The following is a 72089-nucleotide window of genomic DNA, read 5'->3' on the forward strand; positions in this document are numbered from 1 at the left end:
CAATAATTAAATCTATTTTCCTGACCACTAAAATTTCAAAATAAGCAAATCTGAGTATACAAAGGAGAAAGAACCTAAAACTTTTGGTAGGTATTATGGAGATAGAGAATATCATGGCTCAAACACAGAACTCAGTAAGGTAAAAAGACCTACTTCAAAAATAGCAAAGAAAAAAATGGCCATGTAATGGAAAAGAAAAAAGCTTTTGGAAGAGCTTTAAAGAGACTTAATAAAACCATGAGAAAGGTTGTGGAAAAATTAGAAAAAAATATAAGAGCAAGGCAAGAAAATTAAGAATGTTATAAAACAAAGATCACTCAAAGAGAAAAAGAGATCTGGAAAATTACAGAAGAAAATGATATATTTAGAATTATAATTGAACAAGGAGAAGCAAACAATTTCTTAAGACAACAAAATATAATAAAGCAAAATCAAAAGAATGAATTAAAAAGAGAGAATATGAAACATATTAGCACAAAAACAACCAACCTAGAAAATACAAAAAGGAACAATATAAGGTTAATTGTACTCCTAGAAAGTTACAAAAAAAAAAAGTTTAGACACCATATTCCAAGAAATCATCAAGCAAATCTACCCAGAAATTTTAGAATCAAAGGGTAAAATAAAAATTGAATGGAGCTCCTGATTACTACCTCAAAGAGACCCAAAAAAGAAAATGCACAGGAACATCATTGCTAAGTTTTATAGTTCCTATGTTAAGGGGAAAAGAAATACTACAAGGAATAAGAAAAAAATTAAATACTGTTGAGCTACAATCAGAATAAAAAAACCAAAAAACCCTAACAGGTTCAATGTTAAAAGAACATAGGACATGGAATATGACATTTCTTTTTTTTTTGTTTTTTTTAAACCCTTACTTTCCATCTTAGAATCAATACTATGTATTGGTATAAATAGTAAAAAAAATAAATAAAAAATAGATATTTAATGAATTAGAGGAATTTTAACTTCAGGTGGGAGAAAAACCCAGAACTCGGCAGAAATTTTGATCTATAAGAAACATACAAAGGTAATGAAAAACAAATAAAAAAACAAGCCAAAAGGTCAAATAGTTTGATTCCTGAATGGGGAATTGTCATCTATGATTCCTGTGAATGGCATCATTGCCTGTTTATTTTTAAGGGGTGGGTATGTAGGGAAGACTCAAAATCAATGTAAATGGAATGGAATGAACTGAAATGGTCTAGAAAGGGGAATGGAATAAAAGAGGTACTGGAGAGAGGAGTATATATTAAGAGGAGGTGGGTAAGGTGAGAGGATAAGGGAGGGAATTTTAGGACAAGAGAGGGGAGGGATTTTAGAATCAAACTCATATCAAGAAGTAGGAAGGTATGGTTGTGGGATTAAGGAAGGGGTTTTGGAAAGGTGAATAGAATAAGAAAAGAGGGAACAGAATGGAAGTGGGATGGTGAAAAGGAGGGACTGGGAGTTCCCTTGGTGGGCAAAGGTATTAAATAAAGTTATGGTGGGTTAATAAAAAGAAGACCAAGAAGATAAGTCAATTTATTTAGAGAGGAATAACTAGATGGGACTTCATATCAAGAGATAGGGTGTTTAGTGAGGGGATAAGAGTAGGATTCTTAGGATAAGACAGGGAAGGGACTTTTTAACAATGGAACTCATATCAAGAAGAAAGAGGGCATGGTTGAGGGGATAAAGAAGGGATTTTTGTAAAGGTAGATAGAAAAGCAATTAAAAGGTAAGGGGGAAGGGACAAGGACCTTTCAAAAGGTGGGTCAATTTGGAACTAGGTGGGCAAAGGGAGATGATAAAGAGGATTTTTCGGGAAGGAATGTGAATGAGAAGTATTGGTAAAAGAAAATTTAATGTCTGAGGAGGGATACAGCATAAAGAAAAGAAGAGGGGGACACAAACATATTTCCATCTTCAGTTTCATAAGTGAATAATCTTATAAAACCAAAACTCAAAATCACATACCCAAATAAACTAGTGATAAGTCATGCGTTTTCATCTGCTTTTATGCTATAGCAGTTCTTTCTCTAGAGGTAGATAGTATTCTTTTTCATAAGTCCCTCAGAATTGTCCTAGATCATTGTATTGCTATCAGTAACCAAGTCTATCACATTTGATCATTCCCCAAGATTTCAGTTACCATGTATAATGTTCTCTTGGTTCTGCTTATTTCACCGTGCATCAATGCATGTAGTACTTTCTAAAATAATTCTGTTCATCATTCCTTATAGCACAATACTACTGTTACCATCATGTATCACAATTTGTTCATCCATTTCTCAATTGAGGTACATCCCTTTAGTTTCCAATTCTTTGCCAGCACAAAATATGCAGCTATAAATATTTTTGTTCAAAACTGGTCCTTTCCAATTTTTTTTTGTCTCACTGGGATACAGGCCTAATAGTGGTGTTACTGGATGAAAAGATGTGCATTTTCATAGCCCTTGGGGCATAATTCCAAATTGCCCTCCAGAATGGTTGGCTCAATTCACAACTCCACTAGTAATGCATTAATGTTCCATCCCACTGTTTTAAATGTTATTCTCAGGTCTCTTTTATCGCTGGACCACTTCTCTATACTTACACATAAACTAGACATTCAGACAAGGACTTTATCTATTGACAGCTATACCTATACTGGATGAGCATGATACCTTGATAGCAGTTGTAGAAAATAAAGATAATAGAGGATCCTTATACCTTCCCAGGACTAACACCCATATACCAGAGGACTGCCACAAAACAATATTGCCTTAATAATGAAAGTTAACTCATAAATCAGAGGGAAACATTATTTTAACAAAAACCATTAAGACAATTTGAAGAGTGAAGAATTAAGCTAAATGAATATTTATTTTTTCCAGCTCAGATATCTCAGATATCTCCATATCAGATATCCAGTTAAACAGATTTTTTCTTGCATAATTGACATTGTTTGAGTGAGGTATGTGTGTGGAGTATCATACAGATTGGTGAGAGTAAATTAATAATGACTATTTTTATAGAGTACTTTATGTGTTATCTCATTTAAACATCAATTCTTTTAGACAGTCATTGTTATTTCCCTAATTTTGTAGGTAAGGTGATTTGGCTGTGTTGAGATTTGAATAGAGTTCTTCCTAATTTACCAAATATACTACCATTTTCAGGAAGGAAGGAAGAAAGAAAGGAAGGAAGGAAGGAAAACTGCAATGTATTCTGTGAGCAGTTTTACTCTGATAGAAGCTAAGTATTGGATAAATTATTGTTTGTGCCCATAGAATAAATAGGTAAATGAGAAGAGTGACCTTGATTTTCAGAGTAAGTATGCAGGATTCATTGAGCAGAAATATTGGCCACTGAATCCAATTTACTGTTGTTGAAAAGCATTAATTATTTAATGAGTTTTGAAGTGCTTAATTGTTTTTTTCAATGAAAATTTTATAACAATGCATAATCACCTATTTTCTAAAAAAATGTCCAGAATATGGAAGAATACATATGCTCTTATGAATATTTAAAATAGTTTTTCAAGTCATAATTTTAAGAGAAACAGCTGTTACTTTAATTTGAAAACATCATACCCGTTTACATTAAATAAAAATATTATTGCTAATAATTAATGAAATTTGACAAATACCCTTGAGTTCCAACCCCTTGCTTTAAAAATGTCATGCCCAATAATGATATGAACTTACTACTGAGAAAAAAAATGTCAAATGCACATTGACTAGTTTAGATTAACCATTACTTTGTATATCTGCCTATCAATGTATAAAGAAAAGGTGAATAAAATATTATTCCCATAAATCCTTTTCCCAGAGATATTAAAGCACTTTAAAATATTCTGAAATTTGACATGAAATATTAATCAGTTGGGAGAGCTATTAAAAATTTAGCATTTTTCTTTGTGGTGGCAAAGAACAGGGAATTGAAGGAATGTGCATTAGTTGAGGATTGGCTAACAAAATTGTGGCATATTATTGTGATGGAATTCTACTGTACCATTAGAAATGACGAACAGGTTAATTTTTGGGAAAAACACAGAGATGCCTATATAAAATTATGAAAAGTGAAATTATCAGAAACAAGAGAACATTATATACAGTTAAATGACTTCTATATATGTACCTTCAAAGAAAGAATTGATCATGGAAATAAGTAAAACATAGTGGGGTATGTGTGTGTGTTCATTAAATGATGCTTCCTCTAATGAGGGAAGAGAGGAAAGAGAGGCAGCAACCTGAATATTTTAATGTAACAAACAAATTAAAAGAAAGTCTCATAGATTGATTAACCATGTTTATGATTGCAATTTATATTACTATAGAATGAACCCATTTTGATGAACTCAAATTCAATAGAATTTAGTTTCATTAAAATGATCTCTAATTCTGTTTCAATGGACTGGTACCATTTCTTGATGAGACAAGTAAGTGGCTCAATGCATAGAGTCTTCAACTTGCAGTCAGGAAAGCTTGAATTCCAATCTTGCCTCAGGAATTTATTTTTTATGTGACCATAGGCACTTAATTTAACCTCAGTTTTCCTTTCTATAAAATGGCTATCTATAATCTATATCTATAATAATGGCTATCTAATTGTGATTGGGATGACAAAAAGAAATAACAAAGTACTTTGCAAATTTTAATGCACTATAATACAAATTATTATTATAATCATTATTATATCAATTAATAAAGCTATTAAAATACCCTTAAATTTTTTCTTTGGTCAGCTCTGTGGTAAAATCATTTAACAGTGATCTATGAAGTGCTTCCACCTCACCCCACTCCCGTTGCCACCCCATTAAGGCACTCTAAGAATTACTGGGAATACAAAGATAAGGAAACTAATGAGGAAGAAAGTAGTTGCAATAATCTGAAGTCAGTAGTGTTAAATTCAAATAGAAATGAATATCTACATGGTATGTTGACTCAGAAAACCATAAGTTAATAATTTTCTCTATTTTATTGCATTTTGGTTAAACATTTCTCTATTACACTTTAATAATTTTCACTCCTATTCTGGGAGTGTTGCAGGCTGCCTTTGTCAGGACAATATGTTTGTCATCTCTGATCTAGGTGAATAGGTAGTGAAGACCTTAGCTAAGGTGTTGACTGTGTGTATAGAGAGAAAGCTGGATGAAAGAGAAGTGGCCATGGTAAGATAGAAATGTGAAGACTTAGCAACTGATGTGGAATTAAAGATAACATAAAGATTACAAACCTGGGGTGGGGGGGATCTGGGTGGCTTTGGGTGGCTTAATGGATTGATAGCCAGGCCCAGAAATGAGAAGAGAAGAGAGATCCTGAGTTTGAATCTGACATCAGACAATTCCTAGCTGTGTGACCTTGGGTAAGTCACTTAACCTCCATTGTCTAGCCCTAACCATTCTTCTGCCTTGGAACCAACACACAGTATTGATTCCAAGATGGAAGGTAAGGATTTTTAAAAAGTAAATAAGTAAAAAAATAAAAAGATTACATGCCTGGACATTGAAAGGATAGTGGTACACTTGACAGAAATAGGCACATTTGGAAGAGGGTATGTATTTTTGCAAAAAAAGATTAGTTCAGTTTTAGAAATTCTGATTTTAAGGTATCTTCAGGAAATTATTTTGAAATGCCTAATAGGGAATTAGTAATATAGATCTGAAGTTCAAAGAAAAAAATATTGAGGCTGGATAGTTAGGCAGCATTGTGGAGATAATGAGTCAACAAAACACATGGAAAAGGAGCAGTTAAGTAGAAGAACTAATTGAAGTAATTGTCACTGAGAAGAGAAAATGATATGTAAGAAATAGTTGTCCACAGTGACAACTACACCAGAAAAGTCATGATAGATGAAGATTTAAAAAATGATAAATGTAAATTCAGATGATAAAAATTCTCAACTGATATTTAGTTTGAGGTCATCTTTAGGTTGTAATTGAATTGGGTTGGGAGGGAAAGGGAAACATATACTTGAAAAGATAAGAATATTAACAAAAGTCTCACTGAAAATAGAATGATGCATATAAAAAGGGCAGCTTGGAGGCCACCAAATTGAACTCCCAACACTCCAAATAAATTTAAATAATGCCTCAAGTCAAATTTTGGTTTGGCATAATAAAGAAAAGATTAGAGTTAGATAATTTTCTGGCCAAAATAATTTTAGGACATCAGCAGGAGAAGGTTTTGCTATTAATGTTGCTCACATATTTGACAGGAACAACATAAAAGTGGCTTTGAGAACACTGAACCTAGATATGATAAAGGGGTTGGACAACTGATCAAAAGAAATTACTTTGCTAGCACTGGATAGAGCTGGCATTGATCAATTACTCTATTGCAGTTCCTAGGTGGAGAACTCTGAGAGTCAGTCAAAAGGATGTAGGGACCCTGCTTGTAATTCCAAAGCAAAGAGAGGAATAGCACTTGCTATTATGCTTGTGTCTAAAGGGGACAAGAGGACCTTTTGGGATTAAGATCAGAATCACAAAGGTAAAAGAGGCATAGATGATCACTAAAAGAAAAGAATTAAAAAAGCAGAACTGATCCAATGGAAAGTAAGTACAATGGCTTACTGAAGAAAATAATTCTTAAAAATTATAATTGGGCAAATGGAAGCTCATGAATCTATGAGGCATCAACATAACAAAGGAGAAGCAAGAGAATGAAAAAATTAAAAAAGTGGAATATCTCATTGGAAAATCAATTTAAGTGTAAGGAGAGATTATTTAAGAATTATTTGACTACTGGAGAACCAGGATAAGAGAAAGAGTGCCAATATCATATTTCAAGAAATTATCGAGGGAAACTTCCATAATATTAAAGAACCAGAGGGAAAAAATAAAAATGAAAGAATATCACTTATTACTCCCTGAAAGAAATCCCAATATTCAAACTTCCAGAAATATTATTGATAAATTCCAGAGTTCTCAGGCCAAGAAGAAAATATTGTCTGCAAATCAGAAAGAAGAAAATTCAAATTTCATGGATCTATGGTCAAGAACTCACAAGATTTAGCGGGTTCTGTGGTAAGAGTGGAGGGTTTGGGATATGCTATTCTGGAAGGCAAATGAATTAAGATTACAAACAAATATACCCTAATTAGGAAAACTGAATATAATCATTCAGGGGACAAATGTATATTTAATGAAATATGACTTCCTAACATTCCTTATAAAAAGTACAAAGCCAAATAGCAAATTCATCAGTCAAATGCAAGACTTAAGAGAAGTATCAAAATGCAAATATAAAAGAGTAATCATAAGGGTCTCAATAAAGTAAAGTTGTTTAAATTCCTATTTGGCAAAATGACACACATGCTTTCTATGCAAAATCCTTTTAATTGCCCTAAAAGTGATTTTCTTAGGAGTTACATGTGAATCAATTATGTATATATTTGAGAAATAATTCTAAATATTACAAAAAGATCAAAGAAAAGGGAAAAAGACTTAAACAGTGATATTTTGATATACCAGTTTAATTCATTTCATAGCCAAGCATGTAAATCAATCTGCTTGTTTGTCAATTTGAATTTTCCCATTTAAATCAATGGAAATGCAATTAATCTGTTCCGGCCCAAAAAAACTACATAAATTTTTTGTTTTATATGATTTTAAATATGAAAATATACTTTATAAATAACACATAAGTATATTTATAGATAATAAGAAAGAATGTAAAGAAATAAACTTGTTTATGAAATGTTATTTACCTTCACAATCAGGTGAAGATGCTAGAAGGTTTTCATTTCACAGGCTGTTGCTTAACATAACCCTGATAATGTGTGAAACAAGTATCATCACTGAGCTCCAATGCATAATCTGTTGCAACTTTTTCTGGGTGTGTCTTTTCAATAAACTAATTTTTTCCCAAATCCTAAACATTTTCTTTATCTCACTTGTATTCATTACATCATCCAACTCAGGCTTTCCCCTACTAATTTCCTAAAACACCTCAGGACTCATGGTTAAAAGTTAAGAAATTTACCAGAAAAAACCTAATAATAAAGACAAAAATAAAGAAGAAAGCCAAAGCAATTCAACACAGATGCTTGCACAGACAGATAAACAATGAACTAAACGAGACAACCTCTTGTGATGTGTGAAACCGAACATTCAGTAGGTTATCTAGTGGAGGGTAGCAGAAGCTTGTGATAGAAAAATCTGCTCGTGACTTAAAGCAAAAAATCCTGATCCTGACTGTTCATATCACACATTGCTCATGAGGTAAGGTGCTCATATATCATGGTATCACTGTATGTATAAAAATATTTGTCATAACTGTTAGGATTAAAATGATCTGGAGACTGTATATTCATTTATAATTACTTATCAGATAGTAAATTTTGGAATTGGAGAGAGAGACATAGTCATATTATCACCTGACCTTCCCCTTGTGTCTTCTTCACTAGTTAAAAGCTACTGTACCAGGGAAAGTCAAAATGGCCATGTACTGTTTTTTTAGCCAAAGACCACATGCTATTTGCCCCACCAGGAAAGTCTCCAGACCATGAAAGGGGCTTCCTTCCTCCAACCCCTCACTTAAAATTCCTGGTAAAGTCACTCCCTCTGCGTCTCACTGAATGGACATATTTGATCTCAGTCTAGATCAGAGACCAATCTTTTGGACACAAAGAGTCATGGAGAACAAGAGGTAAACCTCTAAAATGATGCCAGGGAGCCATAAGGCTTCTGGAATCCTCCCATAGCATACATGACCACATCACAAAAGGGTGGAGCTGATACCAACCCAATAGGGTTTTCAAAACTGTCAAAACTTTTTTTAAAGGAAAGAGAGGTACAATTTATGTTAAATTCACACTCTGCTCTTTTTGAATTGAAAATTGAGGGTATGCTTATCAGTTGGGGGATGACTAAACAAGTTGCAGCTTATGCTTGTGATGGAGTACTATTGTACCACTGTGGTAAATGCTGAAGGGTGATTTCAGGGCAAAAAATCATGACAACACCTATATGAACTGAGAGAAAGAGACATGAGAATTACTGGGATCTCATTGGGCAGAATAACAACAAACATTTAAAAGATAATTAGCTGTGAAGGATTTGTCTACTCTGGTCAATACAATGATTCAAGAAAATCCCAAAGAATTCATGATGAAAAATTGCTATCCACTTCTAGAGAGAGAAAATTGTTGAACTTTGGCTGCAAATCTGCAAAGAGTTTTCTCACTTTTTTTCAGAAAGAAATGCCTAATATGGAAATGTTTTATATGATTTCATATACATCATTGATATCATATTTCTTGCCATTTCATGGTAGAATGATGTAGTGGGGGAGGGATAAAATTTAAAACTCAAAATTTAAATGGAGAATATTAAAATTAATAAATAATAATAAAGAAAACAGGAAAATACAAATAAAGTTTTTAAAAATAAATGGATAGAATAAAAGAGCAGAAACAAGACAATTTCATTACCACCTTGTTAAATTTAATATTCATTTTTAAACTGAATATAATAAAATTTCATGACTTCGTATAACAAAACTAGCATCTAAGGATAAGGACTTTTATCAAACTAATAAATATTATTCTTCTTGGGTATAAAATAGGAGAAAGAGAAATTGGGCAAAAAATAGTTTGGAGGGGTGGATGGACTCTAAGGAATAAAAATTAAACTTTCAATTTTAGTGCATATTCCTTTATTCTCTAGTACTAGAGATCTTGAAACTAAACCTGAGACTAATGGACTTTGGGGGCTCAGGTATAAGCAATAAGAGGACTAAATCTAAGAAGGTGTCTCCACCAAATCTGGCACCAAAATGGTGAGGACCCCAGGGTGGGGCCATTAGATTAACTATGAAGAGGCAAAATGAGTCCTAGTCAAAAGTGGAACCTGTCAAATATTTTCGTCAATCAAGATCAGAGTGGAGCTGCTGCATTTTCAGTCAGATTGATATATATAGAGAAAGATACAGTCTAATAATAACAACAAGAATGATGACAATAATGATTTTGATAAAAACTTCCTAACGATTATAGTTTCAGCATGGGATGGACTGAGCTGAGTGATAGTAAATTCTCCTTCAATAAAGGTCTTTAAGAGAGGCTGAATTATCAACTCATGTGGTTGTTGTAAAAGGGATTTTTTACAGGTAGCCTAGATTAGGTAACTACTGAGTTGCTTTCCAATTCTTTTAGTTCTGTGATTTTGTCTAGAATGCAAAAAATACTTCATGCAAAACATTTTATAGACAGTTTCTCTAGACTCCTTGAGGGCATATGATTAAAAAACTCTTTGTCTCTTTTTATATGCCAAGCACACAGTAGGTACTTAATAAATATTGATTGATTGATTCTATGGTACTTAATAAATATTGATTGATTGATTCTGTTCAACAATATCTCCCTCAGTTTGTAAATATGGAATCATAAACCTTCCCCAAAAACATTTTAGCTCTCTAAGGAATGTATCTTAGCTTTTCCACATTTACCTTTTAAGTGAATGTGTATGAAATATCCACCAAAAGGCCTTTTGCTTCCCAAATCCCTTTGGTTATTCTTTATCCTATTTTGGAAAATTAGAGTTCAATAGAATGCAGCATATGGTAGAAACAAGAGGGGAAAAGTCATTTTCTTTACAGAAGGCTTAGTGTGAAAAGATGTAATTATCAAGAGTCTTTTCTAGGCTTGTAAGATTAGTCAATAAAGCTGCCTCTTGTTGCCAGATGGATGTATCATTTAGCAACCAATGGATTGCATATCACATGCTGTGACCCTTAAAGTTGGAAAACAGCAAATATTTTTTATAATGTATGAGTAGAACCTGTGGTTTTAGCTGAACACATACACACACATGCCCTTGTATTTATTCAGTCTCAAAATTGTGGTATGGTACTATTAGAGCTGTTTGCATATAAGCCTCTGAAATCTGCAGAGTGTCTTAGAAGGATCTAAGATGAGTGATGAACTTTATGTGTCATTTTCAGCTTGAAATTAGAAGGAGCATTTTTATCTAAAAGGTGAGCACACAAAATTTTATAAAGCAATTTAGGGACTTTTAATAGTGACATATAAGACTCCAAAGTATAATGCAGCTTCCTTTTTTATCTGCTCACTCCTACTAGAAAAGTGCTTTCCCCTTTGAAGGTATATAAGCAATAAATTTTTATTTTCAATCTGAGCTAATGTAGTTTTGATTAATCTACTATATTTTCTCTCAGCTATTTTTAAAAAAGTCTCTTCCCCTTGCTAATGTCTGCAAATCATTTCATTAAAAAAAAAAAAAAACTTCAAATTCTTACCATGACTTAAGTCTTCATCACTCTCTGAGTTCTTTTAGTAGACTGAGTCCACATTCCATAGTGTTATTTTTTTTTCACTTTTAAACATTATTTTTATTTGGTCAATTTCAAACATTTCCATAGCGTTTTCTAAACTAAATTCAGTTTGGCAGGGATGATAAAAACTGGCATTATTCATGTGTATTCTGTGTCCTTCTCAAAAAGTACTTTCCTTCCCCCCATTTTATCCTGCATTGCCCACATATTCAAAAAGATACAACAATGTACCCTAAAAGGAGTCAGGGAATGCAAAATTCAGAGCAAGCAAACTTCCATTGCTAAGAAAGAGCTGACTCACAGACAGAATAGGGAAGACTTGGCTCCTAGTGAGTAATTCCAATTTTATCTACTTTCAGGGGAAGGGAAATACTCTGAAAGCAAAATAATAATGGTATTTTTTCCCTTATTTCCTCTTACTTTTCTACATGTTTTGCTTCTTGTCTGTAATTGATTCCATGGCAACATTGTTAAAAGTCCAAAAGCAGTACGGGCAGTTAACAATGTATTTGGAAGGCTGTACTAATACAGTTCCTTGCACATAGTAGATCTTAATAGATGCTTTTTGGATTGACTTCTTTATATCATTTGACATATCAGTGTGGGTGTTTGAGCTTCCTTAAAAACAATCCATGATTCAGTAAATAAATCCATGGAGGTTGTTCTCTCCCCAAAGAGGGAAAAGATCAATTGCTCAGGGTGATGCAGTTAGAAAGAGTCAGAGATAGGATCTGATTTCAGATATTCTGTCCTCAAGCTCGTTATACTACAACAGGTTGCTTTTCTAACAAGAAGAGCAGTAATAGCAACAATAATAATAAGAACTAATGTTTATGGAAGACATTGAGGTTTTCAAAACTCTTTACATATTGCAGGCATCTCATTTGATCTTCCTAACAACCCTGGAAAGAAGGTGGTATTGTTATTCCTATTTTAGATGATGGAACTGAGTTTGATGGGTGAAGTGCTTCACACAATTACTCAGAATTTGATGTCTTCTTGAATTGAAGTCCAAAACTCTATCATGAGACCATCTACCTAATTTCTATAACAATATGACATCATAAAGATGCTAGCATCTATTAGATATTGACTAATGGCAACCAGAGTTAGTATGTTTTGTAACTCTAGTTACTCATTTTCATGAAATTAGGAGATTGTACTTAACCTCTTTAAAACATACATTCCACATAAACAATAAAATGGCAAGCATTCTTTTCACATAAATTTCTTTTTCATCTAAAGAATCAATTTTCTTCTCTTATTCTTTCACTTTATATTTTTTTCTGGGTAGCCAAAAAGAAAATAACTTTTTTCTTGAACAAGTAGTATATACCAAAGAGAGAAATGAAGATACAAAAACCTAGTATATAGTCAGTAAACTTCATTTTCTCTGCTTCGGGGGAAATCACTTGTGTTAATTGAAACATGGTGGTTGGAATGTTACATCAAAAATCATTATAAAATCTCTGTTCAGAAGTCAGCAGTGTTGTCCTGTGCTTAAAAAGAGTAATAACTTTGTTCCCATGGAAAATGGTGATTAACATTGCTTTGTAGTACAGTAAATTGATTCTGTCTAATGCTGGTATCTATTCAACTATAAAAATAGACTTGCAATTTTCAAAAACCTGATTTTCACAGAACGCCAATGCTTTAGAAAAGCTGTTTCTAGCAGGGTTTTGTCTTCTGTAACCTGTTATGAGTCTGAGGACAGAAGCTGAGTGCTGTATAAAATGATCATTAGTGCCTGTAGAATAGGCAAATGCAAACAATGACCTTGATTCCCAGAGCAAGTGTATAAGGTTCACTGTGTAGAGATATTGGGTAATTAGCTGTGATTTTACTGTTGTTGAAAAACGTTAATTCTTTAATGAATCTAGAAGTGCTTAACTGTTTCCTTCTGAATAAAAAAAAATGCATGCCATTGGGTAATCAAAAGTTTTGCTTAGTCCTGTGAAGGAAGAATGAAAGCTATTTATGTAAAATATAATCAATTTTGTCCTTTAGAAATGGAGTTCCAGCAGTGCCCTTCTGTTTTTGTGCAAGGGGCTGGAAACATGATCTTGAAGACACGTCTAGCTCTAAGGTTCTAAGATCATATCAGAAAAAGTCCATTTAGAGATGAGATGCTACAGTATCAAAAATTTGAGTTGTCAGTCAATTGGAACAATACCACCCATAAAAAGAGTAAATAATGTGAAACTTCTTCCCTTCATACTGCTGGCAAGATATGAAGGATTTTTGTTGATGTTCTGTACCAGTCACTCAGGAACTTAGTCAGTCCCTGAGACTCAGAGAGGCAAGTGACTTACTTGCTTTTCAACATAGACAATAAGCCTCAGAAGCAGTCAGAGCTTGACTCCAAGTCCACTACTTGGGTTACTATTCCATGTTGCCATTTTCTAGCCCCCCAAAAAATCAAAAGCAGAATATGAAAGATTTGAGAAATGCCTTTTTTGGAACCAAATGAGAAGTAATTAGTGTTGTCACATGATGATAATTGTGTTTTTTGGATTGCTCAAAGAAGGTAGCTAATCTATGAATATGAGAAGATACCAACTAGCATATAAGATGCACCAAATAATCATTTATCCCAGGCAGGGGTTCCCAAACTATGGCCCATGGGCCATATGTGGCCCCCTGAGGCCATTTATCTGATCTGTATGTGGTGGTGCCACAAAGCGTGGTGTTGCTCATGTACAGTACTGCTTCCGGTGACATAATCCTTCACGTGGTGCCTTTTTCTGAGAGTAACTGAATGAGAACAAGGCACCGTGCAAAGGATTATGTGACTGCACAATGGAAGACATCAGCATGGTGAGCGGCAATCTGGGGGAGGGGATTCCTCACTGTGTATACTGCTGCCTGGTATAGTGGTGGCAGTGATGGGCCTGTGCAAGGTGTGACAGGCCCATCACAGCCAGCGCTGCAGCCTCCGCTATCCGAGACAAAGGTATAAAGTGTCACAGGCCTAGCACCGCCTCCAGTACTGTATACAGGCATCAGAAAGCAGTGATCTGGGCTGTGACATCAGCAGTGGATCTCTACTGTAAGAAGCCCACCACTGCCACTGGGTGGTTTATAAGACATCCCCTGTTTGGGGGGGTCAAATTAATATGACAGTGTCTTAATTTTGGGGAAACATGGTAGTACAATGGCCCCCATATTTCCCCACATGCACAACATAATGGCCCCTATAATAGGGGCCTCTGGGGGAGTATGGGGGCCATCGTACTGTGTAGTAATGTGGGGAGAGACTTTTGGGCAAAGGGAGGTTATAGGAGTCATTATGTTGTGCATCTGGGGGAGTATGGTTGCCATTGTACTATGTGGGGAAAGTGAGGCATATGTTTTTAGTATTACAGTCTATAATTACAGATTCATAAATACGGACCACAAGAGGACACACACTAGTGTTGTGCCTTCTTTTTTCCTGCTATGGAATCTGATCATATGGGTCTTACCCATGCGATCAGATTCCTGTGTGAGTTCACAGATTGCTGTGCAGTTCGCATAGGGTAGTATGACCTGGAAAGGTGGTAGAGGAACCAGCCCTGTAATTGTGCTGGTTCACACCACCACACCAGTGTGAGCCTGAGGTAAAAGTGGAGTTCCACCAATATGACCACTGGTGAGACTGAAATGATGTGGACTGGGAAGGTTGTATCGATGGCCACAGATCAGACTGCATTGATGGGTAGTGCAGTCTGTATGCCTCTATGTGGGCTAAATTATTGTTGGTATATTGTTTTTATAGGGCTGTGTATATATATACATATATATATATATGTGTGTGTGTGTGTGTGTGTGTGTGTGTGTGTATGTATGTATGTATGTATGTATGTATTTTACTAATAGCAATTTGGAATCCCTAGGAAACAATGATGTCAAGAAAGAGAAAAATTGAGTTGGAGTGTAGGATAGTCAAAGAACAGTGGACTTATGATTACTTTTTCATGCAGTACAAGCAAAGAGCTGTGTGTTTGATATGCTGGAATATAGTGTCTGTGTTCAAAGAATACAATTTGCATCGACACTATCAAACTCAACATAAAGATAAATACGATTGTTTGGTTGGAGATGTGAAAAAGATAAAATATTAAAACTGAAAAATACATTGACAACTCAGCAAAATACTTTTGTGAAGCAGAAGCAACTAAATATTTCATTACTGTAAGTTTTCAAGTTGCCAAGCTAATAGCATGCACTGGCAGACCATTTATGGAGGGAGAATTTGTTAAAGAGTGCCTTCTTTCTGTAGCTAAAGAGATGTGTCCAGAAAAGGCAGACTCATTTAGTAGAGTTAGTCTTTCAGGATCTACAATTACACAAAGGATTGAAGAAATGGGAGACAATTTGCATCAGTATTTGCAAAACTCTGCAAGAAAACTTTCCTATTTTTCGTTGGTACTTGACTAGAGCAATGATTTTTGTGATTATGTACAACTTCTCATTTTTATTCGTGGGATGAACAACAATTTCTAAGTCACAAAAGAGCTTGCTGCACTGCAAAGCATTAAAGGAATGTTAGGGGTAAAATTAGGGTTGATTGGAGCACTAGTCTCCCCAATTTATCACTAAACATAATCATCTTGTACCTCTAAATCTTCCAACTGCAGGTGCATACAAAATTTACCCTTCTAAGAGGAAACTACAATAGTTAGAGATAAGAAGACAGATAGCAAAACCAATGTTTTTTCAGGACACATTGGCAAAAACCAATTAGGGGGCATATGGGTATACATTCAAAATAAATGTTCAATCAACCTTCAGTTCAATCAACCCCACCCAAAGTTCATTCTGGATCTTCTTTATATAGTGGAGGTTTTTCAGGCATCTTTCTGCAAACAGATCATTCTCTGGATTTAGGAGTTAGCATGCTTCTTTCCTTAAAGATCTTTCTTGAACAAAAATTTCTAAATCTTGGATTTTTATTAAAATACAACCCCCCCCCCCTGAAGTGGGTAGACAGAAAGCAACAAGAAAGTTCTAACTTTCAGAGCTGATTGGGCCTGAATCTTTGGACTGAACAAAGTAGAGGCACTCCACTCCAGACTGGGCAGAATGAGCTCCTCCCACCTCCAACACCAGGAAGGAGGTAAAGCCAACAGGAAGGAAGTGCTAGTCACAAGATGCAACTGCCAGTCCCAGTTGCCCCTTCCCCCACCATCTATCACTCTTGTTTCCTTTCTCATATATATATATATATATATATATATATATATATACATATATATACACATATACATATATATGTGTGTGTGTGTTATATTACTGTAGAATAAAAATAATATTGATTGTATGCACCTTAAGTACAAGAAATAAAAAAGGGAAAATATCAAATATTCTAATAAAAAAGAAAAGAAAAGTAATAATAAAATAGAATTCAAAAATTCAACGTGTTTCCAAAAAACAGTATCCACTTGTCTATAGATTATTATCTCCAATGCATGTGATAGGAGATAGTCAATCAGTCTCAATACTGGTGATTTGTGCTTCAAATGCAAAAAAAAATGAGAAGAAAAAAAATCAAATACTGTATGGCACAAGTAAAGTGCTACAATATAGTAGAGATCCATCAATAGTGAAGAAAATATTAAAAATGTGTATATTTCATAATTCACAGGGGTACTGTATTAAACATCCATTTCTTCTTTTATCTTCTTTCTTCTTTGCTACTATATGGAGGAGAGACAAAACTGAAAGGGGTTAATATCTACAAAAACAACTTTCTGCCCCACCTGGAGGGATAGTAGTACCCTTACTATTTCTTGGAAGATCTTCCTTAAGATATATTGTTGTGGAGTCATTTGGTTTGAGTTATCATTTTCCCAATTTCTACCTATAGTTATCATTTCTAAAGTTGTGGTTTCCATTATCATTATTATAGTTATTTCTATAATTATTATTTCTGTAGTTGTTATTAAAATGCATATTATTTCTGATTGCCTTGAATAAATTTCTACACTCTATCATTCTGTGGCCCTTATTCTCACAGAATTCACAGAGAATGGATCAATAGTTAGATTCTTGGAGAGGGGCAAGTGCCATTGATTGAGTATCATGCCCTTTTTCCAGTGTGAATCATAAAAACTACTCAAACTGTACCTTAGAAGATTCAGCTATTCCCCTATTTTAACAATGGAGATAATTGATCAGGAATATATTGGGAACTTTTAAAATTAGTCCACCCTACTCAGACAGTACCTTAGGGGAAGATAAAGTTGTAAATTCCTGATTGAACAATGAAAGTCCCCAACTCATACCTTATAGTAAAACTAGAACCTTAAGCAAGGTGGTCTATTTTTAGATCTAATACAAAAAGGTGCTAAGTACCTATAAAGGTTAAATTAGTACCTAAAAGGTCAAGTGTCAAGTAACTTACAAAAGTCAAGCTTAATAAAGAGGTGTGAAGTACTCAGGAGATTTAATCTAACCAGAGAAGGTGAAAACCAAAGAAGGTGAAAACTAAGAATGGGTAATCCTGGGAAAAAGCATCTACTGTGATTGGTAGAGGTGAAAATTTAGGGGAGGTGACATAAGAGAAAATTCTCTTTAAAAGGAGGTCAGTTGAATTGAGTGAGAGTCTGAACTCAGTAAAGGAGATTGAGTTCAGTGGAAAACTAGAACTCAGCCTGGAGGATTCCCCCTCAGACAGCTTGCTTGGAGACGATCTTGTGGTGAATAATAAAGACTGACTCACTCTCCCTTAGGCTCAGGCCTAGGCCATTTTGGCCTAGGGCTTTTTCTACTCCTTGGCTCAGCCTGAGCCAAGGCAATTTAAATTAATTCTCTCTCTCTCTCTCTTCTTCCCTTAACTCCTTCATTTTTATTAATTAAAATCTCCATAATCCCAGCTGACTTGGGTATTTTCATATTTGGGAATTTCCCATGGCAATCACTTAGTTTAGATTTTAAGTCAAAACACTAAAAATTATCCTACAGTTTTGACCAAAACCCTTTACAGTTTTGGCATTTACAGTTTTTTTTAACATTTATAGTTTTGGCATTTATACCAGTTTATCAATCTTATCTCTTAAATATTTCAATTCTTTCCCCATTGTCTCTATGAGATCATTAGTCTTTTCTTCTTTTTCTTTGTTTCCCTTTGAAACATATACAGCAATTTTTCTCAAATCATCAAGATCCATTTCAGACCACCTAGGGCAATGAGTTCTAAAATAATTCCTTATCACTTTGCAAGAGTTATTGACAAAGTGCCTTCTAATTTGTCTTATGTAATTTTCTTTAGAAAGATCAAAATCTCCATATCAACCACCAAACTCAATTATTCTGTCCATAATTCTGGAGGGTGTCTCATCCTCATTTTGCTTTAAGTTTTTCTAATTCCATCCATTTATCCATGCTTTCAAAGCACAATCTTATAGCAGTTAGAATGGCCTCCGTACAATGATATAGTTGTAAATAATCCTCAGAGTTCTTATAGTCCCATTTGGGATCCTGAGATGGCCAGTATGCTGCATTGGGCCCCCGGACTTTATTGACATGAGAAATTATTTTATTTTTCTCATGTTCCATTAAGAAAGCCTGGAGTAAGTTTTCAACGTCTTTGTAAGACTGATTATACTGAAAAAATATGTCTGTCATCTTTTTCATTAACGTAAAGGGATCTTGTTCATATGTGGGAACATTTTATGTGAATTCATTTATTTCTTGAGGAGTAAATGCTATATGGTGCCTTAGAGTCACCAAATCCCCATTGCTTCCTATTTCGTGTACTTCTCTTAGGGAAAAAAGGCCTCTAGTTGAATTTGGTGACATGTGAGTCAGTTAGACTAGAAAGAGTTTCTTTAGAACTACGTTTTTTCCTTGGGGTTAGAATTGGTTTTGAGTTGGAAGAAGGAACAGGAAAAACTGGGATTTCAAGAGAAGATTCTTGGGAAGTAAGTTCAGCCAAAATTTGCAGATCAAGAGAGAAGCAGTCCAGTAACTGAGCTATAGGAGAGGTGTTTTCCATCTTCATTTTGGTGGAAGGAATTTCGTCATTTAGAGGTTCAGAGCAGGTTTGTAAGGGTCAGACATGTTTTGGGTGGGGTCAGTATTTGCCATTTGACCCTGTGAGAAGTATTTATCCAATTGGTTTTGTATTTTTTCCTCAATTTTAGCTTCAAATTTCCTCAATGTAGCATTTCTGGTCATAAAATTTAGGAATATAAAAATGAAATGACTTAAGAACATAAGAAATGGGAAGCATTCTGAAATCTTTAATGTCCCTAATTTTTCAAAAGCCATGATAATTTCATAGAATGTAGAGTATATATTTATATATAATTTAAAAAATATATAAATTATTTATAATTTGGGTTTTAGTCAGTAGATGTTGCTACTGGCTAGGGGTTAAAGTCAGGGAGTGAAAACAAAAGATTTGGGTGTAGTATCCTTTAAAAGCCTTTTAATCCAATCAACTCTACTAGGTCATAGAAGGACAGAAAACAAAGCCTTTTGCCTGAGACTAAGGCTGAGTTTTGGTTTCATTTGGGAGGGGTAAGAAGCTTTCTCTCCTTTCCTTCAGGGTAAAACCATTTTCCTCTTTGAGCAAAGCCTCCACTTTTCCTAGCTGGTGTCACCAGGTTTTTTACTTTTCACTGAAATTTAAAAAAACTAGAGACATGTGGGGGCTTGGGAAATAAAAAAGTTTAAAAAATAAAATAAAGATATGAGTATATCCAATATTAGGTAATACAATGACTATGACCTCACCTAAAACAAGGTTGAAATTTGAATTATTTATGGATAATAGAATTGTAGGATAGTAATTTGAAAATAGAAAATGACTTAGAGGCCAGTAAGCCCATCTATTTTATTTTATATATAGAGAAATTGAGTACCAGAATGGTTAACTGAATTGCCAAGAGTCATACAGCTAGTAACTGCCAGAGGTAGGATTAGAAATCGGGTCTTCCTGACTCATATCTTTATCTGTAATATGAGAATGACACTGGAATCACTCTCCATTTCTAGTTGTGATATTGTGGAGGTGAGAGAGTGGGAGAAGTTTGCGACGGAGCTGGGATGGCTGAGCTGTCACTCAAAGGAGAACATTCTTATTGGAATGTGATCAGGAAAGACTGTTGGAAAAAGGATATGACTAACTGAAGTCTGGGGGTCTCTTTGCTTTTGAGACAGAAAGGAAGCAGGTCTCTTTTATTTTGAGACAGAAAGGAAGAAGGGGTCTTTTGACTTGGTGACAGAAAGAATGAAGGGCAAAGTCCAGCCCTCTGATTTCTCTGCTGTGTTACTGTGACTGAATTTCTAGACCTGTTAACCCATTTTCCCAATCTGAACTATATTCCACCTTCCTCCTACCTAGGAACTATCCTAGTATTAGGAAAACCCCAAAACCTCTTTTCTTCTATTTCCCTATCTTCCTCTTTCTCCCCAATAAACCCATTATTTAATCTTAAAGAAGAGAAAGGAGTGATTTAATTGATACATCATAATACTTACTCGGTGTTGATTTAGAGACCAACTGAAGAAGCAACTGGAAAGGGACAGGGGAAGGGAGGAGAAGGAACAAGGAGGGAGGTGAAGCAGGCAGGGTAAAGGGAGGAAGGGAGGAAGGGTGGAGATTGGCAGATCTGATCTTTAGTTATCATTTATCATTTAAATAATCCCTTATTACATAGTCCAAATGAAAATCAAACTTTTGTTGTTCAGTCATTTCTAATTCTTCATGATCCCATTTGGGATTTTCATGGCAAAGATATTTTTGGAGTGGCTTGCCATTTCCTTTTCTAGCTTATATACAGATGAGGGAACTGAGGCATACAGGTCTCTTCCTATATTCAGTGTGCAAGATACTTGGAAAGGTGAGCATAGTTACACTCTAAAATTACTTAAAAATATTTTGTTTTCCAGGCATTGAGGTAATATTCATTGACTTTCAGAGGTCAAAGTGGAATTGGTTAATACAATAAAGGACATCACAACCTTAACAGGCCAAAATCTTCTTGTTTTTCCTATCCTCTTCATTGAGGATTTCTTCTGTAGGATTATGTGAACCATTTCTCTATTCCTTGAAAAAGAAAAAAAAATTATTCTTATTCTTTGAATACAATGTAGAATTGCCAAGTGAGACTATGTTCAGAATGGTTACTGTAGCAGTCCACCCCTAGCTATGGCCAAGGGGAACAGTTGGAATGTGCAGATTGCCTTAAAAGAGAGCATGCTCAGTCTTGAGCATGCTCAGTATTGCTCATGGCTGGGAAGGCCTCTGACCCTTGACCCCAGCTTCTCCCAGGTTAGGCGGGAAAACAAGTTTCTTTGTTCTCGCCTGGTTAAGAGAAACCACACCTATGCCTTGTCATTAACCAATGAGGGTCATCCCTATGTACTGTGTAGCAAAGTGTATAAGTAGCCCAGCAAGCTCCGCCTTCACTCTCTCTCTCTCTCTTTCAGGCTAGCTGATGGCTGTCCTTGCAGGAGCTTGGCCTCTGGCCAAGCTCCATCTTTAATCTTTCTCTATTCATCTCTCTGACCTGTGTGGTATTAAATATGGATCTCTGGACTGGTAAAAGCCTTTGGAAGGGTCCTTTGATCAGAGCTTGGCTGTGGCTCATTGATAATTAATAAAGACTCATTCTGACCACCTCATATCTCTAATTTGACTCCGTCATCCCCCTAGTGGTATCTAAAACTTCTATCCTGCCTCTATCTTCCTACCTTGAAGCTCCTCTCCCCTCTGAGAGAGCTTCAGTTACCCAAATTAGTATACCAGTCTTTGTTCCTTACTCTACTTGGCTAATTTCCTTATTAAACCTATCTCCTCATTTAAAAGTGGTATGGAGTGTGGATCTTTTAAATATTACCTTTATTGCAGAATTTTGTTTTCTAATCAATTTGTGCCTCACCTCAGCCTGAAGAAAGGAATATCTCACTTCCTTTTTGGAGTGTCTTACCCTTTTACTTCTAAATCACAGTCCTATTTGCCTGGACAAAAACCACTAAAATGATTATAGATACTGGTAGCAATTCAAAATAGCAGTAGTAACACAAATGAATAGTTTAAGGAATAACCTTCCATGTATAGTCTGTGATAATTACATATGGGAGGCAGGAATAAATCTGTTCCCTCATATTCCTACCTATTCAAATTATAGTAAGGGCAAGGGGAAGAGAAATGGATAGTGGGATTTAGATATTTTTCATGGGCAATTCTCTAGAAAAGCAGGGAGTACACAGGTCATGCCAATTAGGCAATTAGATGCTGGTAATTTCACCATCCTTCAGTCCAATGGTCCCTCTGCACATGCCAATATGCCATCAATTCTCATCTCTACATATTAGATTAAATTTCTGTCACAAAGGTGATACCTTGATCCTTCATTAGAAAAGAGAAGCATGAGGGAATGACATCACTCACGGTTCATTTCTTATCTCATTGCATTACTTCTCCATTTCTCAGCCCTGTAACATCCTTGAAGGGAAACTATCACTTTTTGCTAGACAAATTTCTAGACAAAATGCTAGATATTTTCTACAGGCATGTGGCCCATATTTTTATATATAGCTAAAACAAGATAATGAAGGAGTTTCTCCTTTTATGGTTGGTTGCTTCATTTTTTTGACTAGGACTATTAACATTTGCAGTTCTCCTTCCCTCTTGAAGTTTATAATATATTTTGAAGTGGGTATGCAGGAAAAAATTAAAAAATAAGGTTCTGATTTTTGCATTCTCAGACTTTCTATTGACTGCTCTTTATTTCCAAGAATCGCAATCAATATTTTTGTGTATAGATTTTAATGTCCTTGCCTTTGCCTTTCATCTGCAATGGTTGTCTGTTATCTAGGAACAACTAGGAAAATATGCTTAAAAATAATCTTTCCTTTGCTTTTATACTTCAAACTCTATCTTAACTCTACTTGGTATCCTTTGCATACTATTTTACAAAATTATGTATCCACATAGTACTTTTTTTATTATTTGTGGTAATTACAAGGAATTTCATGACATAGATTATAATACAAAATCTCTTCTCCCAAGCAAAAAGCCTACTGCTTTGCATACATTACAATAGTCAGTTAATTGGTAGTACAAATAGAGCTTTCCAAATTAATCAAAATTTTCCTTTATAAAATAAATTAATCTTTATATTATTTTGATTCCTAAAAAATTAGAGTATAGTAGCAATTAATGAAAATTTTAGAGATTTTCAATTTGAAAATAGTATCCCTTTAATTCTATACTTGTTAAAATTTGAATGGATAGTAAATTTATAAACAAATAATTAGATAGTGGAGGGTGGTGGCACATGCCTTTGATTCCAAGTAGTGAGGAGCCTTTACCTGTGTTATATTTAAAAATTAATCTTAGAGACTTTGAATTAAATTTATAAGTATTTATTAGTAAATAGAGAGAAAGAAAGATATTAGCAGATCTTTCTAACTACCATAGTCTCCCAGTTGTGGTGATTCCCAACTAGCTGTGTCCTGTGTACCAGTGGATCAATTAAAGCCAGGCAGGGAGAGGACTTGAGTTCAGGAAGGGACCATAGTCAAAAAAATAGTCCCAAATTGTCTTGGCTCTTATATCTCCCGTGGTTAAACTTAGTTGACTTTTGAATGGATATTCTGGGCCATGTGTTCTGATGACCAGACACATAATTACACCATCTCACTAGATCAGAGGCCATGTAGGGGTGCTTCCATCAACCTATTGAGGAAGTCAGAAACTGTTCTGTCACTCTTTGTCCTGTGCATGTGCCAACTATGAATTTTATTTTGTGTTAACTTCACACACTTTGTGGAATTCTAGAGCTCAGTAGTTCCAAGAAACATTGTGGTAAGAGGACTGGGTGTCTGCATTAAATCCATCACAAATATGGTAAGCTCCTTAAAGCATTAGGTGATTAGGGAACTTCTGGGTCAAGATGGCACTGAGTAGAAGCAGATCTATTCTTCTCCTCTCCACCAATCGAGGCAGAGTGCCTCAAAACAACAAAACCAAAATCAAATGAGTGTAGGAGTTCAGCATGGAAGGCAGGCAAACTTAAGGTGTTTCCATGCTAAAAGGGGGAAAATTTCCCCCAGCAAGGGGTGAGCTCATCACCCCTCTCCCCTTTCACCTACCTTTACCCAGTCCAAGCAAGCAGGGGACAAATATTTAAGTGCTAGAAGGGAGACTGGCTGAGGTCAACACAGACTTACCCTTAGAATAACTAGACTTGTAACACTGGGAGGCTGAGGAAACATTGAGATAGGCTGCAGAGCTTGGGGAGATGGGGTGGCTCACAGAAAAATGTCACAGAGAACCAAAAAAAAAATCCCTCAGGCAAAAAGCTTTCCAACAACACTCCACACCCAGACCTCTTCCAGGCAATCTTTAAGTTCTCAGGGGCTGGACCTACATGTAAGAACAGCAAGACTAGGGACCCCAGGAGTCAGAGAAAATGTAGGGATAAGGTGAGGAGCTTGAGTAGAGGGGAGAGCTCATAGCAAAACACCACAGAAAAAAGCCCTTGAGCTAAAACCTCTCCAGCTTTCAATTAAGTGACTTGCCTACACTCCACACCCAGACCTCAATGAGTCAATCTATAAGTTCTTAGGGGCTATACCTGCTACTAAGAGCAGTTGGAAACTGCTGAGGACTGGGAAATATATCCTCAGTGCAAAAACCTCTCCAGAGCCTAATCCGAAGATCACCCACATTCCTCACTTAGATATCTGACCAAGAAGGAATAAGGCAGTGGAAACCAATTTCCAGGAACTAAAATCCACAAACACCAAAAAACAAACAAACAAACAAACAAACAAACAAAAACAAAGAAGAAAACCCTCACCCTTTATAACTTTTATGCAGAAAAAACCCAGATTAAAGAGGAGACAGCAGAAGATGACAAACAATTAAATACACCTAAACTTTAAAAAAAAATGGAAATTGTTCACAAGTTCTTCAAGACTTTAAATCTGAGATTGTCAGAAAAATGGAAAAGATGTAGCAAGAAAAGTGGGAAATAGTCCAAAAAGAAAATAACAGTTTTAAAGACAGGATCTCCCACTTGGAAATTGAAGCCAAGAAATCAAATTAAATAATAAGCAAATTAAAGACCAGAAATGACCTGCTGAAAGCCATAAAAAGCAGGATAGATCAAACCGAAAAGGAAAATCAAAAGATCTTAGCAGAAAACCAGTTATTAAAAACTAGAATTGGGCAAGTAGAAGCCAATCATCTCAAAAGACAGCAAGAATTAATTAAGCAAAGTCAAAAGAATGACAGATTAGAAGGCAACACAACCTATCTCAGTGAGAGGGTGGTTGACCTTGAAAAATAGATCTTAGAGAGACAATTTGAGAATCAATGGCCTACCTGAAAACCTGGAAATAAACAGAAACCTTGATACTACAAGAAATTATCCATGAAAACTGCCCTGAGGTTCTGCCATAAGAGGGCAAAATAGACATTGAAAGAGTCCATAGACCATCCACTACACTAAATCCTCAAAAGACAATGTCCAGGAATGTAATTGCCAAATTCAGGAGATTCCAAGCTAAGGAGAAAATATTATAAGAAGCCAGAAAGAGATAATTCAGATATCAAGGAATACCAATCAGGACTACACAGAATCTGGCAGACTCCACACTAAAAGACCTCAAGGCTTGGAATACAATATTCAGAAAAGCAAGAGAATTGGGTCTACAACCAAGGATCACCTACCCATCAAAATTGACTATATACTTCCAGGGGAAAGTATGGGTATTCAACAAAATAGAAAACTTCAAAATGTTGGTTAAAAAAAAGACCAGATGTATAAGAAAATTTGACATAGAAATAAACAACCAAGAGAAACATGAAAAGGTAAATAAGAAAGATGAGGTCTTATTTTTTGTTCTCTAAGGGCCTCAATCAGGCCAAATTGTTTATATTGCTATATGGAAAAATATAATTTGTAACTGTCAAAAGTTGTACTCACTATTATAGTAGTTAGAAGAATTATTGTTGTACTCACTATTATAGTAGTTAGAAGAATTATTCATAGGTAGAGTGGTTTAAAATCATATATTTAAAAAGAAGAAGAAAGAAAAGGGGAGGAGAAGATAGCACCAAGAGAAACATGAAGGAATAAGAAAATTAGGATAATCTATACTACACAAAAAGGCACACAGGAGTGGGAGTGGAAGAATACAACTATAAGGAGAGGAAGAGACTGATAAAAGGTAATACTCAAACCTAACTCTCAGTGGAATCAATTCCAAGAGGGAAGAGGATCTAGATCCACTGGAGTATTGAACTCAATCTTACCTTATAGGTAAATTGAGAGGGGAAAACTAAGGGGGGGGTTAGGTGGGGAGTTAAAAAAGGGGAAGGGGAGGGAGGAAAGGGAATTTAATATACCCTGAAAATATAAAAGGGGAATCAAAAAGGAGGGGCTGGAAAGAGAGGATGGGAAGGGAAGCAATACAAGGTGGGGGGGGGGAGAATGTGCTGGATAGCTCAAAAAGACCCCAAAAGAAAAATAAGAGAGAAATAAGAAGGGATGGGGAAGAAAGGAAAGTAAAATAAGGGTGGGGATTAGGGGGACTGATTAAAAACAGAACACTTGTGTTGAAGGAAATAATGAAATAGGAAAGGAGGTGGAGTTGTGAATTGATCCAACCATTCTGGAAGGCCATTTGTAACTGTGCCCAAAGGGCACTAAAAGACTGTCAGCCCTTTGTTCCAGTCATAGCACTGCTGGGTTTGTACCCCCAAAAAATAATAAAGAAAAAGACTTGTACAAGAATATTTATTGCTGCACTGTTTGTGGTGGCAAAAAGTTGAAAAATGAGGGGATGCCCGCCAACTGGGCAATGGCTGAACAAATTATGATATGTGCTGATTATTGAATACTATTGTGCTCAAAGGAATAATAAACTGGAGGAATTCCATGGGAACTGGAACAACCTCCAGGAATTGATGCAGAGGGAAAGGAGCAGAACTAAGAGAACATTGAACACAGAGACTGATACACTGTGGTAAAATCAAATGTAATGAATTTCTATATCAGTAGCAATGCAATGATCCAGAACTATTTGGAGGGACATATGAGAAAGAACACTATCTACATCCAGAGGAAGACCTGTGGGGAAAAAAAATACAGAAGAAAAACAACTGCTTGATCACATGGATCGATGGGGCTATGACTGGGAAAATAGACTAAAAGATCACCCTAGTGCAAATATTAAAAATATTGAAATAGGTCTTGATCAATGACACATGTTAAACCCAGTAGAATTATGTGTTAGATACGCGAAGGGGGTGAGTGGAAGGGAGGGAAAGAACATGAGTCTTGTAACAATAGAAAAATATTCTAAATCATCTAAGTAAATAAAATAAAAAAAAAAAACCTGAAGGTGATTAGGATGCCTAAAGAAGAACAAAATGGCTCATGTCGTCAATCAAGTGTGATTGATGACAAAGAATAGGAATTGTCTACGAGTAACTGCTATATTTCCAGTCTAGGTTAAATATGGAGTCCCAGTCTCAAAACTATAGCAACAATGATAAGGCAATGGAAACAACAACACATATACTACTTGTTTATTTTGAGAGGAATGGTATATGAACAACTGAAGTCTGTCACAAAGAACTGTCTTTCAACATTGGTGATCAGTACAATTGCTAATAACTGTGTACAATGTTCTCTTAGTTCTTCTTTGTTCATTTTCCAACAATTCATATAAGACTTAAAGCTTTTTTCCCTTGAAATCATCCTGCTCATCATTTTTTATATCACAGTTTTATTCCATTACAATCACATACTACAGCTTGTTCAGCTTTTTCCCCATAGAAGGGCATTCCATCAATTTCAATTTTTTCCATTACAAAAAATAATGACTACTAATATCTTAGTATTCTTTTCCTTTTTTTCTTTGACCTCTGTGTGAATTTAATATAAATTGTACCCCTCTTTCCTTTTTTTTTTAAAGGAAAGTTTTGAAAATGTATTTTGGTCTCATTACCACTCTTTGATTGGGTGTGTTGTTGGGTGGTTGTTGAGGAGTTGGTCGGAGTGGTGGCAGTGTACTCTGAGAAGCTTGCTCTGAAGGAAGCTGAAGGTGGGGGCCTCTGAGACTGTTTCCCATTTTGGTCACGTGAGTAATAGGGACTGATCTCTTTTCTTTGCCCCAGCTATCTAAGGGCTTGGGCCTTTTGGCCCAGCCTAAACAGAAGGGGTATTTAAGCCCTATTCCCTTCTCTCCCTTTTTCTCTCTCTCTATCTCTAATTCCTTTCTTCCTCCTATTGTAATTAAACTCCAAAAAAGGCTGACGGCTGACTTGAGTCTTTCATTTAGGAATTACATAGCTGAATTCCTTGGCGACCTTAAATTAATATATATATCAGTCTTTTAAAGTGATTCCCTTGTCACATTGTATACTATAGAAGGAGGCCTTATGGCTCCCTGGCATCCTGGAAGATGCTTACCTTTGGTCCCACATGACTCCTGGTGTCTAGGAAACTGGCCTCAAACCTAGACCGAAGTCATCTGTCCAACCGAGGAGTCCTAGAATATGTGATGCCTGGGGTTATAAATTAGGGATTAATGAAGCAGCATTGGAATCTCTCTTTTTGACATTCCTAGTGGAGCAGCTCATAGGTGTTCTCTTTACTAGTGAATGGAGACATGAGGTGAGTGGCAAATTTAGATTAGCTAGGCTATCAGGTAACCACTTTCACTATGTAATGAATAATTATAAATTAATATCTCCTGTCTCCAGAGAATTTTAATTCCAACATCTCTGTTGGGAGACAGGCTTTATATATAGCCCTTTGAACATAGCTCCCAATTGTTCTCCCAGAATGGCTGAACCAAATAACAACTTTACTAGAAGTTCTTGAGTTTACCTATTTCCTTACTTCCCCTTCAACATTTGTCATTCTTGCTAATATTTCAGAGTTGTTTTAATTTGCCTTTCTTTAATCAATAGTGATTTAGTATATTTTTCATATGACTATAAATAACTATTATTTCTTTTTCTAAAAATTGCCTATTCATATCTTTCAACCATTTATTAATCAATGAATAGCTCTTGGTTTCTTTATGAATTCTAGACAGAATTTTAATCCATAATTCTAATAGATTCATCAATGCAATAAATAAAATATTAAGCAAATATTCTCTTGTACATTGTATGCATACAGTATTCTGAGTCTATGTTTCCTACTCACTTCTCTTCATTTCTGTAATAAATGTAGGTCTGACACACTAAATAGTATATAAGAGTGTAGAGTAGATATTCCTAGTCTACTTTTACACACACAACTCCTACAAGTCAGAGAACAGGTCTGACACCTTGGTAAATTGTAGTTTCTCTTGTCTAAACATTTTCTAAGTCTGTAAGATTGAATAGCCTAGCCAGCATTGGGGTACTTTTTAGAGATCATGTGTCCAAACTGTACCTTCAAGCCACCTGTGAGTTCCCCACATTACTCCAGACAGTAGAGGAAGGAAGTACTCAAACTGGTCCACTGGACAAAGGGGCAGGGCATGCAAAAATGCCCTCAGGCTCAGTGGAGAGGAGGAATGGAGCAGTCCCCTATGGCAGGCATTCCAGGTCTTCACCAACACAGGTAGAGAGACACAGTTTTCTTTGCTCTAGAGAATCTCCAGTCTTTTGCTGAGTCAGCTCTTGATCCCCAAAGTTATTTTTCTATTTTCTCTTCTCATGAACTCTCAACAGCTTTTAGAAACTTACTATTCCCAATACTTTCTTTTTTTTTGGGGGGGGGATACTATGATTACCTTTAATATGTAAAATAGGGATTATATTTTATTGGGACTATCAATTGTTTCCCTAGGATAAATTTAAAAAAACCTTCTAATATTTAAAACCCTTTACAATCCATTTCTCAGTCTTCTATCTGAATATGTAATATTCTCTATCATGGAAGCTAATTCTAGCATTATTTTCTGACTTTCTGTTCTTCTCTCACAGTATTCTATCTCTAACTGCTATTTTTTTAACCAGTTATCCCTCTTTACTTCTGTCTCTTAGGATTATTAGTTCCCTTTAATCCTCAATTCAAAAACTAGTTCTAACTAATTTCTGAGGTGTGAATGCTTATACCTTCAAAAATACTTTATATATACTAATTATTAGTATTTACTTTTCTCCATATGCATTGTTTATTCTTGTAGAATATAATCTCCACATGGTAGAGGACTCTTATTTTTGACTTTGTATTTCCATTATATAGATTAATGCCTGTTATATAACAAGTGCTTAAAAGATGCTATTTAAATTTATTTCATTAGGGTAGTCTTTGCTCATTGTTCCTGTAGAATGGATGTACTCCCTTTAAGGCAACTCATGCCCCTTTTTTAATCATCCATAATCATACTATTTATATAACCACTGAAGTTTTCATTGGCTATAAAATATACTAATGGTCATAGTACTTTGCTCTCACCCTCTAAGTTGGTTGCCTTCTAATGCCTATGTGTTTTAACAGAATTATTCCCTAAATCATGGTTAGGCTAATTTTGAATTCAAAGTATTATACATTTTAGTTATCATAGCATTTAATTATCAAAGCCCACCAAGGTCCCCTTACCTTTTCTGCCATCAATCTGCTTTTCAATGTGTGTATTCACTTGGAATCTCTCTCTTTACTATTTCTACATATATAATCTTATATACATACATATGTGCATACACATACGCATATGCATATATATTCATGTTGCCTCTGTAAACCTTAAAATTTCTTAGACTTATAAATGTTGGAAATTTCACCATTGGGAAATTTTGTACTTGAAAAATTTCCTACTGATAGTCTATTGGAATGTGAACCCCCTTGGCATGGGAGGGTCTTTCTCCTCCCTACTTAAGATTACTTTAGGACAGAAACCTTTTGCTAAACAATGGAAAGGGCTTTGACCTATGCTTAAGCATAGAACAGGAAGTTCTTTGAGTCATGATTGATTTTAGAATTGATACAATCTCCACCCTACTCAGTCCTAACAGGATTTAGGAAGGGCTGTAGCAAAGGATCAAGATTTAATTATTTGAGAATATGACCTTCAACAGACATGTGCAAAGCCACAGACCTCTGGGAGGTCCTGGGTTAAGCTAGAGCCACCATTGGCACAGGGAAGACATGGACAGTGATTGGTAGATGTGAGAACTGAGGGGAGGGAACGTGGATGGTTTCCTTAAAGAAAAGGGGGTCTGAGGACTAGGGAGGTTGGAGAGTTTTTGCTCTGAGAGGTTGTGCTCTGAGAAGCTTGCTCTGAAGGAAGCTGGAGGTGGAGGCCCCTGAGACTGTTTCTCTATTTTGGTCACATGAGTGATAGGGACTGATCTCTTTTCTTTGCCTCAGCTATCTAAGGGCTTGGGCCTTTTGGCCCAGCCTAAACATCTCTCTCTCTCTCTCTCTCTCTCTCTCTCTCTCTCTCTCTCTCTCTCTCTCTCTCTCTCTCTCTCTCTCTCTCTCACCTTTCTTCCTCCTGTTTGTAATTAAACTCCATAAAAGGTTGACTGCTGACTTGAGTTTTCATTAAGGAATTACATAGCTAAATTCCTTGGCGACCTTAAATTAATATATATCACTCTTTTAAAGTGATTTCCTTGTCACACCTCCTTGTACATTTTCTTGTTCTGTAGTTTTCACTTGTCATTATTTTGATGGCTATTTAGCTCCCCTTCCTTTTACCATTTCCTTTTTCACCCTTTCTTTCTTGAGCTTGTTGTTCTTCTGTTTTTTTGACTCACCTCCTTGCTCTCCCCACAAACCCTCCCCTCAACCTCTCCCATCACTGGTATAGTTAATAATGCCATCCATTCCAAACTGCCCCTATACAGTATGCCAACAATTACAAAATATGGAGAAAATTTAAATTTATTTTGGGAAAACTTTGCCCATAAAACATAGGAGGGAAAGAAGGGCTTTTAAACTAGACAGTTAATCAGGCAATAAGAAATTCCTGATTCTCATAGGCTAATTTCTTCTCAGCTTTACAGCTGGAATTTGAAAGATAAAACACTACCAAGAGTCATTCCTGACAAGACTAGTGGAGGTTTAAAGCTCTGTGGCTGTAATTAATACTGACATATAGTTGAGATAGTCTGAAAGGCTGATATTTGTAGATCATGAATAATGATTTCTTAAAAGAAAATAGCTCTCTGGTATCCATTATCCTCATCACAAGCCTCTATTTGATTCTCTGTCTTCAGAATGACATCTTCCCATGCATAAACAAAAATAAAATGGTCCTGTTTGTGGATTTGCTAAATACCACTAGTGATATTTATAACCTTTTATGTCATCCTAAGAGAAAACGAAGCTCTTCTTGTTTTGTCCCACTTTCAAAGGATCCCTTACTTAGCTTACAAACAAATCAATATTGTGAAGGGAACAAAACAGGTAAATACAATTGTAATTTTTAGAAGCACGTTAGTATAATTAAAATATTTTAAGAATATTTAAAATTTTAAAATAATTTACTTTAACATAATATTTTATATTTCTAATATAAAATATTTTTGAGTTGTTTTATTATTTAAAAAAACAAATAATTATTCATGGACAGGAAATGTGTCCATTTTGGAAGTAATGAAACTCAGTGCTAGAATTGATGAATGATTTGATCAAGGTCACATAGGTAATAAAATGGCAAAGGTAGACTGACAATCTAAGTCTCCACATCAGTTTTGCTTTCTTCTGTGCTTTTCAGCCTTCTTATAATGTTAGGAACAAAAGGTAACTTAGAGGGTATCTTGTCCAACACTCATTTACACTGGCAGACACTGAGGAATAGTACATTGAAGTAACTTGTTTTAGACAGCAACTGAATGGAAAATCTTAGACTAACAACCCAGTTTTATAAAGGTTCTATCTCTTTTCTGCTTCTGATGATTCTAATAATTTAGAATCAACTAGCATCATTGATGTGTCAGAACTTGGTAGGAAAATGGTCATTGTCATCATTAAATATGTCATACTACTCAGCTAAGAAGCCACAAATCTGTGTTTTGCTCTTATCTGTGGCAACATTTCATTATATGATCATGAGTAAATCACTTTATTTCTCTAGGTTTAGTCTAAGTTTCCCATTGGTAAAAGGTAGACATTGAACTAAAAGTGCTTTTCTGTCTCTAATATTTCTAATGGTCGTCAGTTCTAAGGACTGTTCAAATTGCTCTTAACTACAATCTCCTATGTATTCTGTATGGTGTTTCCCATTGCATTGAGTATCATTTATCTCTTAAAGTTCAAGCAGTATTTTGGGTTCCAAAGCCAAAGTTGTCAATATGTTGTCACATCACTATGATAATGCATTCCTCTGTTAAGGAAGATCTAGTGATACAATTCTTTACTCACATTTCACTTTTCACTTTTTCATTTTAATGAACAAAACAGGTAATTCTAAACTGCCTTGCTTCCTTTATTGGCAATGTTATTAAACTAATAAATAAATGGATTGTTGTAGATAGAGTTTATCTCCTGTATTTTAAGAAATCATTTTAAAGTATCTTGTTAGTTTTAAAAAAAACATGGAGAAATATTTAATAAGCCATAGTACAGTTGCATAGAGTCAGTTGAATTGTAGCATTCACACTGTGATGAGTGTCATAAACTTGGTAGGAAGTCTCTAGTGCAACATCACAGGGATCTGTACTTGGCACTTGTCCTCCCATGTAACATTTTTAGCACTAAATTATATAAAACTATAGATAGAATATTTATTCATTTTACAGTTAACATGAAGTCTTTCAGAGAAAGGAAACATAAGGAATGACATTGTTAAAATTCAAAAAAGTCGACACAGAAAAAAGATCTTTGAGTATTAGAGTGAACCAATAAAGATAGTTAAATATATTGTACATATGTGTTAAAATACTGAACTTCAGAAATAAAGAATGAGAAAACATAATTAAATTGATTGTATTTTTTTTATTACCAAAAAGCAATATATGAATTTAAGTGGAGTGTAAGCTCATTGAACCAATAGTGTGATTTTTTTTTCAGGAAAAAAATAACTAAACATTTTAGGTGATCTATCATGAAATTCATTAAAAAACACACCATTTGAAAAAATTCTGGGAAAACGAGAAATCAGTATGGGAGAATAGGTATAGACCAACCTCTCACACCATATACTAAGATAAAGTCTAAATGGATACATGATTTAGAAATAAAAGATGATACCATGATCCAATGGGGGAGCACAAAATAGTGTACTTATCAGACCTATGGATTAGAGAAGAATTTAAAACCAAATAAGACATAGAGAACATTATGAGATATAAAATAGAAAACTTTGACTACCTTAAATTAAAAAAGAAGAAGAGCAGAAACCAAATCAATGCAGTCAGTATTAGAAGGGACATAAATTGGGGAAAAAAATTACAAGTGTCTCTGACAAAAGCCTCATTTCTTGAATATATAGAGACCTGAGCCAAATTAATTAGTATACAACTCATCCCCTCTTCAAATGATAGATGAGCAAAAGAGATGACCAAATAATTATGAAGAAATTAAAACTCTCTTTAGTCATATAAAATGCTCTAAATCACTATTAGCTAGAGAAATACAAACTGAAACAACTCTGAGGTACCACCTCATACCTAACAGATTGGTCAATGTGGTAAAAAATGAAAATAATAAATGTTGTGGAGCATATGGGACAATTGGGGTGCATCTGCATTGAACTATGAAAAGAATTTAAGCAAAACCTTTCTAAGGCATTTACACAAACTCAAGCAATGTAGGAATATTGACAATAACTTGAGGGTAAATAGGGATTAGATGGAAAGAGAGTCTGGGTCATTTGTTCATAACATTACAGTTGGTCAGCAAAATAATTAACAACTTGAGGATTATTATGATAGTTTGTGGAGGAAAGTTTTTGCAGGCTCTGAGATGGCCTTGCCAAGAATCTCAGAGTCCTACAAGCATGTCACTGTGACTGCTTTGCTTCAGTGCCTCTAAATCGTCTTTAAGTTTCTACATAAATCCTCATGATACCCTTTGACATAGAAATACCCTTACTTGTGGCTCCCAGTAGCTGCTAGCATGCGGCAGCGGCCATATCCTGGGCAATGGCTTCGACAGGCCGGCTCGTGAGGGTAGCCATCGGGTTGTCGTAGACCCCTGGTGAACCAGGTCTTTGCTCACCCAGCATGTGAAGACTGTTTTGGCCAAACAGAGAGAAGAAACCAACAAGAAGGTTCAACGGCTGAGATGGCGACGCAGCAAAGCACTGTGGAGTGCTTGGGGCGTGTTGGAGCACAAATGACAACACGGCCATCCAATGCAGCTGAGGAAGTCTCCAGGTGTAACGACTTTTCATGCCAATGGACCCAGGCTTCCAACGCCGAGAGAGTGGGACTGTCTCTGTGAATTGGCTTTTCCACTTAAATCTCTTTCACGCGCAAGTGTCTTTGTGCACAGTCATCTACATCACAGATGAAAGCACACAAAGACAATCATCATCCCCGGTTACCGAGAGACTACTACTATATATATATATATATATATATATATATATATATATATATATATATATATATATATATATATATAATCTATTTATTTGTATTATATAGTAAGATATAAGGATCAATTATAACAGGATGCCTAAATTCTCCACCCACTTTCCCTTCACCTGGAGGTGAATTTCATCTTGGTCTTGGGAATTCACCAAAGCTACTCACTTTACTCCTTACCAGTAACCAAAATCCCAAAAAAACCTCTATCTGGCTAGGTTATCTAAAATCCTTATATATAATTATATTATCTATATTAAGAATGTAGGCAAAGTCAGTGAGCCCAAATGTCAGAGGCTCACTGACCAGAGTATGACTCTGATGTGAAACTCTGAGTCCAGGCAAGCAGGTCTTCTGGTCTTTCTCCTTTCATGCAAAAGTTTTTACAGCAGCAGGTAGAAACCAGTCTTCTTCCTGATGTTTTCCACAGTGAGGAAAGGAAAAACCCTCAAGATATTTCAAGGTTCCTCTTTCTTTTCTGACACCAGCAGGGCTATATTCAGAGAGAGAGCAGAGCTGCCTACTCTCCACAGAAGTCAGGGACTAACTGGCTTGGGACTCTTCCTGCCTTTCCCTCTTTCAATTCAAAACCATGCCAAGAATCCATTCTGTCTCAGTCACTCTGCAGCCTCTAAGGCAACTTACACACATCCTTAACTTATCAAAACTTTGTCAATATATTCCTAATTTCATCACTATGAAACAAGGAATTAAGGATGAGTAGAAGCAAAATAAGTCATTAAAGAAATATGAGTTAAAAAGAAGATGAATTAGTCCCATGGTAACTGTATGTGGACAAATTGCCTTTCTATTACTTGGGTAAATTAGCAGCATTAGGAAGAAGATAGAAAATCCCAGGCATGATGGACAAACTCTCCATCATTAGATGGTGCATTAGATGGGCAACCATGGTGGCAAGCAATCTGCATTGTTAATAGGGACATCTATGTTGAAAAGATCACAAATACATTTTAGTGAACTAAATCTATCTTAGCCATCCTTTTAAAATTCAAAATAATTTTATCTTACCTCACCTCCACATTTTGGTTTACATCTATCTCAGTCTATTTTTACAGTTTTGGTTCGTTCACATCATATTCACCGTGATGGTATCCATTTATATAATGGGCTCATTTGAGCATCCATGTACCTCTTTTAAGCAAAATATAGGCCAGGGCTTTGAGCTCTAATCTCTTTGATCTTTTAAGTTTCCAGAATACTCTGATTATATTTTTAATAATATTTTATTTGATCATTTCCAAGCATTATTCATTAAAGACAAAGATCATTTTCTTTTCCTCCCCCCTACCCCCCATAGCCGACGCGTGATTCCACTGGGTGTCACATATGTTCTTGATTCAAACCCATTTACATGTTGTCAATATTTGCATTAGAGTTTCATTTAGATTCTCTCCTCTGTCATGTCCACTCAACCGCTGTAGTCAGGCAGTTGCTTTTCCTCGGTGTTTTTACTCCCACAGTTTGTCCTCTGCTTATGAATAGTGGTTTTTTCTCCTAGATCCCTGCAGATTGTTCAGGGACATTACTCCGCAACTAATGGAGAAGTCCATTACGTTCGATTATACCACAGTGTATTAGTCTCTGTGTACAATGTTCTCCTGGTTCTGCTCCTTTCGCTCTGCATCACTTCCTGGAGGTTGTTCCAGTCTCCATGGAATTCCTCTACTTTATTATTCCTTTTAGCACAATAGTATTCCATCACCAACATATGCCACAATTTGCTCAGCCATTCCCCAATTGATGGGCATCCCCTCGTTTTCCAGTTTTTGGCCACCACAAAGAGGGCAGCTATGAATATTTTTGTACAAGTCTTTTTGTCCATTATCTCTTTGGGGTACAGACCCAGCAGTGCTATGGCTGGATCAAAGGGTAGATATTCTTTTGTCGCCCTTTGGGCATAGTTCCAAATTGCCCTCCAGAATGGTTGGATCAATTCACAACTCCACCAGCAATGAATTAGTGTCCCTACTTTGTTGCATCCCCTCCAGCATTCATTACTTTCCATAGCTGTCATGCTAGCCAATCTGCTTGGTGTGAGGTGATACCTCAGAGTTGTTTTGATTTGCATCTCTCTGATTATAAGAGATTTAGAACACTTCTTCATGTGCTTATTAATAGTTTTGATTTCTTTGGCTGAGAACTGCCTATCCATGTCCCTTGCCCATTTATCAATTGGAGAATGGCTTGATTTTTTGTACAATTGATTTAGCACTTTATAAATTTGAGTAATTAAACCTTTGTCAGAGGTTTTATGAAGATTTTTTCCTAATTTGTTGTTTCCCTTCTGATTTTAGTTACATTGGTTTTGTTTTACAAAAGCTTTTTAATTTGATATAGTCAAAATTATTTATTTTACATTTTGTGATTCTTTCTATTTCTTGCTTGGTTTAAAAGCCTTCTCCCCCACCCCCAAAGGTCTGACATGTATACTATTCTGTGTTTACCCGATTTACTTATGGTTTCCATCTTTATGTTTCAGTCATTCACCCATTTTGAATTTATCTTGGTGTAGGGTGTGAGGTGTTGATCTATTCCTAATCTCTCCCATACTGTCTTCCAATTTTCCCAGCAGTTTTTATCAAATAGTGGATTTTTGTCCCAAACGCTTGGATCTTTGGGTTTATCGTATACTGTCTTGCTGAGGTCGCTTTCCTCCAGTCTATTCCACTGATCTTCCTTTCTGTTTCTTAGCCAGTACCAAATCGTTTTGATGACTGCTGCTTTGTAATATAGTTTAAGATCTGGGACTGCAAGGCCCCCTTCATATGTGTTTTTTTTTTCATTATTTCCCTGGATATCCTTGATCTTTTGTTATTCCAAATGAATTTTGTTATGGTTTTTTCTAAATCAGTAAAGAAATATTTTGGGAGTTCAATGGGAATGGTACTACATAGGTAGATGAGTTTGGGTAGGATGGTCATTTTTATTATATTGGCTCTTCCTACCCATGAGCAGTTAATGTTCTTCCAATTGTTCAAGTCTACTTTTAGTTGTGTGGAGAGTGTTTTGTAGTTGTGTTCATATAGTTCCTGCGTTTGTCTTGGGAGATAGATTCCTAAGTATTTTATTTTGTCTAAGGTGATTTTGAATGGAATTTCCCTTTCTAGTTTTTGCTGCTGAGCTGTGTTGGAGATATATAGAAATGCTGATGACTTATATGGTTTTATTTTGTATCCTGTAACTTGGCTAAAGTTGTTGATTATTTCAATTAGCTTTTTTGTTGAATTTCTAGGATTCTTTAAGTAGACCATCATGTCATCTGCAAAGAGTGATAACTTGGTCTCCTCCTTGCCTATTTTGATGCCTTCAATTTCTTTTTCTTCTCTAATTGCTACTGCTAGTGTTTCTAGTACAATGTCAAATAGTAGAGGTGATAATGGGCATCCTTGTTTCACTCCTGATCTTACTGGGAATACATCTAGTTTATCCCCATTGCATATGATATTAGTTGATGGTTTTAGATATATACTGTTTATTATTTTTAGGAAAGACCCTTCTATTCCTATGCTTTCTAGTGTTTTTAATAGGAATGGGTGTTGTATTTTATAAAAGGCTTTTTCTGCATCTATTGAGATAATCATGTGATTTTTGTTGGTTTGTTTGTTGATGTAGTCAATTATGTGGATGGTTTTCCTAATATTGAACCAGCCCTGCATCCCTGGTATAAATCCTACTTGATCATGGTGGATGACTCTTCTGATCACTTGCTGGAGTCTTTATGCTAGTATCCTATTTAAGATTTTTGCATCTATATTCATTAGGGAGATTGGTCTATAGTTTTCTTTCTCTGTTTTTGACCTGCCTGGTTTTGGAATCATTACCATGCTTGTGTCATAAAAGGAGTTTGGTAGAACTCCCTCTTTGCTTATTATGTCCAATAGTTTGTATAGTATTGGGATTAACTGTTCTCTGAATGTTTGATAGAATTCACTGGTGAATCCATCAGGCCCTGGGGATTTTTTCTTAGGAAGTTCTTTGATGGCTTGTTGGATTTCATTTTCTGATATGGGATTATTTAAGAATTCTGTTTCCTCTTCTGTTAGTCTAGGCAGTTTGTATTTTTGTATATATTTATCCATATCACCTAAATTGGTGTATTTATTGCCATATAATTGGGCAAAGCAATTTCTAATGATTGCCTTAATTTCCTCTTCATTGGAGGTGAGGTCCCCTTTTTCATCCTTGATGCTGTTAATTTGCCTTTCTTCTTTTCTTTTTTAAATTAGTTTGACCAGTACTTTGTCTATTTTGTCTGTTTTTTCAAAGTACCAACTTCTTGTCTTATTTATTAAATCAATAGTTCTATCACTTTCGATTTTATTAATTTCTCCCTTAATTTTTAGGATTTCTAGTTTGGTATTCTGCTGGGGTTTTTTAATTTGATCACTTTCGAGTTTTTTTTATTTGCATTTCCAATTGATTGATCTCTGCTCTCCTTAGTTTGTTGATATATGCACTCAGGGATATGAATTTACCTCTGATTACCACTTTGGCAGCATCCCAAAAGTTCTGAAAGGATGTCTCACCATTGTCATTTTCCTTGATAAAATTATTAATTGTTTCTATGATTTCTTCTCTAACTAAACAATTTTTGAGTATCATATTGTTTAATTTCCAATTAGTTTTTGATTAGGTTTTCCATGTACCTTTACTGATCATTATTTTTATTGCCTTGTGTTCTGAGAAGGCTGCATTTATTAATTATTATATTATTTATTATATTATTTATTATTTATGCTTTTCTACATGTGTGTGCTATGTTTCTGTGACCTAATGTATGGTCAATTTTTGTGAATGTGCCATGTGGTGTTGAGAAGAAGGTGTATTCCTTTTTATCCCTATTTATTTTTCTCCATATGTCTATTAATTCTAATTTTTCTAAGATTTCATTCACTTCTTTCACTTCTTTCTTATTTTTTTGGTTTGATTTATCTGAATTTGATAATGGTTGGTTTAAGTCTCCCACTAATATAGTTTTACTGTCTATTTCTTCCTTCAACTCTCCTAGTTTCTCCATTAGAAATGTGGGTGCTATACTATTTGGTGCATAAATGTTGATTTGGTCTTTCTTTTCCCCCTATATACACATTACATTTTCCCCCATGTTAGTATACATAGATTGATATAAATGTAGTCCTTATAGAAGAGAGTTTGAGTAAAAGAAGAAGATAACCTTTTTCTCTTTTTCCCTTTCCTTCATATTTACCTTTTCAGATATGCCATGCTCTTTGATTTTCGATATCGAACTTTCCACAGAGCTCCGGTCTTTTCATTGCAAAAAGTTGGAAATCTTCTATTTTGTTGAATGCACATACTTTGCCTTGGAAGTATATAGTCAGTTATGCTGGATAGCTGACTCTTGGTTGAAGACCCAGCTCTCTTGCCTTTCTGAAGATCATGTTCAATGCCTTACGATCATTTAGAGTAGAACTTGCAAGGTCTTGTGTGACCCTGGTTGGCATTCCTTTATATCTAAATTGTCTTTTTCTGGCTCCTTGTAGGATTTTTTTCTTTTGTTTGAGAGTTTTGGAATTTGGCAATTACATTCCTGGGAGTTGTCTTTTGGGGGTTTTAGTGTAGAGGGTATTCTGTGAGCTCTGTCAGTGGCTGTATTGCCCCATTGTTCTAGAATCTCTGGGCAATTTTCTTTGATTATCTCTTGTATTACGATGTCGAGTTTGCTGTTTATTTCTGGTTTTTCTGGAAGTCCAATTATTCTTAAATTATCTATTCTCCCTCTATTTTCCAAATATGTCACTTTGTCAGTGAGATATTTTATGTTCTCTTCTAATTTCTTGGTGTTTTGGCTTTGCTTTATTAGTTCTTGCTTTAAAGCCTTGTTTTCTTTTACAGTTTGGTCAAACTGGTTTTGTAGATGCGTGAATTTCTTTTGCATTATTTCCCACTTTTCCTCCCAGAAGGCTTCCATCTTTTTGATCATTTCAGATTCAGATTCTTCATGGGTTTGTGGAGAGTTTCCATTTCCTTTGGAATGTTTCTGAGCATTTGCTTGTGTTTCCTCTTCTGTCTCCTCTGTGTTTTGTATTTTTGCTCCATAAAATGTGTCCAAATTTGCCTCCTTCTTCTTGTTTTTTTTTTTTTAATTTTGGGACTTTTGTGCTTCTGTGGAGTTTTCCATCTCTGTCTGAGTGTGTGTGGGGGGACTAGCTTTTCTTATCTCTGTCTTGCCTTCAGAGGTTTTAGCCCTAGGCAGATTGTCTGTTCTATGCAGTTGTTGTTCTGTCTTCCTGGGAAGCCAGGAGTTGCTGGTGTGTCCCTGTTACTGCCCTCCTCTCCTCGGCACCCTCCTGATGCTTCTCCGTTGCCTTACTTCCACGCTCTAAGCCTAGCTTGGCCCTTGTTCCTGTGTCTTAGCCAGCCAGATGAGCCTGCTCTCTGAGGGGGGAGGGCCGCGGCTTCCCGGAGCTCTGAGGGCTCCTAATGAGATTAGCCTTCCCTGGGTTGAATTTAGTATGCCTTGAGGCAGGGACTTTTTTCATGAGACTCCAATGGAAGGATCCAGCCAACGGGTTACAAGCTCCCCCCTCTCTCTCTGTTTCCCTGCTCTCTGGGTGCCCTCTTGACTGGGTTAGGTTTTTTTCAGGATGTGGCCTTCATAATAGCCGGCTCCTGAGGCCCTTTTGCCAGCCCTGAGGGTTGCTGTTGTTTCAGAAGACCCTGCTCTCTGAGGGGGATGGGCCGTGGCTTCCCGGAGCTCCGAGGGCTCCTCCCAGGGTGTTATGCGCTCCCCCGTCCCTCTCTATTTCCCTGCTGTCTGGGTGCCCCCTCGACTGGGTTATGTTGTTTTCAGAATGTGGCCTTCAGAATACCAGGCTGTGGGGCTCTGAGGTTGCCTCCGCTGCCTCAGACTCTGCGCTCTGTGTTGGGGGGGATGGGTCCTAGGACCTTCCTTCTGCCTACCCCTTAGGTCCAAGTGGTCTTGGGTTCTGGCTTTTGGGGGGAGCCGTACCTTTTTACCTTTTGATCCAGGTCCAGGTCCAGGAGGAGGACTCCCGGGGTCTATGCTTTTGATAGTTTTGAATTTCGATGCCCTAGGAGCATTCGGTTTGAGATCGGTAAGGAAGGGTTTCAGGAGATCTGAACTTTAGCTTTCTCTAAGCCGCCATCTTGACCAGAAGTTCTGATTATATTTTTAAGAAAACCTAGGCTAGCCTTCATGGAGGCAGATGTTGATTCTAAGGAGGAATATTAGTAAACCTCTTACCAGGCTTTTTACAAGGTACTCTATTTTATTCTTTATGTGCTACAATATGGGACTATAGATCAGAAGACAGAGTTCTTTCCCTTCTTTGCTACCAACTATGTGATCTTGAGCAGGTCTAGTTTCTCATCTACTACCCAAAGCAAACTTTTAAGTGTATGCCTAACACTCTGGTTCTTCTTGTTTAGTTCAGTTCTTTTCACTTATTGTATGAAATTTTAACTTTTTACAGTCTCCTTTTAATATCCACATGGAAGGTCAATACAATGAATTGTTTTTTTAAGGTAGATATAATTTATCTCCTAGTTGAGAGAAGCATAAATTCATAGTTGTAAGAGAGTCCCAATGATGCTATCAAATCTATCACCCTCATTTAACAGATGAGGAAACTATGTCCCAAAAGGGTTAAGTGACTTGTCCATGGTCATGCAGGTAATAAATATCTGAACTAGGATTCGTGGCTAGGTTATCTAGTCCATCAAAACTTCAGGTATCTTGCTCACTCCATTAAACCATTCTACAGATGGTATATGCTATTTGCAAAACTAAATTATATTAAAGAACATATTTATCCAGCCTACATATATATACATTATATATATATATATATATATATATATAATGTATGCATTCATTGAGAATCAGTGTTGCATAGTGGATATAGTCATCTTTGGAATCAAGATGATGTGAGTTCAATTTGCGTCCCTGTTTGAGAATTGTTTTATAACCAAGAGCAAAACACTTAACTTCACACTTGCCTGAATCTGTCATTCACAGGTGGCTTTAAGACCTATTTCAGTGAAACGAATTTCTATGATAAGATTTTTTGATACTAATGGAATCATAGGTTAAGAGCCTGCTCTACATACAATAAACGGGTAAAAATTACAAGAAAAGGTTTTTAGAACTTCCATACACTGATAATTTTTAAAATTATACCTTGTATCAAAAAATTATTCAGCTGCATAGATCTATATGTATGAAAGTTGCTAAAATTTCCCCCATCATTTTAAGTATCTCCAGAATTATGTTTGGATTGTTATGATTTTAAATTTGATATTTGCATTAGTGATAACAGAATCAAGAGTCTGAGTATCTCTTTGCTATTGTGAAACAAAAGCTGTTCAAAGATTGCTGGCCTCTCTAAAAGCAGCTTTATCCAAGTGACTGAACACTGAAAGGAGGAAGAAAATCCGATTTTATTTGTAACTCATCTTTTCTCCACTTAAGAGGAACAAGGTTAGAACATTGCCAGATCCCTTTTTAGTATACTACTCTTATTAGGCACTGTCTTCCTCTGTAAATACATCGGTCCAGCTGAAGCCCTCATTATAAATTGCCAAGAAAGATAACAAACTATCAATAAATAAATATTTAATTACCCACAGATTACCCAGCACTGTGCTAAACACAAGGATTTAAAGGAAAAGGCAAAAACATATAGACATATATAATATAAAATAAATTTATAAATTAATGTGTAGATGTATATAAAACACATATGAATATAATATATGCTTGGATGTGTTTACATAAATATGTATATATGGTTCTATATAAAGACATCCATATATAAAATATAGGTACACATTATACACACATTTAATATATGGATTTATTTACATATAGACACTATAAACATATGATAACACTACATATATAATTATATATTATACACATATGTATATGTTATAAGCTCATTAATCCTACATATTTTTCCTTTTTATAAACATATATATGTATGTCACATATACAGTTACACATTTTACATATATAATGAAAGTAGCAGACTCCAGGTTATTTTCTTTTCTTTTTTTTTAATTTTAAACATTATTTTATTTGGTCATTTCCAAACATTCTCCCCCCCCCCAAGTTATTTTCAATGAGAAGGTACTGGTCACTTTAGAGACCAGGGAAAGTTTCCTGCAGGAGGTGGTGATTAAGGTGATTTTTGAAAGAAAGTGGAGCTTTTAACAGCTGTACATATAGGAAGAGAAACTTTGGGATGTCCAGGATCAAGGCATGAAGCTAACAGTTGGAACCTAGTGTGCGTAATGGTAGCTTGCCTGGACTATAGAGTATGTGGAGGGGAGTATTGTGAAAAACTCAAAAGTAGGAAAGGGCTACTCTGCAAAGAGCTCTAAGAATCCTCCGGCTTTTTGTTAAAAGATAATGGAGTAATTGGGTGACGAGGTCAGACCTATGATTTAGGAAAATCCCCTTGTTAGTAGGTGGAAGCTAGATTGGAGCAGGCAGAGATTTAATGGAGGGCAAATAGACAGGAAGCTAAGAGAGCATTCAAAATGCAATGGGAAGAAGAATGAAATGCCTTCTTTTCAAATTTTTATAATCTTGAACTTTTTATTACTTATTCTATTCAAGTACTTCTAAAAGGCATCCTATTTACAATTAATGCAGAGAATATGCAAAATCAACAAGACTTGTATATAAGTATAGAGTAAAACTCAGTTGATAATCACAGGTGATTTAGAGAGTTTAGACAAGGCTCCTGTAATTATCTATACTTTTTCTTCTTAATGTAGGATGAACTGGATTTGAGACATTTACCAATCCCTAATTACAAAATACAAAGTGCTTGGCTGTTTCCCTGATTTGTGCAGGTAATTTTCTAACTATTTATGCATGTGCATAATGAATTTACTGACAATCCCTAACAGTTGTTAGAAATACAAATGAAGTATTATAAAACTACAGTCCAAAATTCAGACCAAGAGAGACATATCCTCTAAGTGGCAAAGAATTTTAACAGCCAAGCTGAAAAGAAATGAACTTGGCTAAGTATTGTCTCATAGGAAAGCCAACTCATCTTCCTTTTAGGAAAAAAGTCCCAATTCAATTCAGAAATGTCCACAAAGTTATCATTACCTTGAGCTTCGTAGTAGTTACCTTATGTTCCCAAATTTCTGCACTTGGTTGGTCTTTTAGCATAGGAAAGAACTGAGATAAATCTCACATTTTCCCCTTCTTTGAACCAGCACCTTTCAAATAGGAATGATATTTTTAGTGCCCTGCCATATAAGCTGACCTAGCTTTACCCTAGACCCAATTCTATATTGTTTGAGCCAGTTCTTTTTCCTGAGAGGTAATGAAACTCTTCTTGGGACTTTGTTGGCTCAGGGGACTGGATTAGATTATTGATGTGACTTTCTGTTAGTCTGAAAACAAAAAGATAATGAGACTTACAACTTCCTTTGAGAAGTTTATTGATATCTAAAAAAGTATCTATGTTTGTATGTATATATGTATCTATCTAACTATCTATCTCTAGATATCTAGATCTGGAAATATCTCTTTCTAGGTAGATAGATATAGATATAGATCTGGATAAGTGTAGAGAGAGATAGTCTAGTTCCAGATCCCTACACATATATCTTTCACCACCATACCTCTGGCTCTATCTCAAAATGTTTTTTTGTTTTGTTTTGCTCTGTTTTTTACTATTCCCTTATGTGTACTATGAATTCTTGTTGAATAAGCTTAATTGCCTCTATGTGTATAATACCTCTGTGTACTCTACTATGCTGTCACCTATGCTAGGAATGTACCTCTACAGCTTCTCCCTTTCCAAATCATCTTCTATCATTTGCTCAGATGCTTGGTCCCCTTTAAAGCTTTTCTAAATCTCAACCAATTATTGGTGCTATAGTGTATCCCAAGTTTCCTAGAATTCTTTGTTTGGTCTTTCCTTTGTCTTCTTCTCTTGACCCTCTACATTTTTCTTATGTATATTCATAATGAATCTCCCCTCCTCAAAAACAGAAAGATAAATCCCTGATAACTGGGGGTTGTTTTGTTTTTGTATTTTAATATCCAAAAGATAGTTTCTCTCTCTTACACTAATATAGTTCTTTGCCCTAGTGTGACTTCATAAATATTACTTTAATTATATTAATTAAATTAAAAGAAGCAACTAAACCATATGTATGGGTAAATTCAGAATTTTAGAAACACTGTATTTAGTTAGTAGTCATCTATATAAGATCAAATGGGCATAGTCTAGCTGATGGATAGGGTGATTTGTCATTACCTATCTAGTCACTGAATTTTAAATTCATTTCCTAGAAAAACATTAAGAAATCTACATTCTGATTGTTCTTTCTCTCCTTGTAAGAGGGGGCACCTTAGATAGAATTTGACTAATGGAGACATAGGAGGAAATGCATTCCAGACAGAGCACTGCTTTTGTAAAGGGACAGAAGGAGTAAACAGAAGGCCCAATTCAGCAAACAGCAAAAGTCTTGTTGGCAAGAATATTGAGTGCATGATGACAAGTCATATGAAATAAGCTTGGAAATATAGGCAGGAACCAGATTTAGGAGGGCGTTAGCATATAGGTTGAGAAGTGTGTATTTTTTCTAATAGGCAAGATGGAACCACTGAATATTTTTGAGAAGTTGAGTAACATTACTGTATTTCAGTTTTAGGCACATTATAGTCCTTTTCATCATTCTTAGGTTAGCAATGCTTTCCACTTATGATGGGGTTGATAGCATATTGATCACAATTTATAAAGCATTTTGAAAAAGAGCATATCATTGGAGATACCTTGGTCCTTGAACATTCAACTAATATAATGTTCATTTTGTTAGTGCATTACAAATAACATTTAATTTGATTATTTGACTTTTGCCTTCATCTACTGAAGCAATTGTATAGTATCTGCATTATAGGAGGTACCTGATAAATGCATGTTGGATCAAGTATGAAGCAGCATGTTAAAAAGGAACATGTTCTATATTATGTCCATAGACTGAAGTCCTTTGGAATCAAGCTAATTTCATCTTTCATTGTTCCGGAGTCTCAAAATTTTGGTTTGGAAAGGTTTTCAATGATCACAACACAGCTTTTTGAAGGGAATAAGTGTGGTTCAGACGTGGTTACCCTTGGTCTCACTCCTCTCAGGGGATCTGAAAATTGCTGCTAGTACCTTGGGCCCAGGGCCAGTCTTCTGGCATTAAGCCAGCTAAGAGCTAACATTTGTAGGGCAATTTAAGGTTTTTTGAAGTACTTTACTTATGTTATCTCAGTTGAATTAAACCTGAACTCTTCACTTAGCTCTGTCTCTTGTTACCTAGAAGAAAAATGTAAATATTTAATTCCTCAAGATGTTCTATGAGGAACAGAAACAGATGAATGGGAGACCAATAAATGTGTTCAGGAATTGCAATGTTTTTATGTACCAGCAATTAACAGTCATTTTTGTTTTTATTATTGAGTAATATTTCCTCAGATATTCTTTTTTTTTTTAAAACATGATTTTATTTGGTTATTTCCAAACATTGTACATTGAAAACAAAAATCATTTTCTTTTCCTTCCCCTCCCATCCCCCACTGCCTCTCCCATAGCCAGCTCATGATTCCACTGAATATCACATGTGTTCTTGACTCAAACACATTTCCTTGTTGTTGGTATTTGCTCTAGAGTGTTCATTTAGAGTCTCTCTTCAGTCATATCCCCTCAACCCCTGTAGTCAAGCAGTAGCTTTTCTTTGGTATTTTTACTCGCACAGTTTATCCTCTGCTTGTGGATAGTGTTTTTTAGATCCCTGCAGATTGTAAAGAGACATTGCATTGTCCCTAATAGAGAAGTCCATCACCTTCGATTGTACCACAGTGTTATCAGTCTCTGTGTACAATGTTTTCCTGGTTCTGCTGCTTTCGCTCTGCATCACTTCCTGGAGGTTGTTCCAGATTCCAGGGAATTCCTCCACTTTATTATTCCTTTTAGCACAATAGTATTCCATCACCAACATATACCACAATTTGTTCAGCCATTCCCCAATTGATGGGCATCCCCTCGTTTTCCAATTTTTGGCCACCACAAAGAGGGCAGCTATGAATATTCTTGTACAAGTTTTTTCCTTATTATCTCTTTGAGGTACAAACCCAGCAATGCTATGGCTGGAACAAAGGGAAGACAGTCTTTTATCTCCCTTTAGGCATAGTTCCAAACTGCCCTCCAGAATGGTTGGATCAATTCACAACTCCACCAGCAATGAATTAGTGTCCCTACTTTGTTGCATCCCCTCCAGCATTCATTACTTTCCATAGCTGTCATGTTAGTCATTCTGCTAGGTGTGAGGTGATAACTCAGAGTTGCTTTGATTTGCATCTCTCTGATTATAAGAGACGTAGAGCACTTTTTCATGTGCTTATTAATAGTTTTGATTTCTTTGGCTGAGAAATGCCTGTTCATGTCCCTTGCCCATTTATCAATTGGAGAATGGCTTGATTTTTTGTACAATTGATTTAGTTCTTTGTAAATTTGAGTAATTAAAGCTTTGTCAGAGGTTTTTATGAAGATTGCTTCCTAATTTGTTGTTTCCTTCTGATTTTATTTACATTGGTTTAGTTTGTACAAAAACTTTTTAATTTGATGTAGTCGAAATTATTTATTTTGCATTTTGTGACTCTTTCTAAGTCTTGCTTGGTTTTAAAATCTTTCCCTTCCCAAAGGTCTGACATGTATACTATTCTGTGTTCACCTAATTTTCTTAGAGTTTCCTTCTTAATGTTCAAGTCAATCACCCATTTTGAATTTATCTTGGTATAGGGTGTGAGGTGTTGATCTAAACCTAATCTTTCCCACACTGTCCTCCAATTTTCACAGCAGTTTTTATTGAATAGTGGATTTTTGACCCAAAAGCTGGGATCTTTGGGTTTATCATAAACTGTCTTGCTGAGGTCACTTACCCCAAGTCTATTCCACTGATCCTCCTTTCTGTCTCTTAGCCAGTATCAAATTTGTTTGATGACTGCTGCTTTATAATATAGTCTGAGATCTGGGACTGCAAGACCCCCTTCCTTTGTATTTTTTTTTTCATTGTTTCCCTGGATATCCTTGATCCTTTCTTCTTCCAAATGAACTTTGTTATGTTTTTTTTTTTTTTCCAAATCAGTAAAAAAAAAAAATTTGGATGTTCAAAGGGTATGGTACTACATAGATAGATGAGTTTGGGTAGGATGGCCATTTTTACGATATTGGCTCTTCCTACCTATGAGCAGTCAATGTTCTTCAAATTGTTCAAGCCTAGTTTTAGTTGTGTGGAGAGTGTTTTGTAGTTGTGTTCATATAATTCCTGTGTTTGTCTCGGGAGATAGATTCTTAAGTATTTTATTTTGTCTAAGGTGATTTTGAATGGGATTTCTCTTTCTAGTTTTTGCTGCTGAGCTGTGTTGGAGATATATAGAAATGCTGATGACTTGTGTGGGTTTATTTTGTATCCTGCAATTTTGCTAAAGTTGTTGATTGTTTTGATTAGTTTTTTTGTTGAATCTCTAGGATTCTTTAAGTAGACCATCATGTCATCCTCAAAGAGTGATAACTTGGTCTCCTCCTTGCCTATTTTAATAATTTCAATTTCTTTTTCTTCCCTAATTGCTACTGCTAGTGTTTCTAGTACAATGTCAAAAAATAGAGGTGATAATGGGCATCCTTGTTTCACTCCTGATCTTATTGGGAATGCATCTAGTTTATCCCCATTGCAGATGATATTAGTTGATGGTTTTAGATATATTCTGTTTATTATTTTTAGGAACGACCCTTCTATTCCTATGCTTTCTAGTGTTTTTAATAGGAATGGGTGTTGTATTTTATCAAAGGCTTTTTCTGCATCTATTGAAATAATCATGTGATTTTGCTGTGGTCAATTATGTGGATGGTTTTCCTAATATTGAACAAGCCCTGCATCCCTGGTATAAATCCTACTTGATCATGGTGAATGACTCTTCTGATCACTTGCTGGGGTCTTTTTGCTTGTATCTTATTTAAGATTTTTGCATCTATATTCATTAGGGAGATTGGTCTATAATTGTCTTTCTCTGTTTTTGGCCTGACTGGCTTTGGGATCAGAACGATGTTTGTGTCATAAAAGGAATTTGGTAGAACTCCCTCTTTGCTTATTATGTCAAATAGTTTGTATAGTATTTGGGTTAGCTGTTCTTTGAATGTTTGATAGAATTCACTGGTGAATCCATCAGGCGAAGGGGATTTTTTCTTTGGAAGTTCTTTAATGGCTTGTTGGATTTCATTTTCTGATATGGGATTATTTAAGAAATCTATTTCTTCTTCTGTTAGTCTAGCCAATTTATATTTTTGTAAATATTCATCCATATCACCTAAGTTGTTATATTTATTGCCATATAGTTGGGCAAAGTAATTTTTAATGATTGCCTTAATTTCCTCTTCATTGGAGGTGAGGTCCCCCTTTTCATCCTTGATGCTGTTAATGTGCCTTTCTTCTTTTCTTTTATTAATTAGTTTGACCAGTACTTTTTCTATTTTGTCTGTTTTTTCAAAGTACCAGCTTCTAGTCTTATTTGTTAAATCAATAGTTCTTTGATTTTCAATTTTATTAAATTCTCCCTTAATTTTTAGGATCCCTAGTTTGGTTTTCTTCTGGGGGTTTTTAATTTGTTCATTTCCAAGTTTTTTGATTTGCATTTCCAATTGATTGATCTCTACCCTCCCTAATTTGTTAATATATGCACTTGGGGTTATGAATTTTCCTCTAAGTACTGACTTGGCTGCATCCCATAAGGTTTGAAAGGATGTCTCACCATTGTCATTTTCCTCAATGAAATTATTAATTGTTTCTATGATTTCTTCTTTAAGTATCCGATTTTGGAGTATCATATTATTCAATTTCTAATTAATTTTTAGTTTGGCTCTCCATGTACCCTTACCAATCAATATTTTTATTGCCTTGTGATCTGAAAAGGTTGCATTTATTATTTCTGATTCTCTGCATTTGAGTGCCATGTTTCTGTGACCTAGTGTATGATCTATTTTTGTGAATGTGCCATGTGGTGCTGAGAAGAAGGTGTATTCCTTTTTGTCCCTATTTATTTTTCTCCATATGTCTATTAACTCTAATTTTTCTAAGATTTCATTCACCTCTTTTACCTCTTTCTTATTTATTTTTTGGTTTGATTTGTCTAAATTTGATAGTGGTTGGTTCAAGTCTCCCACTAATATGGTTTTACTGTTTATTTCCTCCTTCAATTCTCCTATTTTCTCCATTTGAAATTTGGGTGCTATATTATTTGGTGCATGAATGTTGATTAGTGATATTTCCTCATTTTCTATACTCCCTTTTAACAAAATATAATTACCTTCCCTATCCCTTTTGATCAGGTCTATTTGTGCTTTGGCTTTGTCAGATATCACGATTGCAACTCCTGCCTTCTTTCTATCAGTTGAGGCCCAAAAGGTCTTACTCCATCCTTTAATTCTAACCTTGTGAGTATTGATCCACCTCATATGTGTTTCTTGAAGACAACATATGGTAGTGTTTTGGGTTCTAATCCAATCTGCTATTTGTCTACATTTTATGGGTGAGTTCATCTCATTCACATTCAAAGTTATGATTGTCACTTGTGAATTCCCTGGCATTTTGATATCTTCCCCTAGTTCTGACCTTTCTTCTATAGCTATTTCCTTTTGAACCAGTGATTTGCTTTAGGTCAGTCCCCCTTGTCCCCTCCCTTGGTATGCTTCCCTTTCTAGCCCTTCTCTTTTTATGTTCCCTTCCCCTTCCCCCTCTTCTTCCCTCCCTTTTTATACTCCCTCCACCCTCCCCCTCCTTAATTTCCCTTTCTTTCTTATCCTGTTGGATAAGATAGAATTCAGGATCCCACTGGATCTAGATGTTCTTCCCTCTCAGAGTTGATTTCACTGAGGGTAAGGTTAAGTAATACCACTTCATGCTCTCTTCCTCTCCTTCTCATATGAGAGATCTTCCCCTCCCCTTCCCAAGTGTATCTTTGTATGGGAAAGGTTTTTCTATTTAGCCCCCCCCCCCATTTCTTGAAGTAAGTCTTAGTATTATCGATGCTTCCTCCCTCCCTTTTCCTTTCTTTTCCCCCCTTTCACCAAATCTTCTTGATGCCCCAATCTTTCCCTCTGCATGATTCTTCTAACTACTCTTATGGTGCATACAATTTCTCTAAAATGCAATTTTGAGCGTTATACAATACATTTCCCCCACATATTAATATATATAATTTGATTTAAATGTAGTACTTATAGAAGAGAGTTTGACTTAAAGAAAAATATAAGATTTATCTCCTTTTCCCTTTCTTTCATATTTATTTTTTCATGTTTCTCTTGCTTTCTGTGATTGGATATCAAAATTTCCACTAAGTTCTGGTCTTTTCTTAGCAAATGCTTGGAAATCTTCTATTTTGTTGAATGCCCATACTTTCCCCTGGACGTATATAGTCAGTTTTGATGGGTAGTTGATTCTTGGTTGGAGACCCAGCTCTCTTGCCTTTCTAAATATCATGTTCCATGCTTTGCGGTCTCTTAGTGTGTTAGCCGCTAAGTCCTGTGTGATCCTTATGGGAGCCCCCCTATATCTGAAGCTCCTCTTCTTGGCTTCTTGTAGGATTTTCTCCTTTTCTTGGAAGCTCTTGAATTTGGCGATTACATTCCTGGGGGTATGAACCCTTTCTATTTCTATTTTGCCCCCTTGCTTCAGAACATGTGGGCAATATTCTTCTATAATCTCCTGTAGTATAGCATCGAGTTTTTTGTTTATCTCTGGTTTTTCGGGGAGACCAATAATTCTCACATTGTCTCTTCTTCCTCTGTTTTCCAGGTCTGTGACCTTTTCAGTGAGATATTTTGTGTTTTCTTCTAATTCATTAATTCTTTGGCTTTGCTTTATTAATTATTGCTGTTTTGCATGCTCACTGTCTTCCAGTTGCTTAATTCTGGTTGTTAGGGACTGGTTTTGCTTTTCAGCTTTGTTTGCCCTTCTATTAGATGCTTCCAGCTCTTTCTCCAATAGTGAAGTCTTGTCTATCAGACTGCTGATCTCTTTCTCCCATTTTTCTTTCCAGAAGGTTTCCATCTTTTGGGTAAGCTCCAATTTGAGTTCTTCCAGACCTTGTCTATAATTTCCATTTTGGGAGGCATGTTTTGATTTTGTTTGGGTTTCATCCTCTTTCTCTTCTTTTCCTTGGATACTCCCACCATAAAAGTTTTCAATAGTCACCTTTTTCCCTTTCTTCCTGGAGGCTTGATTTTGGGCCATGTGAGCCATCCCTTTGGTGGTTTTATTCCCCTTTCCTTTTTGGTCTGGGGTCTGAGTGATATGGGCTAGTTTTCTGTGAATTTAGGTTGCCTCTGACTAGTTCTTCCCAGACTACAAGGTTTCTTAGAGCGCAGGCCGCTTTGCTCAGCCTGGCCTCCCCTTTGCTCAGCGCAGCCTCTCAGTGTGGCCTCCCCTTTGCTCAGTGCAGTCTCTCAGGTTGGCCTCCCCTTTGCTCAGAGCAGGATTTTCCCGTGAAACCGCCCTTAGAGGTTGTTTTCTTGCAGTCTTTATATCCCAAGGACCCTGGTGTGACCCCCCCAAGACAGAGAAGCTCCTCACTCACTCGCTGTCCCAGTGAGTGCTCTGATACCTTACTCTGGTTTGGTGGGGGGGGATGGGGTTTTTGGCGGGTTGGGGTGGCTCAGTTCACATTTTTGTGAAAGCTTTTCCTCCTCATAGTGTGGAAATGTTCAAGCCCCATGTACCTTCATTTCTGTGGGATACTGGAGAGTCCCTCTGTTTTTCCAACGGTGATTTTTATGCTCTTTTGAGGTAGTCTATTTCGTTCGGTGCTAGGGAGAGGAAGCAATTCCCATCTAGATTGCAGCCATGTTAACCCGGAAGTCCAGATATTCTTTATATAGTTTCTAAATATATGCTGAATAAAGACTAGATAAACTTTGTTAATAAGATATTTTTTGGTCATCAATTTATGTCATGGAGACATAACATTATACAAATCTTTTTCATCTTAATCTTTACTACAATTTACCTACAATCTTCATCCATCTTCCCTTCTCTATTTCATGTTGCCATAACCCATCAATTTGGAGAAGGCAGTCTGGCATGAAGGTTGTCTTTTCCCCAGCCTTCCTGATAGTCTCCTTTTCCATGTTATTTCCCTTTCCTGACTAGACACAGATATTTTAATCCTCCAAGCCAAGATAGAATTCAGAATCACCATACTACACAGCCCTGTAAGCCCATTCCCATTCCCAATGGAGATGGCCAGGCCATCTGGACCCCCTGTCCTAGGATGTAGTTGATCCCATTGATTGAATGAATGAACAAAAAAAGGGCACCAACAATTTCTGTTTGGCAAAGTGGATTATTGCCATGCTTTTCCATCTGCCATGCCACTATGCTATCACAACATTTGGACACTGCTATCTAATAAATCAATTTACTCTAAGCACCATAGGTCTTACTACCTGCTCTATAATTGAGTCATTAGGGGCACAAGGATTTATAATCTAACCTAAAGCTGAACTCTCTTATTTGTATTGTCTCCCCCAACAGAGTGTCCATTCCTTTGAGAGTAGCCACCTTGCTTTTCTATTTGTATCTCTAGAACATATAACAGTGCTAGAGGCATATAATAAGTATTTCATTAATACTTTCCCCAATTTGTTCAGTAATATATTAATTCTTGAAGTCATCTCTTCAAGTCCAATCTCTGGTTTAAACTGTGGCATATTCTATCTCTTATATTTTAGAACATAGTACCTATCCTGCCTTGCAAACAGCTACAATTTCTTCATGATTATTCACCAGCATAAGTATTTGCCCATATCCATCTTCTATGTATTATTCTTTGCATATTTTCCTTTTTAGTTATTTTTGTCTAATGTGGTGATTCATTTTTGTACAACTACAGTCTGCACTTTCAGAAAAAGCAAAACAATACAAAATTCTTTTCCCTCTAAGTCCTCAGGAATAACCAAATTGCAGGGTTCTATTAAATAATAATATGCCTTTCATTCTCTCCTTCAATATTTTCATAGTTTTTTTATTTTATAGGTTTTTATGCATATACACAATAGAGGTCATTGGAGTCTCAATGTACAAATTCCTCCTACTTATTGATCTTCAGTCCCTTTGTTCCAAAGTCTTTTAGGGGAAAATATAAAATCTTGAATTTCTGAGATTTTTCTGTGAGGGGGTTTTGTAAAACATAGCTTCTTTTTTGGTAATATTCTACTTTTTTTTCCTCAATTAAATTAATAAACATTTTAACCTTAGTTTGTTTTTTAAAGTTTTGGCCAAATTCTCACCCATCCCCACCCAAATTCCTCCCATCTTTCCCTCCTCCTCCCTGAGACTACAAGAAAACATATAGATTTTAAATGTACAGTCTTGTAAAATATCTTTCCATGTTAGTCATTTTGTTAAAGAGAATTCAGAGAAGTGAAAGAAAAAGGAAGAAGTAAGGATTTTGAACAAACAAAAGAAAAATGAAGAAATAAAGTGAAATAAGTATGCCTCGGCCTGCATTCAGATTCTATGAGTTTTTTCTCTGAAGTCAGATGGTGCTGTTCAGCATGGGTCCTTGAGGATTGTCTTGGATCACTGTATTGCTAAGAATAGTTGTTTTTCATAAACACGAATCATATAGTATTGTTATTACCATGTACACAGGTATTGCTGGGTACAATGTTCAGGTTCTGCTCACTTCACTTTGCATGTAGGTCTTTCTAGGTTTTTCTTAAATCATCCTCTTCATTTCTTATAGCACAGTGGCATTCTATTATTAGTATATAGCACTGCCTGTTCAGCCATTCCCCAACTGATGGACATCTCTCTCCATTTCCAGTTGTTTACCACCATGAAAAGAGTCTCTATAAATATTCTTCTACAAAGAGGTCCTTTCCTTCTTTGAATCTTTTTGGGCTACAGACCTGGCAGGACTGTTACTGAATGAAGGGGTCTACAGAGTTTGAAAGCATTTTGGGCATAGTTCTAAATCATTCTCCAGAACGCCTGATTCAGTTTATAACTGTACCAGGAATGCACATAACAAAGTTTCCAATACAACTTATATTCATATTAGAGGGAATATTGTCTATCGCTATGATGGATGGGTAAGGTCTTGGGCTTCATTTGAATTTCATCTCATCACAGAGGACTCCACAACACTGGAGCTGTGCTTCATACTTTTTTTTTTTCATAGAGGTGGAAATATCTCCATATTCACTTATGAAGAAAATTCATAATTTGATTTACTTATGTCAGGGATATTGCTGGCAGTTTAGGTCAGTTTTCCTTAAAAACTCAGCACTCTAGACACTGAAGGCATCGAGGAGAGCAAGGAAGGTGAGGAAGGCGGTAATCAGGGATAAGACCGGAGTGGGAGGGCGTGGGGGTAGCAGTCTCTGCCACCGCTGCCTGAACGGAAGTCCTCCCCACCGATCTTCCAGCCAGGCGACGTGATGTCACCCCCACCAGCTCCCCCCACCCCCATCCTCCATCATCTGCCATGAGCCTCCGCCCCACGAAAAGGACAGTCACCTCCCTCAGACCAAACGTAGTAGCAGAAGCCCTGTGTTTCAGGTTTCCTGGGATACCGTCTTCAAGGAGTGGCAGTGCTGGTAGCAGCAGCAGCAGCAGCAGCAGCAGCAGCAGCAGCAGCAATAGCTCAGATGGTACATGTTGAAGAATGCAGCTTAAATCAGATACTTAATGGATCCATCCCTAATACCCCTCCGTCCTTAAAGGAGCAGTCTGCTCTATACCAAGGCCTTTACTTCCACATCAACCAGATTCTGAAGGCAGCCCACTTTTGTAGGCTACAGCACCCAGGAGGACCTTCTACGTCATAAACTAGCAGTTCCTTGCCTTCTGTGAAGGGACAGCACTGTGCAGATTTGATATTTCAACTTTAAAAGTTTGTTAAAAAATTGCACAAAATATGCCTGATCTTTTGTGCAATTTTAAAACAAACTTTTAACTTGTGGTTTTACTGCACTACTGCAATGTCAGAGGGGCTTTAAAGCCATTTTTATGGGAATCTTTTCAGGATAGGTGTCATCCTAGTGAAGGTGATGGTAGGAGGAAACCCCATCTGCATGCTAAGAGTCAGTACTGTCTCCATTTCACATTTAGAAGCCAATTGGATGCTTACTGTTTTGTGCAATGAGTCCTTTTAAAATCTTGGGGGTCTTCAAATTTTAAAGATTTTTGTAAAATTCAGTAAACTAGTAAAGACTAGTTTGCATGATAAACATTAGTTTTCTCTCCCAAAGGATAAAAGAGCTTGCTTCTGACTTGTACTGAAGCTAGCTACCATACTACCTCCCAGTATGCAGATGTCCTATTGAAATTAATTTCCCATGTTCCAGGCGGAGAGAAATTAGAACAAGTTTAGTAGATTAGATTTAGTAGTCTAATTAGTAGATTAGACTGTAAAATGGAAACATCTTCCCTATAATCGGTCTTCTCTTCTCTATGTAAAGTGTTTGCATTCCAGGGACAGTGTCTTTTTGACACCTCCTTGAACCCCAATTATTTCTATGATATCATTATTCCTCCAAAGGCTAGATTTTAGGGCTTTTATTGGCACACTATACAGTTTTGAAAGACAAGCAGTTGTACTTATTTGTTACCTTTGTCTTGGACATAAATGTACATGAGAAGCTTAAATGATTTTATGATAATTCCACCCTGTTGTGTCCAATAAGTCACAGATGATTAATGATAAAGACTAAGAAACCTGAGCTAGTGTTTAAAGTAAAACAAAAACAAAAACACAACACAACAAAACAACAACAACAAAGCAAAAATCTTAGCACTCTATAAAAATAATTGACATTTACATAGTGCTTTACATTTTGCAAAACAGTTATCTCATTTGAGACTGAAAAGAATCCTATGAAGTAGATACTATATGTATGTATGTTTATCCTTAAGTTAGAAGTAAGGAAACGGTTGCTCTCATAGTTCAGGCTTAGTAGTAGAATTTGAATTTTATATTCAACATTATCACTACTTTGCAATGTGTTCCTTGCATCTGCTCCTTCTATATAGGCCTCCTACTGTCTATCATTATAGACTGGAGGCTGGAAAGAGGTAGCTATTTCATAATCAGAAATATTTTTAACTCCTTTAATTTTTTAGTAACATTTAAGTAATTAGATTTCACTTGGGGAGTTTTCTTCAATCAATGCTTTACTTTATTTATAGTCTCATTCATAAAGATAATCCCTTGAACAATAAAGCTTGCAACCTGCCTTTTTATTCTATGTGTCTTTCTCCATATCATCTTCTAAATTCTTTTTGTGTCTTCCACTGAAAATACTAGGTACTTGCCTTTAAATAGTTTGTAAATATTATGATCCCAATGGGACATATAGGCAGTCCATTGGGTGTTTCTTTTCTTTACTAAATGTCTACTGTCTCTGCTTTTTAATGTCAAAAGCCTCCCTTATCATTCCCTTTATACCAGTGATGTCAAATTCAAATAGAAATGGCAACCACTATAGGATCTTTGTAGGTCCCATAGTTATAGAAAACCACACACATGCATTTCTTATTTCACTACATCAGCATAATAAAGTCATATGGGAACTTCTTTTCAATCTAGTGTGGGTCTCATTTGGGAGTGTTGTGGGCTTCAATGTTTGACTTTGTACTACACCACTTCTGGGCAATGCTTTTATGTTAATATGTTTAAAACTAGACATTACTCAAGTCCAGCATTTAGCATCCCTTTTCCATTTGAGAAATCCAAAGATGACCTTTAGTTCTGGTTTTGAGTTATCCTCCATTGGATATTATCAATTTAAAGTCTTCATATTATATGACATTCCAGTCAAACAGCATCCTTGAAAAAATATTGCAAAAAAAGATGGGACTTTACTTCAGGGAGAAGCTTAGGTTCATTAAAAGTATTTTAAATCATATACCTATTCAATGCTGAACTGTATTCATTGTCCATCAACACTTGTTATTCAATGTATATGTACTAATAGTACAGATCCATTTGTTGTCCGTTTAATCACATAACATATCCTAAAAACAGGTTTTCTTCATCTATATTCTCTTGTGTGGATAATTAGATGAAATTTTTTTCAGCCAAATATTATCTAAAAATAAAAGCATTTATAATGAATACTTATTTCATAAAATTATGTGCTAAACTTCCTCCATGAAACAGCAAATATGTTAGTAAGCATATATCGCTATTTCTGTAACTCACTTCATATTAATGATAATATTGTCATAACAGATTATTCTTGTGGTCATATCTTTTCAGGAGTCTTATATTATTTTAATGTATGCAGAGGAGACACCTTGGTTGAGGAATTTCTTTAAAGCCACATTTTCTTCTACTGAATCAACTGCTTTTTCATGATATTCCATAAATAATAAACATAGTATTTTTTATTCTCTATATACTTCAATTAACTTCATGACAATCTGTGATCTGCTATAGAATAAGACTTGTGAATATTGCTCTGATTTCATCTCGTAACATCGTCAAATATAAGTTCAAAGCATGGCTATTATTGTCGTATAAAAATATGAGAGGTGAGGAATATAGATATATGCTTCAGTGGTGACTTTAAACTATAAAGTTCTACAAACTTTTGTAGTTTGAAAGCCAGTGGCAAAAACTCTACTTCCCTATGGTTGCCAGCACATTTATTGGTTCCTGTACTTGTCAGGACAATTTTTCTCTAAGAAGCATATTTGATTTCTGCTTAGCTCAGAGGCTGAAAAATAAGAGTAAGTAAAAACTATGTCTGACCCCTTCATAAATGTACTAAATTTTTATGTATAAATATAGGATTATTTTCTCTTCTGTCTTTCAGTTTTATAAAAATATAAACATACATATACATTCAATTTCATTTATATAAAAACAATGAGCACTTTTTGCTAGGCACAGAATTGGGCACTGGGGATACAAAGACAAAAATAAAACCACTCCTCATTTTAAGGAGTGTATCAGGGGAAACAACTTGGGGGTATATATGAATATATAAATATAACCAAAGTAAAGACTAAGACACTTTGGTTGGGATATACAATAGGAACTTAGTGAATTAATTAAGACCTTATATTGTGGTGGAGGTGGGGGACAAGTATAGGGATGAGAATGATCCATCGAGTTTGAAATGCCCTATAGTCAGTTAGTGATAAAAGAGTGAAACTCAGCAAAGAAAAATTATTCTTCCCTATGGGAGTAATATACATTATTCATAAAGATGATAATTGAACACATGGGAACTAATGGGGGGCAGAGAAAGAGAGAAAGAGAAATATATATATATATATATATATATATATATATATATATATATGAGAGAGAGAGAGAGAGAGAGAGAGAGAGAGAGAGAGAGAGAGAGAGAGAGAGAGAGAGAGAGAGAGAGAGAGAGAGGAGGCTGGCGGTGAAGTATAGAACCAGGAAGAGATGTTTTCAAATCCTCATTCTGATGCATAATATCTTTGGACAACTCATATAAAGTAATGATTGTATTTTAGGAAAATCTCTAAGACTACGAATTGAAAAAGAATGTGTCTCCATGCATTAATTGAGTTTCCTTATTCTAGAATTCACTATAACAATAAAATCACATCTGTATCTCCCCCCACCACACACATATATAAATGTGTATATGTCTACATATCTATATGTGAATATATAATTGAAATTTTTCCATGTTGTGATTTGTGTTGTTATTGTTAAGTCATTTTTAGTCATGTACAACTCTTTATGACAATTTGAGTTTCTTTTTTTTTTGGCAAAGATATTAGAGTGGTTTGCCATTTCATTTAAAGATGAGGAAACTGCGGCAAACAGGCTAAGTGACTCATCCATGGTCATAGAGCTAGTAAGGGTCTGAAGCCAGATCTGGCACTCTAGCCATTGTGCCACTGAGTTGCTCTTAATGATTTAATAGAACTTTTTGAAAACTGATATCTTTTGGGATACATTTATGGAAATGTTCCTGAAAGACTTTGTATCACAGAACATATGTCTACTCACAATATTGTTCTGAGATCCAGACTTCCCATTAAATTCAAAAGCTTTCCTAAGTGTTTCTTCAAAAATATACTATGGAACAGCAGTTTTTTAAAGGTTTATTTGATATAAGAACTAATTATGGTCAGTTACACATTTTAAAAGACCCCAAATTGTTTTATATTCATCTCTTAAAGATTGTGATCTATTTAATAGATTGGAGAACTTTGTGATCTGAGTCATATTCCTATCTGACAGCAGGAATTCACATTCCAGAGGGATTTCTCTTAACTAGGACTCATCAATCGTAAGCAGTGTAATGCCCTAGCTGCCCATGTTGAAGACAAAAGGGTAGCCAATTTAATTAACCACAGCCTGGAGGAACATAATTCATTATCAATTTGACCAAGTAATCTAAGACAACATCAATGTCCCCAATGAAAGGGTACTTGGAGCAGAGTGGCCTAATCAGTGAAGAAGCACTTAAAAACTGATTGCATTCTTTCAGCTGCTTAATTGATGGCAATATATAAGCCAAAAAAGGAGTACAGTATTATACTTATTCAAGTAGACAAACTTCCTTATGTTTCCTGTATGAGAAGTCAATAATAACATACCCTATGCTTAGTATTTTGGGATGGGGAATGGAGCTATCTCTGACTCACTAAAGGAACATTGTCACACCTCCTTTATTATCTTTATGTTTAGCCTTGAGACTGAATAGACTGTGTCAAGGACATGTCTTTCTTGACTCATCTTAGAGTAATTTATATTTATTTTATGTACTTAAAGCATTCTAATTTTTATTATTTTTACCTTATAGAGTGGATAGATAACTGTTTGGAATCAAAATGATTGGGACTGAAATCTTGCTTCAGATGCCTACCATCTATGCAACCTTGCACAAGTCACTTAACTTTTCTATATCTCAGTTTCTTCAACTGAATATTATTGTTATTCCTGGTCTGAACCAATTCTGATGAGAGTAAGGTTTGTAAATTTCCCATTACTCTCATCCTCCCCTCTACTGCATTAATTTTTTTGTGTCTCTTCAGGTGAGATAATTTGTCTCATTCGAATTCCTTCTTCCTTCTCTTAATACAATAGTCTTTTTCATTCCTTGATTTTTTTTTTCTTTTTTTGGATATCATATCATCCTAGTCAACTTACTACCACAACTTCTATCTATGTATGCTCCTTCTAAAAGCCTTACTAAAGATAAAATTAATAAAATTTATAATAATTATCTTCCCATATAGAAATTTAAACAGTTTGACCTTATCAAATCCCTTAAATTTTCTTTCTGGTTACTTTATTATGCTTCTCTTGAATTTTATATTTGAAAATCAAATTTTTTGTTTGTCTCTGACCTTTCCATCAGGAATTCTTGGAAATCCTCTATTTCATTTTTTATACTGAAAAAAATATAATCAGTTTTAGTGAATAGGTGTTTCTTTGATATAAATTTAATTCTTGTGCCTTCTGAAATATATTCCACGCTCTCCAAACTTTAACAGAGAAAATACTTAGTCTTATGTAATCCTGATTGTGATTCAGTGATATTTATATTGTTTCTTTCTGACTACTTAAAGTATTTTCCTTAACCCCTATGAGCTCTGGAATTTGGACATAATATTCCTGTGAGTTTTCATTTGAGAATTTTAGGAGCCAGAGTCAGAGCCAGCACGCATCAGAATCAGCGAGTGAGTGAGGGGCATCTCTAGAGTGAGTGAGGGGCACATGTAGGTCCTTGAGAGTCAACTAAGACCACCAAAGACCTACCCCTGAGAGCAGCTATACCTGAAACACCAGCAGGCCGAAGAGCTCAGACCATGGGCGCTCAGGGGAAGAAAGCACAGAGAAGGGCAGCAACAGCAGAATCTGTGGAGATTTGAGAGCTTGCCTCAGGCAAAATCCTTGCTCTTTAATACCATACCCAGAGAGGCTGCTCATTTCACTCAGATTTATGACTAAAAAGGGAAGGAAAATCCTCCACAGTGATGGCAAATTGTGCCCAGGAACAACAACCTCCCTCCAAGAAAAACAGGAAGAAGGGTTTGACCCTGGAATATTTTTATGGAAGAAAAACCCAGGCTACAGAGAAAATAGAGGAGGAAATTCAAATAAATGCACTAAAACCTTCCCAAAAAAATGGAAATTATCCACAAGCTCTTGAAGAATTTAAATTGGAGCTTATCAAAAAGATGGAAACCTTCTGGAAAGAAAAGTGGGAAATAGTTCAAAGAGAAAATAACAGCTTTAGGGACAAGAACTCCCAATTGGAGAAACAGCTGGAAGCTACAAAAAAGCAGGATAGACCAAACTGAAAAGGAAAACCAGTCTTTAAAATTCAGAATTAGGTAATTGGAAGACAATGATCTTGCAAAACAGCAAGAATTAAAAAAGCAAAGTCAAAAGACTGACAAAATAGAAGAAAACATAAAATATCTCTGATTTCAGAGCTAAGTCAATTGTACAAAAAAGAAATCAAGCCATTCTACAATTGATAAATGGGCAAGGGACATGAATAGGCAATTTTCAGTCAAAGAAATCAAAACTATTAGTAAACACATGAAAAAGTGTAATAAATCTCTTATAATCAGAGAGATGCACATCAAAACAACTCTGAGGTATCACCTCACACCTAGCAGATTGGCTAACAAGACAGCAATGGAAAGTAATGAATGCTGCAAGGGATGTGGCAAAGTCGGGACATTAATGTATTGCTGGTGGAGTTGTGAATTGATCCAACCATTATGGAGGGCAATTTGGAACTATGCCTAAAGGGCACTAAAAGACTGTTTGCCCTTTGATCCAGCTCTAGCACTGCTGGGTTTATACCCCCAAAATATAATAAGGAAAAATACATGTACAAGAATATTCATAGCTGTGCTTTGTGGTGGCAAAAAAATTGGAAAATGAGGGGATGCCCTTCAATTGGGGAATGGCTGAACAAATTGTGGTATATGTTGGTGATGGAATACTATTGTGCTCAAAGGAACAATAAAGATGAGAAATTCCATATGAACTGGAACAACCTCTAGGAAGTGATGCACAGTGAAAGGAGCAGAACCAGGAAAATATTGTACACAGAGACTGATACACTGTGGTACAATTGAATGTAATGGACTTCTTCATTAGTGGCAATGCAGTGATCCTGAACAATCTGCAGGGATCTATGAGAAAGAACACTATTCACATTCACAGGAAAAACTGGGAGTAGAAACACAGAAAAAAAAAACCCAACAACAACTGCTTGATTATATGGGTCGAGTGGGATATGATTGGGGATATAGACACTAAAGGAACAGCCTAGTTCAAACATCAACAGCATGGAAATATGTTCTGATCAAGGACACATGTAATACCCAATATTCAATATGGGTCTGGGGGCCTCACTTTTGACTTGATCTCGCTGTGGGCTTGTACTGTAGCTCAGAACTTCAAGGGGTGGGTGTAGGGATACTCTTCTGCTGGCTTAATCATGGAGGGATTTGAGATCTTGATGTTAGATTGGGCCTGGATTCAGATCCTCAAGCAGCATGAGGGAAGGGGGATTGATGCTGACTTATATCAGTGCTCTTGTGACCTTGATGAGGGGCTGTACTTCCTCAAACCCCAGTGAAATAAACTTACGTTGCTTACTTTCCCAACTGTCTTCTGCAGGAAAATTACCTCACCCTACCCCCTTGTTGGTCCTGCCACTCCAATATTGGTTATGAAATGCTATTTTAAGGTTGGTTGGAAAGGCTTCTCTGAGAGGTTCTAGCTTTCTGTGCCTCCACTGTGCCATCTTGTTTCCACTTTTACTATCTGTCTTAGTAAAAATTCTAAGACAGAATGGAAAGGTCTAGGCAAATGGGGCTAAGTGACTTGCCTAGGGACACACACCTAAGAAGTATTCAAGGCTAGATCTGAACCTTGATCCTCCCTACTCCAGACCTAGCACTCTATCTACTGTGCCAACTATGTGCCCTTGGTAAAGAGGATTCATTATTATTAAGTAAGCAGTGAGGATGCCTTGGAGCTTTTTGAACAGTGGAGTGATATACTTTGAAATTACTATGGATATGTGTTTTGCACACATATGTTACCCATATCAAATTAATTACCATTTCTAGGAAGGGGATATGGAAGGGAGAGAGGGAAACAAATTGGTTCTTATAATTTCAGAAAACATATGTTGAAAATTGTTATTACATATAATTGATAAAATTTAAAAACATATCCTTTCTCAAAAATGAAATCATTATTGTTGTGCTTATATTCTTATACAAGTTCAGAAGATATAGATATATCAGCTAGAATTTAAATTTTAAAAAATTCAACAAACAATTATAAAAGTGTAGTAGATATATGATTATGGTTCTAGGTGCAGGCGATGAAAATGTAAAACAACACAGTCAATGACACTAATCAAGAGTATCTTGTTACCTGGTAGAAAAAAAATGTGCAGAATTAAATAGGGTAACTAGAATATCATTAAGTCAATAACAGAGGCCAGAGTATGATGAAAGACATAAAGATAGAATTTTTCTTGGCATTTCTGTGAAATGGCAATGAGGAAGACTTCGTGCAAAAAGTGGTACTTGAGCTGAATCTTGAAGAGACAAACCAAATAAATTTTGAAAGATCAAAATTTAGGAAATCTCCATGGGACATAAGGGTATAGTATGTGAAAAAAAAACCTAGAAGAAAAATAGGATTTTAATTATTAAAGGACAGGAGCTCACCAAAATTGGCTAAAGCACTGAATATATTGGGTTGAAATATTATGAAAAGTACTAGTAAGATAGACTAGAGGCAGATTATGAAACTGAATGTCAGACAAAATCATTGTTTTAAAAATTCTCATTGAAGAGCCATTGAACATTTTTGAAAAAACAAATGATAAAAGTATTATGAGCAGAGCTATACATTAGAATTCTTATGATCTCACAGATATTGACATATTCTTTAAGAAAAAATGGAAATGACAGGAGATGGAAGCTGTGGTCACAAAAATCATGACAAAAATATTTGTAAGTTTAATATTTTCTCCACAACTTGTGTTAAAAAAAATCAAACAGAATAGTCTTTTTCCTCCAGGACAATTCATAATCTTGACAAGACATAACCAAGACTTGTCACTGGCAAATGAGCATTTTAATCCTTTTGTTTATGAGCAAAATCTCAGGTAACTTTTTGTAGTTCAGTAGGATAAAGAAAGATATGCTGGAAAACATGTACCCCATTCCTTGTTGCCACTATGTGAATGAATAAAGCCGTTTTCTTCCATTAGACCTGAAATACCATATTGATTTTCATCAATTTTGCACTAACATTTGGAAGCTGTGAAAGATCATTGCCAAACCACACCATCCTATTTAAAGAAATCTCCTTGGCAAAAGTGACAAAAACATAATAAAATAAGTGATTAGAGAAAAATATTTTTGAAAAGCTTTCCCAAGTCTTGAAAAGTTTTAATTTATTTTTTCTGAGGTCTACTGCCTCCTGGCTCTGTGTATCACAAAAAATATATATTATTTCTCATAGTTGCCCAAGCTTACCCTGAGATTTCTCCATTTAAATTGCTAAAATCTTGCAAGACATAGATACATATGACTAAATGGTCAAAAATTGAACTCTTATTGGAATACTAATAAAAGATTATTTATATATTTAGAGAAGTATATAAAGTATTTATGATTTTTATTAAATAACAAAAATAAAAATCTTTGAATTAAATTTTTCAGTGAAAAATTTATTATATCTATGTAGAAAACTCACAGATATATTCTTAACAATGAAAACCAAATGTTTTGAAGATAAATATTGAATGGAAAGCAGCATTAAACAATCTCCATAAAGCAGTATGGGTAATTTTCTGTAATGTCAGACTATTGAGTATATTTGCAAAATTCATTTTAGAGGTTTCAAATTATATGATTGATTTAAAATACATACATACATACTGTAGGGTTTGGAAAGAGAGACCCCTTTTTAGAGTCCTGTATTTTGATGGGCAACAGCTAAGTGATAGTTGGGGATAGCAAAGGATAGTGGGAGAGAACTGGGGGCTGTGGAAGATTCTGGTGAGCCCCAGGTCTTCTGATTCAGGAGGGTGAGCTAGATAGTTCACTTCTGATCAGCTGAGTGTTTCCCCAATGCCTTAGAAGATCTAGACTTTTCTGCCTTTGACTGCTGAAGATATATTCTCACAAAGAAGACCCATTCTACCACTTCTTCTATCTGCCATCAAGATCTGTTCCTGAGGAGGAGCTGAAAGGGACTCAATCAATACTTTGAGCCCAGCCCTCTTTCTCCTTCTTCATCTCTCTAACCTTCCCAGAACTGCTTTAAGATTTTTATGATAAGATATATAATAGCAGAGAGATAAAGAGCAATGACAACTGGAAAGGGGCTAATCCCTACCTCCTGATTCAGCTACTAGGAATTTTAGTTAGACATTTCCCTTCAACACTTTATCCTTCCCTCCCAAAAATAAAATCTTTAGGCTAAGTCAGATCTGGGTTGATCTATCTCCATAACAGGAGGGAAGTTGAGTGATTCATAACAGGATTCAAAGGTGAATCCTGTCTCATCAGTGGCAAGATTAGACCTGGTCTGTGGAGGATTTGACAACAAACCTTGCTCTGAAACAGTTGACAGGGATATAGACATCTTTCTCTTCAGCTAGTGCCCAATTGATGATTAAGAGAGATAGTTTATTGAAATATCCCTAGTAAGGAGAGACATAATGTCGACTTCTGCCTCTCTCTAGACTTCCATCAAGCTCTGGTTATAGTTAATTCTAGGGGGGGAGAGATCTCCCCATCTTCTCTCCATCAACAGATCACACCTCAGCCTCCACAATTTTCCCTCAATTGTTTCACTGGTGCCAGCATCTTTCCAGTGAGGCAAACCTTCAACCCCTCTCCATTAAAAAAGAAGGGAAGTTTCCTTCTTTTTGAAAAAATAATAATTATATGTAAACATACACACAGAGTATGTATATACAGGTACTCAGTAATTTGAGGACTTATGATTTCACTGGTAGAGCTTCATCAGCATAGTTGAAACTTGCCTATGATTTCATAGATCAGTAAGGCACATGGAGATTAAGAAACTTTATGAGCCATTGAGTGGTAAGGATCAGTATTCCTACTATACTAGGTTGGTTTTCCTCAACTGTCATATCAGTGAAAGATAAAGAATATTTTTAAGCATTTAAATAATCACCATTCAGAAAGAAAACATTTATATAGGTGGATAAGAAAGCCAATCAAAAAGTATTTCTTGAGATGTTCAATTTCTTAAAATCTGGCAATATAGAAACAAAAGTGAAAAGGTAGGCATCTTCAAGAAGCACATTCTATTGTAAAGGTAACATTATATATATATTTCTCTCTATATATATTAGATACAATGATAGCTTTTGGAGAGGGAAAGATGCTATCAGTGAGGAATATCAAGAAAGGCTTGACATGAAAGACTACATTTGACTTAACTTTCAAAGGAAACCTGGGGGCCTTAAGAGGCATATTTCATTTATTCTTAACTTCCATGTCAGCTAACTGAAAAATTCAGCAAATATCGATATAGTCAAATCCAGTCTTTTACAAATGGAATTTATAAATGAAAGAGGACTTAAAGACATCATCTCATTATAATGATATGCTATGGATATCTTATTTTGCTTGTGATTGGATGTTTAGCTATAATTCTTACTACTAGAGACTGTTTTGCTGTCTTGATGCTGATAGAAAGCCTATTGTAAGACACTCAGAAGAGGAATTATGCAGATAATGAATATTTATTGAACACCTACTGCTATAAAGGAGGCACTGTGCAAACTTCTGGGGCTACAAAAAAGCATAAGATCATCTCTTCTCTCAAAGAATTCACAAACCATAAGGAAGAGGCAAAGTAAAAATTATCATGTCTAAATGAGACCTATACATAATTGTAAATAATTTATAGAGTAAGGGTACTAGTAAATGAAAAGAAATGCTCTAAACCAGAGAGGGGAAAAAGGAAGCTACCAAGCACCCATATTTACTTCCAATTATGCCTTTCCCCAAACTCTTTATATTGTGTTAGTTTTCTTTTTTCCCCTCTCTATAAGGAGAATTGTTAAGGAGGGAAATATTACCTGATTTAATATCGAATTAATGGATATACCAGTGAATCTTCAAAACCTCCAGCTAGTGTCTTTTTTATTCCTCTTTTTTTAAATCAGAGAATGACTTATATGGATTGAGGCCAGGTAATTTTTCTATTCTAAAGGATAATCCATTTTAGAGACGAGGTAAACATCCCTCTATTATTCTCTACCACAACATGGAAATAGTTTTATTTTATAAGGACTTAGATGAATGGTAATGGACTTTACTGTTGTGCTCTCTTTACAAAAGATAGAATTGAGACATGTACCTTGAATAGGAGCTTTATGATCAGTTACTCAAAAAGCAAAAGAGACTTAGAAATGTTTCATAAAACGTTCAAGGTTAGATTTGGTCAATGAAGGAAAAGAACAGAAGACTCCCTTCTCCACTTAGATAAAACTTTCACATTAATAGAATGATGAGTCATAAAGGTTGAAAGTGAAAAAAAAATCATATTGATGAATTCATAACAATCAGACCTAAAATTTTATATAGATACAATAAAATAGATTAGCTAGATGACTATATTATACTGTCATGCTGCCTATATCTTTCACATTCCATCACTCTTAACCTCTCTTCTGACTGAAGTTATTTCTTCAGTAAAAAGCTAGGACAAAGTAAATTTTACAATTAGAAGGCATTGATATTGCTACTACTGAGAAAGCTTGTATAGGAACATTCCTCTACGTCCTACCAGCACTAGAATATTTATTTATTATCTATAATTTAAACTTGGTGATGATCTAAAATATCGTTGGTATTGTTGCAGAATGAAACTATATCACATTTTATTAAATTACACCTCTTTAAAAATAGTAGTAATTGAGGGGATAGAGCCAAGATGGGTGATTTACAAAAAAACCCACCTGAATTCTACCAAATTACCCAATGAAAACTATGATAATAATGTGTCAAAATGAATTCTGGAGCAGTATAATCCACAAAAAGATTGGTCAAAATACATTTTCAACCTAAAATAACTTAAAATGTGAGCACAAAAGATCCATTGCACCAGGGTGGAATCAACACACAAAGCAGGTCCCACCCTGCAGGAATAGACTTTGGGGGTGGCTGAACCAATAGCAAAAGCTTCCAGATCTCTTATTTGCTGCAAAAGTTAAAAGAGGTCAGACAATTTCCCAATGGAGATTATTGAGGTTACTTTGCAGTCTCTGAGTGTAATTATCATATTTTTCCATATGCAAATATAGGTTGTACTCTTGGGTCATGGTCTCAGGGTGAGGAGGAGCACTAGCACACACCAGTGCTTGGGAAGACAGGGAAACAGGGCAGTCTATACAGTTCTAATGAGGAAAAGTATATAATTGAAAATCTGTTTCCCTAAAAAATAACTACATATCCTGAGAGCCCACTGACTTCCTGTCATTACATACTTCCTATAGACAGAAGATAAAGGAAGTGGGCATTGAGGTTCTTCCTCCTCTTTGGGCATGATGATCAGTGGTGATGGTGGTAAGGTGGGAAATTTGAAAATGGCTAACCAGTAATGGGCACATGGTTTTACTTTTTATTTTGTATCCTCTTTATTCCTTGATTTCTAATGATCAATTAATAAATTCCTTAAAATATAATATTCTTTTTATTTGAGATTAACATTTAAATTTCACAAAAGGGTGCTTGTGGTTACTCACAGACCAGAGCATAGGCCAGGACAGTATTAAGCATACCTCTCCTTACATTATACCATCTTGGAACAAATGAAAGCAGATAGCTGTGAAGGCAGCTACAACAAGAATCTGAAGCTTGGTTCCCTTCACCACAGTTAAAAAGCTCAACATTAATATTTTAAGTTAAAAGGAAGGAAAAGTGTTTGACCATGGGAAAACAATGAGAATGCTCAGCATAAAAAAGTTATTTTGGTGACAGAGTATGAAAACACAAAGTAATTAGAAGGCAACAAAGTCAAGCATCTAAAGCCTCCAAAAATTAAAGGAATTGGTTTCAAGCTAAAAAAGAATCAATGAGAAGTTCAAAAAAGGATTTTAAAAATGAAATAAGAGAGGGAGAGGAAACATTGGGAAGATAAATGAGAGTGAAACAGATAAATAATGAAAAAACGGTCAACAGATTGGTTAAGGAGGCATAAAAATACTAAAGAAATGGGACAAAAATCCACT

The 72089-nt window shown here is 35.6% G+C and overlaps 1 pseudogene; it reads left to right on the plus strand.

Annotated features, from left to right (window-relative positions):
• The first annotated feature begins 29758 nt into the window (after positions 1–29758).
• LOC130455227 (protein FAM104A-like) lies at positions 29759–57656 on the plus strand (annotated as a pseudogene).
• The last annotated feature ends 14433 nt before the right edge of the window (positions 57657–72089 follow it).

This window comes from Monodelphis domestica, chromosome 6, assembly GCF_027887165.1.
Source record: "Monodelphis domestica isolate mMonDom1 chromosome 6, mMonDom1.pri, whole genome shotgun sequence".
In the NCBI taxonomy this organism is placed as follows: domain Eukaryota; kingdom Metazoa; phylum Chordata; class Mammalia; order Didelphimorphia; family Didelphidae; genus Monodelphis; species Monodelphis domestica.